The following is a 69,096-nucleotide window of genomic DNA, read 5'->3' on the forward strand; positions in this document are numbered from 1 at the left end:
AAAAAAGCCCATCCCACAGCCCCACAGGTTCCTGACCTTCCCCTTGGAAAAATGTCACCAAAAGAAACATTCAGGGAGGGAAAGGGGTGAGAAAACCACTCCATCACCATCACTTCTGTAACTGATTAATATATCATCACTTCAAAGCAGGGAGCAAGAGCCCTCGAGGCCAAGGCAATGCTTTCTGCTGTGAACCCAACAGCTCCAGCCCTTCCATGGCTGGTGAGGAGCTTCCCAGCACTGGCCTCTCCTCCCATTCCTGCTGGGATACCACCAGCCCCTTGATGGGGATGGGGTATTCACTTCTTAGAGCGGACTCCAGACCCCCAAAGAGTACAGAGGCTGAGCCTGGGCTTAGGGCTGGCTGCACTTAGCCTCCTCAGCCCTCAGGGTCTGGGCAGAGGGAGAGAAGAACAGTTGAAGGAGAAGAACAGTTGGAGAAGAGCCCCGACTCCCCATCCTCCTTCTCAGCTCTGGACCAGCATCTTCATTCACTGGCAGAAAATGGGGGATGCTGGTGACATTGCTCCTAACTAGGATGTGGCATTCAGCATCTAGGTGGGACCTTATTCGTTTTCTTATAACTATCTTTGCAGAAATAAAGGGAGGGTAGGAGATGCCCCTTCCCTGGAACCATTCCAGGGCAAGTTGGATGGGTCTCTGAGCAACCTGCACTAGTTGCTAATGTCCCTGCTGACTGCAGGGGGCTGAACCAGATGAGTCTTAAAGATCTCTTCCAACCCAAACCACTCTGTGATCCCATCAAAACCCATTTCCCAGGAGATTCCCTTGAGAATGCTGCCAACAATCACCTCTGGCTTCTGCTTGTGTCCTTATGAGGGGTTAAACCCATCTCTGCAGCACCAGCCCACTCACGTGAAGCTTCAAAAGCCTTGCAGCCTTAAAAACACCACCCCTGGGGAAAAAGAAAGCCCTTTCTCCAAGGATGATGCACACTTTGGGATCCAATGCTGCTGATAAGGCTCCTTCTCCTCTGTTTTTATTTGGTTTTGGTTGGGGTTTTTTTTTTGATCTTGCCTCGCAGTGAGCATTCCTTTCACACCCACGCACAACCCCAGCATCCCCAGCCATTGGTCTGCTGGTGCATCCGTCACACTTTCCATCAGCCAAAGCTGATCCACATCTCAACTGCTTCCATCCTCTCCTCTGCTGTTAGCAGCCAGCGCAAACAAAGGCCCCAATACCCAGCGCCGTCTTCAATTGCTTTCATTTGTTTTCCTGTGCTGCAGTTGGTTTGGGTTAGAGGGTTTGTCGAAGGGATGTGGGGTAGGCAGCTGAGGTGGCAGCTGTTCTGGGATGGGGCAGGCATCGTGTGGAACACCCAGGGCAGATGGGTTCTGCTCTGCTTGGGCCACAGGCTGGGAATCCTGAGTGACTTGCAAGCAACAAGGGGCAGCATGGAGACTTTCTGGGCAATAGAAGGGAGAAACTCCCCAGAGAGCTGTTGTGATAATGGAAGTTTGTGCTCCAGCAGGAGGCTGGGAAGCCCAAACCCATCTCTCTCACCCTACTTCAGCTTTTCTGCTTCCACCAGAGGAAGCAGGAACGGGTGTGAGCCTGACCATCAGCTAAGCCTCTCTCGATTCCAAACAGATGTTGGATCCGTGGCTGGATTTGGGGCAGAAAGCACTCGTTTTCCCCATGTTTCCTGGCCACACCTAGCCAGGGGATGCTGGCCCCAAACCATGGGCTCTGCTTCTCCCCTTAGAAAATCTCTGATCTCACCACATGGGTAAGGGGACAATGTCCCATGCTGGTCTGTTGTCCCCCCAGCTGTCCACCTCCATCTTCCTCTGCATCTGCTGATGAATCATGGAGCCTGGAGTCGTGCAGCTGGTGGGAAAACCTGGACTCCAACAGCAGAGCTGCTGGTGCAGATGTTGGCCAGTGGTCCAGTTGCAGCTCATGGTCTCGTTGTTACTGTTATACGTCCCCAGCTCCCCATGGGGATGGGTTCAGGCCATGTTCTGACACTGCTCCTTGAGGGCAAGTATCCCTCTGTTAAAATCACATCTGCTGCATCAGTGACCTCTTGCAGCATTAACTTGGGGGTAGGGGTTCAGACCACCACCAAAAAGGGGACTCAGCCAGGCCCAGACAGGTGCTGAGCATGACTCAGCACCAAGCCACACCGTGTGAGTCACCCTGGTGCTTCCTGGTGCACCCAGAGTTTTTGCTTCCAGTCCCTCCTGGTGGCACCAACCCAGCCAAGCCCTGCCTCACGTGGCTGCCAACCCTCCTTCACCAGCACTACCTTCCCTTGGCATGTGTCCACGTGCTGCTGGTGCTCTGGGTTTCAGGCTGCTCCTCAAGGATCCAGATCCCCAAAGGCATCCAGCCACTGGCGTGGAGAGCTCAGGACATGAAAAAGACACCATTAGTGCCACACATTACCTGTGCCAGGGAAAAATGGGGTAAAATACGAGTTTGGTGCCTGGTCAACATTAAGATGGGCAGGCTCTTCGCCAGGAGCTTGGGCAGACCCTGGTTGCATGTGGGCTCATGAGAGGGATGAGGAAACACAGACCAAAGAGCCCACCCTCTCACTGAGATATTGAGCCACACAATACAAACCAGAATCCAAAAGAGGAATAAGTTTCCAGGATCTAAGTCCAAGAAACATCTCAGAGAGATGAGGTCGAGATCACACAGCCTCATCTGCTAAATATACCCTGGCCTGATTGTGCCATCTGCCCCAGACTGGTGATCTGTCCCCAGAGAGGGTGACTGTGGCTGGCTGAGTGCCCCACAGTGCCCTGAGGCACCTTGAGTCACCCCAGGAGTGGCTGCAGCCATTGAGTACTGGCCTGGCAGACAGTAGAGATGGAGAAAGCAGAGCAGGATGGAGATGCAGGAGCATCCAGTGGGCACGGACAGATGGTTCTGGCAGCCTGAATGGCCATGGTGGCCCTGGTTAATCCCAGCAGACCCAGTGACCCCTGCAGCCCTAGTGGCCTTAGTAAGCACAGCAGTCCCAGCAGCCCATGTAACCCTCAGTAGCAGTGGTCAGCCTCAGTGGCCTTGGTGGTCTCAACAGCTCTGGTGGCCTTAAGTAGACACAGCAGCACCAGTGGTCCTGGTCACCCCAGTAGCCCTAGCAGCCACAGTGGCCCTAGTGGCCAAATAGTCCCAGCAGCCCTGGTGGTCCCATTGGCCCCAGCATGGGTGCTACTCGCAGGCCAGCTTCCCATCAAAGCTGGAGAGGGCAATGGCAAAGGCCTGCACTGCACACAGAGGATAGTTGTAGTCCATGGTGAAAGCATCATCTGCCACACGCCCAAACTGCATCACGATGTAGTCAGCTGCAGGAGAGAGGGTAAGCAGATGGGATGTCACCCATGCCCCCATCTCACCCTTCATCCCAGGGGACCCATTCTGTGGCACACCAAAGAAACCACCCTTTCACCACGCTCTGCCCACAGCTCATGACCAGAGTGTGCATCACCAAAACCCATCACCTGCAGAAAGGTTGGAACAAGATACCTTTAAGATCCCTTCCTACCCAAACCATTCTTTGATTTCCCCCAGCACAGGATCTTACCGTCCTTTGGTCCCCCAGGAGCTGCAGCTCCTCAAGGGACAGGGACCCCGGTGCCCCACCTTGGGACTTGTGCTGCCTGAGGGCGGGTGACAGGAAGTCTGTAAAAATAAACCAGGGGCCCCCGAGAGGTTTTTCCATCCTGTAACCCAACACCCTGGAGGCTGAGGGCTTCTGACTGCATTGGACAGGTGATGAACGGCCACAGCGGTGGGACAGAGTCACTGCCACTCCTGAGGGATTGTCCCCAGGGCACGATGCATCCCAGGGGGGGTGCACCCTACCAGCAGTGTAGGGTGCACAGTGAGGGTGATGCTCTGGGCTGATTGCTGGGATGTGAGGATGGATGTAGAGTGATGGGGGTGCTCAGCACCCCGCAGGATTTGCCCTTGCCCTTAAATCTGCCTAGAAACAAATGACCTGCATGCTCCCTCTGCTGACACCCGGGGCCACTGGCCTTGGGTGGCTTCATCAGGCCTCCAGCAAAGCAGCTGCACATGAAAAAAAAACCAACAAGCTCAGCAAGAAAAGGGGAGTGCTTAGGCCATCATCACCCCCATCCCCACCCCAATCCTGGCCCTTCCCAGCTTACGGTCACTGTCATGCACGATCTGGAAGTTTTTGACAGAGGCTTGGGTGACCCTGCCATGGAAGTTGAGGACATAGGACTGGGTCTCATCATTCCACACCGGTGCCTTGTTGTGCAGCTCAATGATATTGTCCATGTTCCTGTTCTGCCATCGCATCAGGAGGCCATCATTATCCTTGTAAGGGGGAGAAAGCAGGGTTGAGGTGGACCTCTGCTAGAGCCCTGTCACCCAATCAGAAAGATGCTCTGTGGCAGGAGATGGGATCCAGTTCTGAGAAAAAAAACGCAGCCCACCACATCTTGCACCTCTCAGGGAGGTGCCTTGAATTTCAGGGACACTTCAAAGCCTTTCCATGTCCCAAAAATGGGGAGAATCCAAGCTGAACCTCAGCAAACCCTGTTCCCAAGGAGTTTTCTTCCAGTGTGGACCCTGACTTACGTTTCGGGGCCGGATAGGCACCCTCTCATTGTCAGAGTTCATCCCAGGGATGATGACTGTCATCTTCCGGGGGCCTTTGAACCCTAAAACATTGGTCTCCTGCAAGAGAGCCCCCACTGAAATCAGTTTCTCACTGATGGCTGAACAAGGGCTCAGGAATGGATCGAGCCCATCCTGCGTCTCTCCAATCCCTGGGGTAGTAGCCCAAAGAGTGCAGAACACAGGAGGTCAGTGCGGGGGGGGTCCCCCCTGTTGCTACTTACGTAGACCACAGCTGAAAGCTCTTGACGCACGTTTGACCAGTTGGCATTTGCCCTGTCAGGGTTTGCACCGTTGTCAAACACTGTGAACTTCGTACCCATCAGGTTGGATCTGCAGCCAAGTATGGGAGATGACCACAAATAGTGCTACCAAGTCCCCTCTGACTTCTCTGCCCACTCCTACTCCAGCTTTGGCCCCAGCTTTGCTCCCAATGCAAACCCCATGTGCAACCCTTAGCCAGTCCATCCTCTCATCCTTTGGCTGCTTGCTCTGGCTCAGGGCATTCCTAAATAAGGGTGTTGTAGAGTGCTGACATGGTAGGGACCCTCCAGCATCCCTGCACAGCTGCCGGCCATGCAGTGGGCCGGGACTTGCCAGGCGCTGTTTCTAGCCATGACCTGTCTGCCGGGAGGAACCAGCCCAGCCTGTTCTCCCCTCCTGGCCTCTCGACACTCCTTGGATCAGATCCACAGTAGGGACCGCTGAATTTAGCCTCCTGTCTGACCCACCTGTTGCTTAGGGCAACAGCAACCCATAGAGGGTGCTGCAGAAGTGGGGTACCACTGAAATGGGGTGCCACTGAAATGAGGTGCACCTCTGCTCCTACCTCAGCTTCCCAATGAAGTTCTCTCCTCCCCGTGACAGGTCAGTGGGGTCAATGGAGATGAGGTAGTTGGAGGTTTTGCTCTTCTTACGCTTCCTCCCCGCGAGGAGGAATACCTGAGAGGGTGGTGGAACCTCGTGGGAATTGGGTGTTGTCATTACCATTGCTGTCCCAAGCTCCATGACCCGCAGTGCCCTCTGCACAAGGCTTGGCACAGCAGGTCACTGCCACGACCTTGTGGAAACTGTGGAATGAAGATGACTCCCAAAACATGGGCTGAGCCATGGGACAGGAGGATCTGAGCCCTCACCATGCCATGCACCATCAACATGGGATATTTCCCAAGAGAGGGCTGAGAAAAACAGCCCCATCCAAAGCCCACCATGGTGGGGTATAGGCAAGCATCCCCCCAAAATTCTGAGAGTGCTTCCCAGCTTGGGTGCAATGCCCCAGGGTCCCAACGCCCCAACCCCAGCTCACCTTCTTGTCATTATCCAAATGGAGGTAATAGGTGGGATAAAGCCCCCGGTCCATCCCCTTCTTGTCTCGGGTCACTCGGCACTTGATGGTCACTCCCTGTGGTGCAGGCCGCAGCACAAACTCCTCCAGGTGGTCCACCTCGATGATGGGTGATGGGGGCCTCTCCCTCTTTTGCCTGCAGTGTGAGAGGGGATGGTGACCCCAAATTCCAAACCTGCCAGAAGCTTCCCTCCTTCCCCAGCTCCCCAGCCTCCCCCTGGGGTGTGGCTCTGCAGCTGGTGGTTTTGGGAACAGTACTATGGTGGGGTCTCCCAGCCCCATGACTTGCCCTGGAGAGAAGAACTGCTGTTACTCTCTGAAGGGCCCCCATAGCCCCGACAGGGTTTTGTACCTTTTTGATTTCTTCACTTTTCCCTTCCTGTTGGAATTCTTTTGTGGGGTCTCCAGAGTCTCCTCGTCACTCTTGGCTGCTTGGGAGGAGCTGTGAGCAGAAACAGGCAGGGACACTGGGTGGGGGCAAGAGCCTGATTCCACTGAACCCCAAAACTGAGGCCTGCATAAACCCCATTGGTCATAAGCCCCGTCTCCATGGCCAGGCTCATCTGCACCCCCCACAAGCCTCTGCAGCACCCACCACCCTCCATCACATTGCTAATACCAGGCTCTCACCTTTCTTTTTGGTCTTCTTTTCCTTGGGGGGGTCCCCTCCAGTCTGGAAGAGGGACACTGGGTTCTTCTTCTCTCTGACCTGATGGGGCTTGGTGCTGGAGTCAGAATCATCCTCCTCATCACTGCCGGTGGTGGCTGCAGTGGGACACAGGGGACACAGTCACACAGCACTGGGTGCTACTGGTTCAGGGTGATGCCATGGAGCAGCAGGACTGGCTGGCACACATATGCACACTTCTCTCCTTTCTCCATACCTTCTTCTTGATTTTCTTCTGCTTTTTTTCTCCCGTTCACCTGGAACATGGACATGGACTCCTTCTTGGTGCTTTTGGCAGGTCTGGCTTTGCTTTCAGGGTCACTCTTGTCTGTTGAGGGATGGAGGAGCAGATGAGTGGACACATATGGGGATGACGACAGGGTGAGGAGAGCAGGAAGGGTTGAGCTAAGTGGACATTGCAGGGGGACGGGGTGATTGCCCCACAGCCCCCTGCACCTCTTGGGGCAGTGATGGGGACAGGAAGTGGGGTGGAACCCTCATGCCAGCAAGTGGCATTGGAGTCAGACTCAAGCCATACGTGTCCCCTGGGCACTCACCCTTTGGCTTCAGCTTCTTCTCCCGGCTCTCACCAAGGGAGGTTCTTTGAGCAGCTTCTTATTGAGCTTTTTCGGTAGGTCTTTATTCTCCATCTCCTCCTCCCACCTCCTCATCCTCGGAATCCTCAGCTGGCTCTGCCCAGAGGTAACATCATGGCATCATCAACTATGGCTTTGTACTTTCCTAGCTGGTGAGCAGCGAACCTCTCTTGGCAGCACTTGTCTGTGTGGACACCCATCCCGCCACGGCCAGGGTTCTGGGACTCTGGGCGCCAGCTGGACGTGTTCCAGAGCTGGGCACAGCGCTGCGGAACTGCATCGCCATCTCCTGGCTGCAGCGAGGGCAGGGAGGCAGGCGAGCTCCGGAGCTGGTGGCACCTCCGAATGCCGCTTTGACGGGGCCAGTGTGGTGTCCCGTCCCGTGTGCGTCTTTCCCGTCTCCCCCAGTCCCCACTCCCCAGCCAATGCCACGAACGCTGGTTCCCTGCCACATCCCCTTTCCTTCCGGGATGAGTCCCTGCGCACACTGGGATCATCGATGGCACCGGTGGGTCATGGTTGCGTGGGGATGTGGAGCAGAGACACATGGTGTGTCACACACGGGTGCCCACAGAGGGGTGGGTGCTGCTCCCCCAACCTTGTTGCTTCTTGGGCCCCTTGGCCGTGTAGGAGCGGGGGGCGGGGCCCTCCTTCTTCTTCCGAGGTTCCTTGGTGAGTTTGGAGTAGGGGTCCTTGCCACTTTCCTCCTCTGCTTTCTCTTTCTTCTTCCTCCGCTTCTCACCCCTGCAGATTTAAAGAGCTGAGCACCAGGAGTTCATATGGGGGCTGTAGGGGACCAGCGTGTCCCCCGTATTTCCAGGGCAGCTGGGGCAGGGCGGGAGAATGAGTCTGTGCTTACCCTGGGCTGGGGCATGGAGCTCCTCTGCAGCCCCTGACTCGTTCGGCTTCTCTCTCGCAGCCGCTGGGGCTTGGCCTCGGGCTCCAGCACTGTCTCCTGCTGCTTCTTCTTCACCTTCTGCTCTCATGGGCAGTGCTGAGGAGACAGAGCTGGCCTTGAATCGCTTTTCCCTTCGCAAGGCAACTCTTGCATGTATGGGCACTGACTCCCTTTCCAGAATGTATCCTTGTGGGAGCAGGCACTCAGGGACAAGGATCCACAAGGACCCACTCTGGGGACCTGCTCGGTGGACAGGGACCCACACCTTCAAACAAGCAACTTACCGTGGGGCAGACCCCCAGGGAAGGCAGAAGGAGGGAAAACCAGAAAGGGCTGTTAGCAGTCAGACAGGAGAGTGCCAGTGCTGGGCCAGACAGCTGTGTGTCAGCCACAGGGGACAAGGTGCTTGATACTGGCACTGCCCTGATATCACACAGAGTCTAGCTGCACTGTGCTGTAGAGATCTCAGCCAAGAACCACCCTAGGCACCAGCTCATCTGCTGATGGGAATTCCTGGAGGAGCTGAGCTGGGACAGGGAACATTGGAACAGGCAGGCAGCCTGGCTCCGCACGTCCATCTTCTCTCACCTCCACAAAAGGCTCCATCAAAGGCAAGGAGCTGCAAGGGAGGTCAGCAGAAGCCCAGGGATTAGGCACAGCACCTATCCTGGTTAGCTGGGTCTATAAATAACCCCGATTTACCAATCTGGAGCATGTGGGGCAGGACTTAGCTCCAGAGAGAATAATTGGAGAGATGGTGTCAGGTCAGGGGACTCAGAAATTGATTTAAGCAAAACCAGTTCCACTGAGGCACTCACCACCACCTGACCAAACACCTTCCTTCTCACATAGCTTCTCACATACCCCTCCTGGGTACCCCAGCACAGTGGGTTGGCAAGAAGGGTGGGGTTCCAATTGGATCCCAGCAGGACCTCAGAACTGCAGACTTGGGAAGGAGAAGGACGAAGATCCCATGAGTGAGCTGAGAAAAGGCTGGTTTCTGCCATGACATCAGCTCATGGAAAAGCTCCTTTACATTCTTTAATCCCTTAAGCAGCTGTAGGGGGACATGGCATGGTCACTCACTCCATTACTTCATGAAAGCTCTTTGATGAGGGGCTGCTGGTTAATCTGGGTGGTGAAATGAAACAGCTGCTGAGACCCCTCTGAGGCTGGGCACCACCTGAGGACTGTGACAAAAATGGGGTGGTGCCTGGCCTTTAGGGTCACAGCCTGGGGAAAGTGAGTCACAGCTTAACTGAGAGGCTTACTTAAAGTGTTAATTAGGAATTGAACCCCACCTCATAAGGTGCTTTGAAGTGATGGAGGGAGGGGTTGGAAGGATACACAAAGGCTCAAGGAGGGGTTTTAGGATTTCCTTTACCCCACCTGCTCTGGAAATAATGGTCCCCCAAATCTTATGGCCCCCAAGGCTGCAGCACCGTGACAGAGCAACTTGTCCATCCCCATGTTGAACTGGGTGTGGGACAGGGTTTGAGGGTTTCCAACATCCCCACCTTTGGGGACAGCCCATATCAAGGGTTGGTGGCACTGGAATGCGAGGAAAGATTTTTTTTTCTCACCTGCTTGAGCTTTGGCTGCTGGGGGCTGCCTGGCTCCTCACTGGGGCTGTGGAGCACATAAAGCAAAGGGGTGAGTGCTTTCGGCCCTCCACAACTCCTGGGAGATAGGAGAGACCCTCTAGATGAACATCACCCTAATTCTGGGGGTGATGTGGGACAGGTCAGCCTTTTGTTTGGCTCCAAGAGCTGCTCGACCTGTCCTCAACAGGATCAAGCTCAACTGGACAGCCTGTCTCCTGGGAGCTCTGCCTTGATCAATGGTGACAGCAGTGAGGCTCATTTGGGGGACCCCTCCTGTAACAAGCACATTTTTCCTCTCTCTAAGTCAATGAGTATCATCATAGCCACCCCCTCGCAGCAAAAAAACCCACCGATACCAGCTCATTGAACTACAATTCAGCTGGCAACAGGACAAAAAGCCACCCTGCAGGTCACATCTTGCCCACCAGCACCAACCTGTCAGCTGCCCAGACTTCACGCAGGATCTCAGTCTGCAGCGGCATGGCTCCAGGTCCTGTGTCCAGCCTGTCCTGGAGTCCTTTCCGCCTCTGACCCCCCCAGCACCGGCTGCTGACCTCCTCCGCACTGCAGTTTCTACAGCCCAGAGCTGGGTACGTAGGCTCGGCCTCAAGGGTCTGAGTGCAGTGCCATGGCATTGGCTCATCCACCTCCGCGGGGAAGAGAAGGACGACAAGCAGGCAAAGGAGGCGATTAACTTTTTATTTCTCCTGAAACTCGGTAATAGGATTTCAGGGGCTGCTGGCCAGCCTGGCTGCGGGCAGAGCAGTTGGCAGGGCACTAATCCCAGGAAAAGGAAATCTCAGGAAAAAGGGGCCCCACAGGAGTGGCAAGGTCGGGGAGCCAGCTGCACTGCACAGCCCCTGGCTGTTATAAGTGGGTCCCACTAGCTGAGGACTTTACCAGCACTAAGGGGAGGGATGCTGGCTGACCTTATTCAGGGTTGTCCTCCCTGGATGAGCCTTTTTCCACTCAGAAGAGCCTTTTGATGATAGGAAAGCAGGATTGGGGCTGCTTTGCTCTGTGCATGGAGAGCCCATGCAGGCCATGGCAGCATCCCCAGCTCCAGGTGATGCCAAGGGCTTCTTTATGGACCACTGCACTGGCCCAAGCCCAGGCCCACATGTCCATGTCCCTTCAGGTGACAAGTTTCACACCCTGCATGTCACTGCTCCCTCTTCACCTCCTTATTAATCACATTTATTTGTTGTTATTTCCCTCCAAAGACTGCTGTCTAGTTGCAAAGCTAGATAAGCCAAGTGCCCCCTGTGACGCTACTATGCCCTCAGCCTTACCCAGCCCACCACAGACACCCCGAAACTCCTTCAACTGCCTCATTTCCCATGCTATGCCCAGTGCCACTAGATGGCATTTGAACACCACACGCCCAAAACTCAGGAGCACCGCCAAGCTTTGACACCTTCAAAGATCCCGTTTTCCCTTCACTCTCTAAACCACATCTCATCGCCTGCCCGAGTTTAATTTCTCTTCCAAGGAGAAGCAAAGCACCAAACAAAAATAAGCTCCAAATCTGCTTCAAAGCAGGGAAAAGCCCCAAAACTGCAACAAAATGTATTCTTTTTTTGCAGAGGTCTGCTTCCTATGGGACAGCTCTCTGGTCCCTCAGTCAAGGAGCACAAATGCTTCTTCCACCCACTTGGGTGCCTCCCAGAGAACTCTCATCCCAAATATGCACTGGTTAAAAAATAAAGTATGAGGAGAAACCCCTCCAGGTTGGAAAAAAACAGCCAAGAATCCCCCAAAGCAGAATCCCCCAGCCATGCATCCCTCAAGCCTTCCCCAGCTCCCCAAAAATGATGGGTGATAAAAATGGGCAGCACCAGTTGGAGACACCAGTAATTCCTTAACAGCGCCTTGGCTGGAGTGGGGGCAGTTCACAACCATAGAAAAGACCTTTTAAGACCTCAAGCTCAACCATAAATCCAACACCCAGAGGACTAGCATGCTTGCGTCCCCCAACAGCCACCACCTCCCTTTGCTGAGCAGAAGCCAGAGAAAAAGTGATTTTCTTTTTTTTCAGCTGTTTATTTTCAACCTTAGAAAGGGTTTTTACAAGGACCAGACAGGAAAAAATTACCATCAGAAAGCTGCTCTCACACGGCAGTGACTGTGTCCCATTCGAATGGAAGGGGACAGCTGCCTAGGTGACAGTGGCACCAGTGTGGGAACGTGATTTGCCTTGCACACACCAGGGAAAGCTGCCCACTAGTGAGGTGGAAACCTTGTGTGCAAACTCAGACCCAGCATTCTGAACCACAAACGTGTCAACCACCTGCTGCTTTTTTTTGAGTTCTCTCCAATTCCTCTCCATCCTGTACGCAACTCGGCATAGCAATACATCTCCTATTTTCAAGATGGGGAGCTGAGGGCCTGAGGTACGAGGGGGGGGGGGGGGGGGGGGTGGTGAAGCATCTGTTGAGCTGCAGACCTTGACAGGAGCTTTTACTCTGTGAGGAAATAGAAACCAGCATTTTCAAAGATAAAATCCACCCTGAACAAGGGTGCTTTAAAGGTAAATTATGTCCCTGCACCGAGGGGCTGCAGCAGAGATGATCACGTCCTTAGACCTGGAACCACACTGCAGCCCCTCTGGCCACAGGCAAGCCTCCAGAAGAGAAAAACAATTTGTCCCCCAATCCAGCAAACACCTATGGGAAAGTGAGCTGCTGGATGCTGTAGGGGTGCTGGGCTCCCACAAGCCATCTCTGGGCTCCAGTTTGCACTGTGTGGCTGTGACACCAAGATGGAGCATCTCTCACATCCCAGCTCATCTGGAAGGAGCCAGGATGTTGTACTGACAGCCGACACAAAGCCAAAGGAGCAGCAAGGAGCTGTCTATGGAAACCTCCCAAGAGCCAAGAGCTTCATTTTTTATTTATTTTTGTCTGTATTTTTCTCTTTCTCTTCCTTTCAAAGCCATTTGTTCCATGGGCAGTGGGTGCTCCCACGGTGCCCTGCTGCTTCCGCTCAGCACACCCAGGGCAGTGGGACAGGGTCTGCTTCTCCTTTGCGAGGTGCTTTTTGCTTCCACAACCACACAGACTGTAACAAGCTTTACAAGAAGACACTGGTGAGTCCCAAGCTCTGGCCACAACCTTTTTCTGCATGGGCTGAGGGCAGGAGGCTCTCCCTTCCTCCTCCTCTTCCTCCATCATACATGGCCTTCAGCCTCTTTACCTTCAGCACCAGCAACTTTTGGCCCCTTTTCACAAGCTGCTTTCTCAACCCCAGTTTTGCTGGCTGCTTCCTGCAAAACAGCAAATCATAGAATCATCACAAACTGGGTTGGGGCTGGGAAGGACCTTCAAAGCAAACTGGCTGAGGGGACACTGTCCCTTCATCCAGGTCATTGACGATGTTGAACAAGATCTGACCCAATCTTGACCACTGGGGGACCACTATGAGCTACAGGCCTTCAACTGGACTCTGCACCACTGATCACAACCCTCTAAGCTCTGTCCTTCAGCCAGTTTTCAGTCCACCTCAGTACCCACTCATCTGACCTACAACACCACCTAACAACAAGCCTATCATGGGTGCAGTCCATACACTTGGCCATACATACAGGAGAGGAACACTAAGGCACAGAAAAGCTCCACACTTGCTCCAGCAGTGACTGTCACCATCACAACTACCTGCACCAGCCGACCTATCTCAGTGCCAGCAGTTGGCCAGGGTAGCTCTGCTCCCTGTCCCAAGCTGGATACCCTAGGGGTTGCCCTGGCCTCTTATTCCACCATCTCAACCTCCAGGCACCGGTTCAGAAGAGACTATGTTAAAACTGAGCCAGGTGGTGGGGCTGGCAACCACTGTGTGCTCTCTGGTTCCTGAACACCAGGTTTTGAAGGGAGGAATTTTGGCTGAGATTCATTAGAGGCAGCAATTGCTCCCTACCAGCAGAGGAGCAGCTACTGCCTTTCCAGCTTCAGGAAAACCACACTGTCATGTCTCAAAATACCTTGCCAGAGAAGGGATGACATTTCAATTTGCTAGTGACCAGGAGGTCACCAACAGTCACTAGCTGGGAATGGCAAAATTCAGTACAAGTGCCAGCCCTGTCATCAGCCCTTGCACGACCAGCACTTTTGTTTCACAGAATCACACAACTGTTCTGATTGGAAAAGCCCTTCAAGATCATCCAGCCCAATTATTCACCTACCACCACCACAGCCACTATGACATGTTCCCAAGTACCATATCACAGAATCATCCAGGTTGGAAGAGACCTCCAAGATCATCCAGCCCAACCTATCACCCAGTCCTATCCAATCAACCAGATCATGGCACTAAGTGCCCCATCCAGTCTTTTCTTGAACACCTCCAGGGATGGCAATTCTACCATGTCCCTGGGCAGCTCATTCCAATGCAAATCTCTGTCTATGAAGAACTTCCTCCTAACATCCAGCCTATACCTCCTCTGGCACAACTTGAGACTGTGTTCCCTTGTTCTGTTGCTGGTTGCCTGGGAGAAGAGACCAACCCCACCTGGCTACAGCCTCCCTTCAGGTAGTTGTAGACAGCAATGAGGTCTGCCCAGAGCCTCCTCTGCTGGAGGCTGCACACCCCCAGCTCCCTCAGCCTCTCCTCACAGGGCTGTGCTTCCAGCCCCTCACCAGCTTCATCGCCCTTCTCTCTTGAATTGAATTGTCCATATGTTTCTTGAACACCTCCAGGGATGGTGACTGCACCACCTCCCAGGGCAGCCTGTGCCAGTGCCTGACCACTTCTGCAGCAAAGAAATTTATCCTATGTCCAACCTGAACCTCCCCTGGCACAATTTCAGGCCATTTCCTCTCATTCTGTCACCTGACACTGGAGAGGAGAGACCAATCACCACCTGTCTCCAGCCTCCTTTCAGGGAGCTGCAGATGGAAGAAGGTCTCCCCTCAGCCTCTTTTCTTGAGACTAAACAACCTAGGTCCAGCCCTATTCTCCAGACCCTTCACCAGCTGTTACCCTTTTCTGAACCTCCTCCAGCATCTCAATGTCCTGACTTCTGACTGAGCATCTAGTGGCAGCCTCTGTGTAAGAGAGATCAAGAAAGAAACCTATCTTCCCACTGCAGCAGACAAGCCCTCCATCCTTGACCTGATCTATGACTTCTTTGGCTTTTACCCATGCCTTCTTATCACAAACCCGCCCAGCATCCTTCACCCTGAGCTCAGGAGGCCCAAAGCAGGCAGCAGGCACCTTTGCATCCCTCTCTGCAAACTTTGTGAACATGTTGGCATAGATCCTCCGGTCCCGCTCATTGTGCTCCTTTGTTTTCTTCTGGCAGACGGAGATCTGGGATTTTGCTGCTTTGTTCTGTGGATTCACTTCCAGCACCTTTTGAAAGTCACATTTTGCCAGCTCAAACTCGTTCATCAATAACCTGGCTTCGCCCCTCCGGTACAAGCCCTTCTCATTGTCCTGGTCCAGCCCCAGTGCCTGCAAACACACAGGTTCCTATTAGCAACTTCAGGGTCCCCCAAAAGATCCCTCTGAGGTCAAAGCCTCATTAAATCTGTTGAAACCAGGACAAAGTGGCTTCAAGTGCCCAGAGCACTTGTACCTTGCTCAACTGAAAACCCAAGAATTCACCTCATCTCTATTGGCAGTTAACACAGTTCAGTTATTTCTCCTTGCTGAATATCCCTCTGAGAGAGGAAATCGGTGAGAGACAAACCCACAGAGAAGGTGAAAACACCAAACCCCAGCCTAGAGGAGCACAATGAGCTTGGACACAAAGAAGTTGACAGATTAAAGGCGTTGTTTTTTTTTCCCCTGCTCTAGTAACAATTTTCTTTTCCTTTAGTAAAAGCCACACCTCAGACTTGATTTGGAGAGTTACAAAATGCATCGGGTTGGAAGGGACCCTCAGAGGTCATAGAGGTCATCTTGTCCAATGCCTTGTAGTCAGCAGGGACATACCCAACTAGATCAGATTGTACAGGGCCTCGTCAAGTTTGACCTTGAAGGTCAAAAGCACAAGCCAAGCCTGGGCAGACCCAATCCTCTTCTCTCCAGCCAGGCTGGGAGAGTTGGGGTTTTTCAGCCTGGAAAACAGGAGGCTCCAGGGAGACCTTACAGCTGCACTGCAGTATCTGAAATGGACATACAGGAAGGGACTGTTTAGAAGAGCCTGTGGTGACAGAACAAGTGACCGTGGTTTGAAATTGGAGCAGGGGAGATTTAGGTTGGACACCAGAAGAAAGTTCTGCACAATGAAGGTGATGAAATATTGGAAAAGGTTGCCCAGAGTGGTGGCTGAGGCCCCATTCCTGAAGGCACTGAACATCAAACTTGACGGGGCCCAGAGCAACCTACTCTTAGTTGAGGATGTTCCTGTTCCATGCAGGGACAAGATTACTTCGAGGATCCCTTCCAACCCAACATATTCTGAACAGAAGCCTCAGGCTGCTGACCCAGGGAGCATCCATCCAGATGGATGTGGCTTTGGAAGAAAAGCTATTGTAAGCAGGTGGATTTCAGCTCAAAAAAGCACTTTTGATCCTGCAGTCAGTATCTGTGCTCACACCATCTTTGGAGATCCTGAGGTGCAGATGGGGTGGCACCATTCTGGTGCCACTTGAAAATTGCTTCTTATACAAAAAGAAATTTCAAAACACCTACCAAAAATGCCAGTGAAAACCTGCAAGAGGAGCAGATGCTCCCACCCCCAGGCTAGTGCACCCCTACCTTGTCACAGCACTCAACAGCTTTGGTGTACTCCCGCAGCTTCAGGTAGCACATGGCCAAGTTGAGGAAGGCAGCCAGCAGGAAGGAGTCTGAGGCTTTGGACTCTTTCTCTGATAAGCCATACTCCATTTCCAGCCAGGACACAATCTTCCCATACTGAATCACTGCCTGCAGGTATTTGCCTTCCTGGGATGGAGCAAAGAAGAGGAGGCTAGATGAACCCAATGCTGACAGCACTCAGTCTACTTCCAAACCAGCCTGCCAGTGGGTTATGAGTTGAATGCAGCATGGTAAAGACACAAAAGCAAGAAGGATGCTCCAGGGCTTGGCTGGAGCTGCTGGTGTGGAGGCCTTGGGAAAAGCCAGGTTCTAGCTTGTGTTCCACCTCCATACAGAATTGACTTGCTTGAGATGTCCCAGCCTGGGAAGGGGAATGGCCATGTCCATCTGTGGGAAGAGTCTGATCCTCCACCCTGCTCTACAGGGAGCAGAGATAGGCAAGGCAGCACCCAGAGAGGAAGAGGTATCTCAGGAAATGAAGAAAAGGCAGAGGAAGCCATCTTCCCCAGTGCTGTCTGGGCAGCAACATGTCCAGCTCTGGAGTCTTCAGCACAGGACAGATATGGACCTGTTGGAGTGGGTCCAGAGAAGGTTACAGCCATGCTGGGAGGGCTGGAAGCCCTCTGCTGTGAGGCCAGACTGAGCGAGTTGGGGTTGTCGAGCCTGGGGAGAAAAGAATGTTCAAGGGCCACCTTCTGGTGGCCTTCCAGTGCTTAAAGGGGCCAGTCAGAAAACTGCGGACAGCCTTTTGAGCAGGACCCGTTGTGACAGGACAAGGGATGATGGTTTGAACCAACAGAGGGAGATTCAGACTAAAGTTACAAGATTTTTATGCTGAGGGTGGTGAGAACCTGTCCCAGGTTGCCCAGAGGTGGGAGATGCCCCATCTCTGTCACCAATGCATGTCAGGTTACTTGGGACTTTGAGCAGCCTGCTCTAGTTGCAGATGTCCTTGGTGACTGCAGAGGGTTAGACTGGATCAGCTTTAGAGGTGGTCCCTTCCCACTCAAACCAGTCTCTGTTTCTGTGACATGGCTTCTCCAAGTCTGACAGCTGTCAGGTCACAAGGGTCACTCTCAGCTTCTTCCCAGCTTTCCTTGCTCCATTCTCCACCACCCCCAAGTTTACAAACCTTGAAGTAGGTTGTGCCTTTCTCCTTGACAATGGCAGCCTGCTCCAGTTTCTCTTTGGTGTCCATCTCCCATGACTCCTTGGCCTGCAAAGAAATGCTCAGAACATCCTGGCAGAGCAAGGCAGCCCAGCACAGCAGCAGGACCATGTGTCCCTCCCCAGATCACTCATCAATAAATGGGGCTCATCGGGCAGTGTTGCATAGAGTGGATCCAGCACATTTTTAATTGCAGGCACTAGGGATGAGGGGACATCCACAGCACGTGTCAGGGTGTGGACCTGGAGCCCCTTACAATAGAGAAACCCTCCCAGGCTTGGGACTTCACCTTGAACAAGGTGCTTTTTCCACAACCTCAGCAGGATGGAAAATCCTGAATAAATTAATCCCAAAAAGGGAGGAGAAGGAGAGGCACAGACATCCCCCAGCAGAGCAGATATGTGCGGGGTCTTGCTCCTGCCTTGGACGGGGTGGTGGGATGAGGAGGGGATCCAGCAGGGATGCAATACAGCAGCACCTGTTCCATCCCATGGGAACCTTCTGCATCCCATCTCTGTCCTCACCAGGGGGCACAGCCAGCTCAGCCTGGCAGTCAAGCTCCTTGAGCCCAGCTGGATAGACAGGACAACTGTGAACTAAGCAGCCCAGGAAGAGACAGAAAAATACCCAGGGATGACACAGAATAAAAGGAAGAAAAAAAATCTTTTTAGAAAAGGGAAAACAACACAAGGGGGAAAACAGGAAACAATAATAAAAAGGAAAAACCAGGATAACAAAAAGAAAAGGGTGACAAAAATAAAAAAGGGTAAGAAAAAGAATAGGGAAAAACAAAAAAAAAAGGTAAAACAATAAAAGCAGGTCCAAGCGTAAGAGGGCTGGGAACAAATGAGAGACCCAGACTTGGGCCCCAGCCAGAAAGAAAACTCGAACTAAGAGGGAAGAACAACTCAGAACACCGATATCTTGGTGACATCTCTGCTGGAGTGAGGCCCAGGGGTGGCATTATACCAAGGCCAAAGGGTGGCCTCTGCCCAGGGACTGGTGTCCCAGTCATCTGGGTAGGACCACACACCCCCCTCACCTTCTCAAAGCTCTTCAGCGTCACCTCATAGACCAGCTCTGCGTTGGCCCTGGATTCCATATTTGGGCTTTCCTGCTTCACCAAAGCCGTACCTGGGGAGCAGAAGGAGCTTGTCAGAGCTGGGGGCAGAAGAAATTTTGCTTTGGACAATCTGGCCATGACACAACACACAGTCACCCACTAAAGTTTCACTCCTGCAGCTTTCTAACTTTTTATGTCAGAGTGAGATTATTCTCCATGGGCAATGATACTTGAGGATACAGAATCCATTCTCTCCTGCGAGTCATCATCCCTGGATGTGTCAACAGCACCTGCTTTAGAGAGGTTTCTCTGTGGTTTAAGGACCCAGCCATAACGGTTTCCAGGAAGACCATTTTCCTTTCACCCACTGGATTCAGATAAACCTCTTTTCCTGACTTTTTAAAACCATCTTGAGATCTCTGCCCCCAAGCCACCAGTCACCCGTGCCAAGCCTGCAGACATCGCTAACCCAAGGGCTTTCCTGGAAAGTCTCATTTTCAGATCAGGATCTTCATGACAGCTAAAACAGTCTTGGATGCTGGAAGATTCAAACTAGGTGACATCTCTTGTCTTGCAAGTGTTGGGAGGATGGGGCCAGACTCTTTTCAGGTGGTTTCCAGTGACAGCACAAGGGGCAGTGGCACAAACTGGAACCCAATAGGTTCCATCTGAAAAGGAGGAGAAAATTCTTCGCTGTGAGTGTGCTGGAGCCTTGGAGCAGGCTGCCCAGAGAGCTTGTGGAGTCTCCTTCTCTGAGAGCTTCCAACCGCCCCAGCCATTGTGGCCCTGGGCAAGCTGCTGTGGGTGCACCTGCTTGCTCAGGGCAGTTGGACTGGGTGATTAAAAAGAGAGTGTATCACCTTTGGAAGAGAGGGGAGGTGTCCCAGGAGAAGTTCAAGGAAGTTGCTAGGTCTTGTAGAGGAAAAATTAGAGAGGCAAAAGCCCACTTGGAGCTTAGGCTGGCCACGGCTGTCAAGGAAAATAAAAAGTGTTTCTTTAAATATATGAATGGCAAGAGAAGGGCCAAGGCACAACCTCCAGTCCTTGTTAGATAGAGAAGGGAACATAGTGACAAAGGATGAGGAAAAGGCAGAGGTGCTTAACACCTTCTTTGCCTCAATCTTCAGTAGTGGGACAGGTTGTCTCCAGGACAGCTGGACTCCTGAATGGTGGATGGAGTCAGGGATCAGTACAGTCCCCCTCTAATCCATGAGGAAGCAGTAAGGGACCTGCTGCATCATTTGGATCCTCACAAGTCCATGGGACCGGATGGAATCCACCCTAGGGTGCTGAGAGAGCTGGCAGCTGAGCTGGCCAAGCCACTCTCCATCATTATCAGCAGTCCTGGCTCACTGGAGAGGTCCCCAAAGACTGGAAGCTGGCCAATGTGATACTCATTCACAAGAAGGGTCGTAAGGAGGAGCAGAAAACTACAGACCTGTGAGCCTGACCTCAGTGCCAGGCAAGGTCATGGAACAGGTCATCTTGGGTGCCATCACACAGCACCTACAGGATGGCCAAGGGATCAGGCCCAGCCAGCATGGGTTTAGGAAGGGCAGGTCCTGCCTCACCAACCTGATCTCCTTTTATGATCAGGTTACCCGCCTGGTGAATGTGGGGAAGGCTGTGGATGTAGTCTACTTGGACTTCAGCAAAGCCTTTGACACTGTCTGCCACAAGAAGCTCCTAGTCAAGCTGGCAGCTCATGGTTTGGACAGATTCACTCTGTGCTGGATTAAGAACTGGCTGGATGGCAGAGCTCAGAGACTGGTGGTGAATGGTGCCACATCCAGTTGGCAGCCAGTCACTAGTGGTGTTCCCCAAGGATCAGTGCTGGGCCCAGTCCTGTTCAATATCTTTATTGATGACCTGGACGAGGGCATTGAGTCCAGCATCAGTAAGTTTGCAGATGACACCAAGCTAGGAGCAGGTGTTGATCTGTTGGAAGGTAGGAGAGCCCTGCAGAGGAACCTGGCCAGGCTGGATGGGTGGGCAGAGGCCAATGGGATGAGATTTAACAAGGCCAAGTGCAGGGTTCCGCACTTTGGCCACAACAACCCCAAGCAGCGCTATAGGCTGGGGACTGAGTGGCTGGAGAGCAGTCAGGAGGAAAGGGACCTGGGGTACTGATAGATAGTAAGCTGAAGATGAGCCAGCAGTGTGCCCAGGTGGCCAGGAGAGCCAATGGCATCCTGGCCTGCATCAGGAACAGTGTGGCCAGTAGGTCAAGGGAGGTTATTCTTCCCCTGTACTCAGCACTGGTCAGACCACACCTTGAGTACTGTGTCCAGTTCTGGGCCCCTCAATTCAAGAAGGATGTTGAGGTGCTGGAACATGTCCAGAGAAGGGCAATGAAGCTGGTAAGGGGCCTGAGCACAAATCCTATGAGGAGAGGTTGAGGGAGCTGGGCCTGTTTAGCCTGAGAAGAAGAGGCTCAGGGGTGATCTTATTACTGTCTACAACTACCTGAAAGGGCATTGTAGCCAGGTGAGGGGTGGCCTCTTCTCCCAGGTAACCAGCAATAGAACAAGGGCACACGGTCTCAAGTTGTGCCAGGGTAGTATAGGCTGGATATTAGGAAGAAGTTCTTCACAGAGAGAGTGATTTCCCATTGGAATGGGCTGCCCAGGGAGGTGGTGGAGGCACCGTCCCTGGGGGTCTTCAAGAAAGGACTAGATGAGGCACTTAGTGCCATGGTCTAGTTGATTGGATAGGGCAGGGTGGCAGGTTGGACTGGATGATCTTGGAGGTCTCTTCCAACCTGGTTGATTCTATGATTCTATCTCCAGAGGTCCCTTCCAACTCCACCATGCCGGAACATCTGTGTGACTCTGTGGGGCCCTTACCGTGGCCCAAGGTAGAGGACACAGTGCTCTCCCCGCTGCATCTTCTCCAGGGCTTTGTCGATGCCAATGGGAATGTCATGGTCCTCCCCTTCACCCACGACGAATTTCACATCTTTGCAGTCAAACATGGTGCCATCACAGAAACCCTCCAGGTGAACTGCAGAGAGGGGAGAGGGCAGGGTCACACTCAAAGCCACCTCAAACAATGCAAGAGGGGCTTCAAAAGAAGCATTTTATAAAGAATGTCTCCTAAAATCTCTTGGCATAGGAACAGGAAAGTGTTGGAGAAGGGCAGAGGAGGCCACAACAAAGATGGGAGGGCTGGAAGCTCTCTGCTGGGAGGCCAGACTGAGAGTGCTGGAGTTGTTCAGAATGGAGAAGAGAAGGTTCCAAGGAGACCTTCTGGTGGCCTTTCAGTGCTCAAAGGGGCCGGTAAGAAAGCTGGGGACAGACTTTTGAGCACAGCCTGCTGTGACAGGACAAGGGGTGATGGGCTGAACTCAAAGAGGCAGATTCAGGCTGGAGAGAATGGAGAAATGTTTGATACTGAGGGTGGTGAGGTCTTGGCCCAGGTTGCCCAGAGAGGTGGGAGATGCCTCATCCCTGGTATGACTGCAGGTCAGGTTGTTCAGGGCTTGAAGCAACCTGCTCTAGTTGCAGATATTCCTGCTGACTGCAAGGGGTTGGACTGGATGAGCTTCCAGTCCTGTAACAGGCAGAAAACATGAGGCTGGGGGTAGCTTGGGAGCTTCTGATGAGCAGGGAGGGACAGGGAGGACTCAGAAGTACTGCTGAAAAGGCAGGCGGGCAAATCTTGTCTCAGCAAGGAGCAGGCAAAAGATAAACACTGTGACTAATATGTTCCCCTTGCACTCCACTGCACGAGTCAAGTCTTACTGGAACTGGATATTGCTCTGGCACAGAGCCAGCAGCATTTATCAGGGCGATTACACAGCTCCTATAGACAGCCACACACCTTGCCCTCCACCTCCAAAACAAGGCTGTGCTCTCCTCCTCCAAGAACTTCAAGTACAAGATAAACATTATTTACCTTTTTTCCCCCCGCAATCTTCAACCAATAACCGTGGCTGATCCAACTCCAGGCGCTGGCAGAAGCTCAGCCAGCGTGGACCACCTGGCACATTCACCACCTGGTTCTCCTGGCTGGCATTCCACAGCAATATACACAGATTCACTGAATAGTTTGGGATGGAAGGGATCTTAAAAATCATCTCGTTCCAATCCCATGCCATGGACAGGGGACACCTTCCACTAGCCCAGATTGCTCAAAGCCTCATCCAATCTGCCCCTGAACACCTCCAGGGAGGGGGCATCCACAACCTCCCTGGGCAAACTGTTCCCCAGGGAGTGTCTCCCCACCCACCCTCACTGTCAAGAATTTCTTCCTAATTTCCAGACTAAATCTGCCCAGGCAAAGCGGGGAAAATCTCCACTTGGATTTCCAGGAGCAGGTCAGCTGGCTACAGGCACTCTTGGATTACTGGGGGGAAAAAAAGGAACAGAAAAAAAAGCTGCTGAAGGAACATCACTCCGTTGCAGCTCTGACTTATTGTTCTCTCGGTGCCTGCAGCGATTTTGTTTTGAAGAGCTGAGACAGAGTGTACCGAGTGCGGCTGGCACATGAACTTGATGTGCTGACAGCAATTTGTACTCAGATTAAAAATGGAGAAGGGGGGGGTAGGGAGGATGGGGGGATAAAGGTTGTAACAAAAGCTGGAATGCCGAATTTGCACTGCAGCCTGAGCTTTAGGGACCAAAACTGTGAATTAGAGTCTGTAAAACTTAAAAGCTGTAAAAAAGCTTTCACAACTCCAGCATGGAGGTGCCTGCTCCTGGAGGCATAGCTCCTTACATCTTAATTCCAGAGGTGAGGCACCTCCCAGACATACAATTGAGAGAAAACATCACTGCAAGGCCACAGCCTTGCCCCAGGGTGGGGCTGCCACGCCCTATGATGTCCTCATCCACTGTCATGACATCTCCATATACGGCTCTGAAGTCCCCATGACTGCCCTAATGTCCCCAACACAGCACCCACCATAAAGAACATTGCCCGCCCATGGCAGGGGGACTGGAACTGGATTAATAGATTCGTAGAATGATTTGGTTGGAAGACACCTTAAAGATCATCTAATTCTAAGCCCATGCCATGGGCAGGGGGCAACCTTCCACTAGACCAGGTTGTTCAAGGGCTCATCCACTGTGGCCTTGAACACCTCCAAGGAAGAGGCATCCACAACCTCCCTGGGCAACCTGTGCCAGTGTTTCCCCACCTTCACTCTAAAAATTTCTTCCTAATCTCCAGTCTCAATCTTCCCTACTTAGGCTTCACTCCATTCTCCCTCATCCTATCACTACAAGCCCTTGTGAAAAGTCCTTTTTTGACAATATTTAAGGTCCCTTCCAACCCAAACCATTATGATATTTTATGACATATTGCTAAAAAAATACCACCTATTTGCACCCAAAATACTGATTGCAAGGCTGCCTGCTGCTGCTTCTCCTCATCTTCTCACAGGGTTGTATTTAAGGGTCTCTGACTCCTCGATGTATGGAGTTGTATAGGTCTGAATGAATTAAAGGCCACATGAGCTGCAAACAAGCAGTTAGTTGGCAGGGCTGTTGGTGGGATCAGCAAAGCATTCCTCATCTCCATGAAGAATTTCTTTGCTGCAAGAGTAGTCAGGCATTGGAACAGGCTGCCCAGGGAGGTAGTGGAGTCACCATCCCTGGAAGTGATCAAAAAACAAGCAGATGTGGCACTTCAGAGTATGATTTAGTGGTCACAGAGGAGCTGGGTAGAAGGTTGGCCTTGATGCTCTTAGAGGTCTTTTCCAACTTTAATGATTATAACATCTCTGTCCTGTCAGGGCAGCACCAGCTCCACAGGATGATTGAGCCAGCAGAGCATCCATCTTCATGATCTGCTTGCAGCACTTGTTCTGATGAGTGCATTCATTTGTGAAAGGTAAAGCAAAAACCAGAGGGATACCAGGCTATGGGGCATCAGGTGCATGGGGAACTTCCTTATTTGTCTCGTCATGTCCTTTCAGAGAGATGATTCCTACCTGGTGTCCCTCCACTCCCCCTCTGCTCAGCCTCCTCCCAAGCCATTAAATAAAGCAAAAGCATGTTCCAGAAAACATCAAGCTGTGACAGGAACAACCACAGAGGGACCGGGGCTCTCCCTGCCCTCCACACCCAACACAGTGCTGCCTGTAAAGTGCTCAGAGTACAGAGCATTGCTGGACTGGTGATGACTTCAATGATACTCACTCTTGGTTTAATCTCTGGGATAGCAGAGCTAGCTTGAAGCTCAGCTCAAGGTTGGTCCCAGCTAAGATGCTCACCTCAGAAGAGGTAGAAAGCCAAATGCAAGTCAAAACCTCACTTTTCCTCACAAGAAAAGTTCATCAGAAGCAGCAACTATTCACGGCGGTCAGCTTTATGAGCTGCTACAGCTCAGATCCAATTTCTCCTTCACTGAAGTGAGTTAATATCTGTGTACAGGATGTCCGAAAGTAAATGCCTCCTGCATGGAGTGAGCTCTGTGTCTGAGTGGTTCTTGGGAAGTAAAAACAATCCCACAAGCCTGGATACCTCCATCCAGCCCCATGAAACCTCTGCTCCAGAAACGTGATCAGAACAGGGAGAGCCCAGCAGACCCAAGCTCCTCATCATCCCATGTCACCTGAGACCACTCCAGGCACAGCAAACCCTCTGTATTCATTTTCTTTGCCCCTCAAAGGAAGGATGCAAAAGGTGCAATAAAGGCCAATAAAAACTACATCGGCGCCAGAACAAGGACCCAAAGAAGGTGTCAAGTGTCTGTATGGGTCGCAAACACACTCATCAGGGGATGGCACCAAGGAAGGACATTCCTGCTTCTGATGTTTTGGAGGTAAGGCAGAGTCAGAGTTTTTAGGAGCTGCTGCATCCTGAAGTGGCTTGGACATGGTGATGGGTATAGAAAATGGAGGTGGCAGAGCCTTGAAACTCCATGTGGGGGTCTGCTCCCTTCATCCTACCTTGAGCTGAGTAGCACCAAGGCTTTCAGGGATGCATTTGCCAACATGAGAAACTAGAGCACAGGTTATGTTCAGATGCTCACAGGGCTTGAGGCTTCCCAACTACACTTCCCACTAGCAGCTCCGGGGCTATGCCGAGGAGAGCTCAGAGCAGCATCCCTGAGCAGGCAGTGATCCACAGTGCTCCCAGCCCCTCTCCATCCTGTCCAGCCTCCAAATTGAAAAAAGCATATCCCAACAGGATGCACATCCACCTTTCACCTCTATAGAACCAGGGAGAAGAAAGCTGGTCTGCTCTGGGGCAGACTCAGTCCTCCAGGTACCATCACTCACTTTCCACTGTAGCACCTTCATTAGGGTTGGAGTAACCTTCTCCCTTCCTCTTGATCCTCCGGATTATCCCTCCATCCTCAAACAAGTCCTCGCCTTTGAAGTCAAGAAGCTCAACCTATAAAACCAAATCACAAAGCAAAGTTAAGCAGAGTTAAGAGAGAAGAAAACCACAAGAGAAGAGCCACAAAGCAGCAGTTCATTCTCCATACAGCTGACAGGCAGAAGTTGCCCATAAAAAACAGTTCCAAGCCACAGCATAATCCACCCAATTTATTAGAAACTGGAATACTTGCAGTACCTGAAGCTTTGCACAGAGTAACAGCAAAAATAAGTTTATTAAAGTCTGCCTAGGTGCAACATGGCTGCTGGTGGTTGATACTGTGAAAGCTGCCCAGGACCATGAGGGCAGGAGTTTTCCCTTCCTTCTCTGACGAGATCATTTCTAACCCACAGCTAAGTCCCTACTCATCTTGGAAAGACTGAGTTTTAATTTAGGACAGATTTTAGAACTCACTCCTCCCTTCCCATTGCCTTGTCTTGATGAGCACTCCCAGCCAGCTCACTCTGCCAAAATTTTGGCTCTCCTACCACCAGACAGCACTCATTAGACTCGATCACCCAGAGGCACTTCCCAGCTGCTTTCTCCCTCCCATGTGCACTTTTAATCTAGGAATCTGCCTGCCCTCCCTGCCCCCACTCTGTCCACCTCCTCAGCACGGGGGCTCTCCCCAGCCACAGTTTCAGTTCCAGCCTCCCAGCTCAGACACACATTTCTGAGAAAGCCCTGGCAGCAGTTCCTGGAGCAGAGGGACACGTTTCAGGAATCTAAGCTGGGTTTTTCATGTTGCTGTTTGTTTTGGGTTTGGGCGTTTTTGATTCCTGAGCTGGCTGGCAAGGCAGAAAGGGAGGGAGTGAGCTCATCCACACACCAGCTTTACTTGCCTCGAAAAAGAGGGTGGCATTGGAAGGGATTTTGGGGGCACTGCCAGCAGAACCATAGGCGTACTCGGGTTTGCAGAGCAAGTAGCAGATCTCTCCCTTCTTCATGGTAGCCACCCCAATGTCCCACGCTTTGATTACTTGGCCTATGAGAGAGACAGATGTCAGGCATGAGGGAGCAACCAGCAGACTCCCCAAAAAAACACCATGGGTGCTACAAGGAGAGCAAGTGAAAAAGAACACCCTTGGAAGTCACTTAAGGGCAGGGCTGAGATCACCTTGTTCTGCAATTGGGTGTCATCCCTCCAGGATCATTCCATCCTCACCAAGATCACCTCAGCCCCTCCAGGATCACTCCAGCCTCCCCAGATCATGCCAGCCCCATTAGAATTATCCCACCCTCACTTGGATCATGTCAGCCCTGCCATGACCATCCCACTCTCTCCATAATCATTCCTGCCATGACCATCCCACTCTCTCCATAATCATTCCAGCCTCCCTGGAATCATTCCAACCCCCTCAGACTCACTCCACCCTCCCCAGGATCATCCCAGTACCTCTGGGATCATCCAAACCTTTCCAATATCACCCCAGAGTCCCCAGGATTATCCCACCCTCAAGCTTCCTCTAGATAAGCTCACCCTTGCCCAGGCTGAAGACAAAGGGTTCGTTCCGATCACGGCTGGAGTCAAATTTTTTGCCATTGGCCAGTTTCCCCTTGTAGTGGACATAAACCTTGTCCCCAATCATGGGTGACTCATCCTCACTCCCAGGACGTTTAATAATCTGAGAGATAGCAACAATCCATGAGAAATGAAGCCATGGGACAGCAAAAGATGCACGTGGAGTGAGAGACACATATCCTATAGTCACAGAGTGGTCTGGCTGGAAAGGGACCTTTAAGTCCATCCAGTCCAATTCCCCGGCAGTCAGCATGACATCTGCAACTAAAGGAGGTTGCTCAGAGCCCCAAGCAAGCTGACCCTGTCTGCCAGGGATGGGGCATCTCTCATCTCTCTGGGCAATCTAGAACAGGGTGTCCCCACCCTCAGTGTAAAATATCTCTCCCTTCTCTCCAGCCTGAAGCTGCCTTTGAGTTCAAACCATCAGCCCTTGTCCTATCACAACAGGCCATGCTCAGAAGTCTGTCCCCAGTTTTCTTACTGGCCCCTTTAAGCACTGAAAGGTCATGAGCATAACAGAATCCCAGCATGGTAGGAGTTAGAAGTGACCTCTGGAGATCATAGAGTCCCACCCCCATGCCAAGACAGGTTCAACTAGAGAAGGTTGCAGAGAATCACCATGTCCAGGTGGGTTTTGAATGTCTCCAGAGATGGAGACTCCACCGCCTCTCTGGGCAGCCTGCTCTGGTGTTTCATCACCCTTACAGAAGTTCTTCCACCTGTTTAGACAGAGTCTTGTGTTCAAGTCTGTGACCGTTACCCCTGGTCCTGTCACTGGGCACCACTGAAAAAAGCTTGGTCCCATCCTCCTGACAGCCACGCTTTAGATATTTGTCAGCAGTTATGACATTCACCCTCAATCTTCTCTCCAGACTAAAAAGACCCAGTTCTCTTGGTCTTCCCTTGTAACAGAGATATTGTAGGCTCCCTGGTGTCTTCTCTTCTCCAGGCTGAACAACCCCAACTCTCTGAGCCTGTAGATGTGCTCCAGCCTTCCCTCACTCTTTACACACATATATATAGTAATACAGACACAGGTGGATATAAAAGTGCCATAGATCAAATCCATGCAGACACAGGCATGGACATCCCACTGCTCCTCTAAACCCAATGAAGGATTAGAAAAAAATATCATTATTGAAAGAGAGTTTGGGGACTGGAAGTGGCTGCCCAGGGAGGCGAAGGCTCCAGGGAAACCTTAGAGCTGCATTTCAGTATCTGAACTAGGCCGACAGGAAGGCTAGGGAGGGACTGTTCAGAAAGGCCTGTGTGGACAGGACGAGGGCAACGGTCTGAAATTGGAGCAGGGGAGATCCAGGTCGGACATCAGGAGGAACAATGAGTGTGCTACTTTGAAGCAAACCATCACAACGAGAGCAGGGAAATGCCGGAACAAGTTGTCCAAAGGATGTGGTGGAGGCCCCATCCCCAGAGACACTCCAAGTCAAACCTCATGAGACCCCGAGCAATCTCCTCTACTTTGAGGTGTCCCTGCTCACTGCAGGGTGGGTTAGACAAGATGACCTTTAATGGTCCCTTCCAACCTCATGCATTCTGTGATTCTGTGAGGTGGTGGAGTCACTGCCACTGGAAGTGTCCAAGAAATGTGTGAAGCCTCAAGAGTTTCCAGTTCAATTTGTTCTTCCATCCTCCCTGTGAATAATCCCTGGCCAGATCCACAGCACTGGGACAGGGCTGGGAGCAGAGACCTCCCTAGCCTTTGGGAAGGTGTCTGAATAAAGATTGTGGCTGCAAAGCCCAAGTTAAGGCCACTGCAGGGTTCTGTCCATACACATCTTGCTCTCAGAGGGTGTCACTTCATTGCTCACTTCTTGTCAACACTTCTTTTTTCTCTCTCTCTGAATGCTCCAGCCTGGAACAGGCAGTTCTCAAGCCACGGATGGAGCAGAGGAGGATGCTATTCTTAGAGGAAAGGTCCTATTCAACCGGAGAAGAACAAGGGCTTGGGAGCAGAACTATCCAGAAACAGCCCTGAATGTGAAAAAGGGGCTGTGGAGCAGACTGGATGACCTCAGTAATGTACTCTTTCTAAGGTATGTGAGTCATACACAAGTATCTTTTGTGGGCTTACAGATAATGACCTGATTAGGAAACTCATTAGGTAGCCCCAACCATTGGTCTCAACCACCACTCTGTTCTCCTTTATTCCAAGTGGTGCTCATCTTCTTGGCCTCTCAAATAAACAAAAACCCAAGTCAGTCCTGCATCCCTGAGAGTGCTACATGGAATCACAGCACTGTCTTGGTTGGACAAGACCTCTAAGATCAAGTCCAGCCATCAGCCTAGGACCACCATGGCCATTAAACCATGTCCCAAAATGCCATGTCCACACAGCCCACCAATGTGACCATGCATCCAAAAATACAGAATGAAAGGCAGGACTCTCCTGGCAGCATCCCCTCTCTCTCACCTTCAGGACTCCTCGGTCTCGAGCTGGTGTGATGTCCTCCCCGCGCTCGGTGAGAGCTGCTGCCTGCACGTCCCCTTCGCTCTTGGTGGCTTCATCAGTGGTCATGGTCTCCTTGCATAAGCCCTGGTCCTAGGGAGACACATTACACACTTCATCAGGCAGGCAGGGCAGGAAGCTTTGAGCACATCGCAGACTTGCAGAGCTCCTTCCGAGGGGCCACCCAGGCTCTGCCAAACCACAGGAATCTCTGAGGTGCCACATCAACCCAGGACATGGGACAGCCCCACTTCTTAGCCTGGTCACAGTGGTGGAGGTTGCCAGCCTTCATATTCAGCCTCCCTAGGTAAACAATCTTCCAGAAGGCAGGAGTTGTACTTGAAAAAGCACCAGCAGGGAAGGCACATCCTAGCCAACCAACTCCTCACATAAGGTAAAACGTGGAACTCATTCTGGGGTGCTGCACTCAAAGCACTGGGATGTTCTAAAGAGATGCTCTGTTGAGCACCCACTTACACACAGCAGAATTAGCTCTGAAGCACCTACATCAGCAGCCACAAAGAGCAGAGGTGAAGCCAGAAGAGATGACAGCATTCCAGGGGTGAGAAACAAAGTGCTGATGACCACTAAGCTTCACCTATCTCTTCTGGCTCACATTGAGGTGGGCACACATTAGGTATAAGTGCTAGAAGTATGTGCATCAGGCAAACATGTGCCTTGTGAGATATTTTAGACTGCTCCAAGGAGTCACTGTCGCTCAAGGTGTTTAAGCAGCATGTGGACTTGGTGCTCACAGACATGGTTTAGTGCTAACCCTTCAGTGCTGGGCTGAGGATAGGACTGGATGATCTCTGAGGTCTCTTCCAACCAGATGTATTCTGTGATTGGACTTGATGATCTCCGGAGGTCCCTTCCAGCCCTTTACATTCTGTGATTGTATCAACAATAAAACTCACAGCAAGACACTAAGAAACTGGTGGGGTTGGGGACAAAACTGGAGCCCAGGCTCCCATCGTCACTGCACAAGCAGCCATAGTGCCTGAAAAGCCATAGTTTTGGTCCAATGGCACCTTTCTGTAGCAATGCCTGGTTAAAAAGAAGAAAAAAATATCCCTTTAGGTGTAACTTCCTATTTCCTGATGATTTCCTCAGGAGTGTGAGGCTACGTTGGTAGCTGCATCACTGTGTGATCATGTAATCAAGGAAACATGTGACAGAATTAGAAAGCAATGGGGTTCGGGAGACAGAAACCAGATCTATTAAAACCACCCTAACTGCAGAACTTTCCACAGCCTTTGGTGTGGAAGCTGATGTCAACCAGCAGGAGAAATCATTCATTCAAAGGGCTAAAAAAAAAAAAGGCTAATAAAGGATGTTTTCAGCTCCAGGAGCAGTTAAGTTTGTGCTGCAAGAACTGTGTTCCCACACCCGCCTGAAAGGGAAAAACTGCAGCCTGGCTCACCCCCCAGCATCAGAAGCCACCGAGACATAAGAAACCTGCAATGGAAGGAGAAAAGAGAAAAACAATGGAACTATTTCCTGCAATGCTGATTCTCACAGACTTTGGGGGTACCAGTTAATGAGATGTTGCTTCTGTTGTCTTTCCCCTGCTCTGCTGAGGTTTTAGACGGGAACACCTGAAAGAACATTCAAAAAAGCTACTTCAGTGGTGAGACTTATCATCTCCCAAATATGTCTAGATTGGAAAACCTGCCATCAGTTATTTGGGAAGAAATGCCTTCTATTGAGGGTGGTGAGACCCTGGGTCCAGGTTGCCCAAGGGAGGTGGGAGACGCCACATCCCTGGAACCATTGCAGGTCATGTTGTCTGGGCTCTGAGCAACTTGCTCTCGTTGCAGATGTTCCTACTGACTCTGAGGGGTTGGACGCGATGAGCTTTGAAGGTCCATTCCAACCCAAATCAGTATGAGATTCTGTTATTATAGCACTGAGATGGTCTCCAAGCCACAGTCACCATCATGCAGATGAGTGAGGAGGCAGTGGTGCCACTATGTCACGGCTTTCCTGCACAGTTCCTGCTCAGTGCCAGGTAAGTAGCACCCATAGCTCACTTATTAAGCACCAAGATGAACCAAACAAAAGAGCAGCAGCTTGTGTTAGAAATGCTGTCTCCTGGTGCAGAACACTCTGAGGTCCACCATGCAGCCATCACTGGTGATGCAGAAGACAGATGGGGAGGTGCTGGTTCTGGCTCTTTGATTGCTAAATCCCATCAAGAGACATCTAAAAATACATCACATGTATCCTCCTCATTATTTTTCTATGTAAGCAAGTAGTAGAGTCATCCAGGGAAGCTGGCCAAGGCAAGAAGGAGCAGAGACGCTCTGCGTCAGCAGCAGTGGGAGGGATGGAGCCCACAAGACTGGCTATTAAGTGGTCCCCGTTATGGAAGAGATGGAAAACTTCTTGGTCCAGCAGAAACAGCTCCAAGTAGGTTAGAAGAAAGACCGCACCACTTATCTCTGGTTTGGAGTGACAGAAGGAGACAGGCTGGGGGCCAAAATCCAATTAATTTGTGACAAACAATCCTAAGGAAAAAAAACTTCTGCTCCTCCCTATGATATCAATGGTAGGGAGCTGGGACTATCACCAAGAGCTGTGCAAGCTCACTGGAGGTGTCAGAGCCTGGATCTTCTCCTTGTGGCACCATGTGTGCTCGGTACTGGGAGGGGATTTCATTAATGAGGCCTCTGGGTGTTTCTGACAGTCCAAGCAGATCCTGCTCTCCTGCTGCTGTTACCCACAGCTCCACACTGTACAGGAAGCCAGGCTAAACCATCCTCCCATCCTGCCCACAGCTTCCCTGCCCTGAGATGGGTCAGGAAGGGTTAAACCTCTCTCAGGCCACCAGAAGAAAGAGATTTACACACGGAGAGAACAAAATGGACAAGAAGATAGAGAACTCCAGAGCTGTAAGGAAGGCATGCATGGATGATGGGGAGGTTTTCCCTGGTTTAGGCAGTTTTGCATAAGCCTGATTCTTTCCATCCTGAAGCAAAGTTCCTTGCAGGAACCTATAAATCCCCAAAGTGCCCTTGCTCCACATACAAGCCCAATGCTGGGGTCAGATTGTACCTCTAGCCTCTAGCTGGGTGTTCAGGGCTGTTGTGCAGCTCTGGGGACCAGAGCTGCCACCTCCACCCTCCCCAAGCCTTGCAGAGGGACAGTTACCCCTCAGAGCTAAATGGAAGGGGTTGGAGTTCTGCCCTTGTTTGCTTTTAGTCACTCCCTGCTCTACCAGATGATCCAAAAACTAAGCCTGATGCTCAATCTGTCATTGAAAAGAAGTTTTCAATCTCAGAGGTTTTGACATCTGGACACAGGCTCTCTCCTTCAAGTGCCAACTACAGCAGCGTTAATTAGCACAAAACACACTCAAGAGCTTCTAGCTGAGGAAAGAGGGAGGCTCCTGAGCCCTCCTGCACAATCACATTGCTTGCTTCCGCTGCAGACAGGCACATCCCACCCTTCCTCTCTCTGCTAAACCAACACAAACCCCTTGATCTGCTTAAAAGCAATAATGGCTGCAGCCTTCCCTGGCCAAAATGCTCTTTCTCCCTATGCTTCAAATATAAATTTTACTCCTTCAGGCCAACAGCAGCATCAGTGTAATGGATGATCATCAGTAAATGTTGCCTATGTGCCATTAAGTCACGATGGATGCTGAGAGCAGTGAAGACCCAAGGGCAGGCACAGGCTGGCCAAAGAACCCTCTGTACAACCTGACACAGCCAGGCAGTGCTACAGCTTTGGCCTTGATTGTAGACATTCTGTACAACCAGACCTCCCAGAACCCCAGCACAGTGGGAGTGTGGAAGGGACGTCTGGATATCATCAGTCCCACCCCCCTGCTAACACAGGGGCAACCCACAGCAGCTTGCTCAGCATCACAATGGCCAGGGAGGTTTGGAAGCTCTTCAGAGGAGGATACTCTACAACCTCTCTGGGCAGCCTGCTTCAGGGCTCCAGCACCCTCACACCAAACAACATTCTCAGAACGAACCTCTTGGATTCCAGTTTGTGCCCATTACCCTTGTGCTGCCATAGGCAGGAACACCTGCCACTAGACCCAAGTTGCTCAAGGCCTTGAGGATCCTAGTGACTATCTCTTCTAATCCTAGCGAGCAACTCTCCCAAATCCTGTATCACCTGAGCAACCCATCAAATCCTAGGGGTCATCACAGGGGCAAACGTGGGGAAGGCTGTGGATGTAGTCTACCTGGACTTCAGCAAGGCCTTTGACACGGTCTGCCACAACAAGCTCCTGGCCACACTGGCAGCTCATGGCTTGGACAGATTCCCTCTGATATGTGTCAAGAACGGGCTAGAGGACTGAGCCCAGAGAGTGGTGATGAATGGTGCCACATCCAGTTGGCAGCTGTCACAGTGGTGTTTCCCAAAGACCAGTGCTGGGCCCAGTCCTATTCAATATCTTTATTGATGATCTGGATGAGGGGATTGAGTCCAGCATCAGTCAGTTTGCAGGTAGGAGCAGGTGTGGAGCTGTTGCAAGGTAGGGGAGCCCTGCAGAGGAACCTGGCCAGGCTGGATGGGCAGAGGCCAAAGGGATGAGATTTAACAAGACTAAGTGCAGGGTTCTATGCTTTGGCCACAACAACCCCAAACAGCACTACAGGCTGGGGACAGAGTAGCTGGACAGAACCCAGGAAGAAAGGGACCTGAGGGTGCTAGTAGATAGTAGCTAAACAGGAGGCAGCAGTGTGCCCAGGTGGGCAGCAGAGCCAACAGCATCCTGGCCTGGCTCAGGAGCAGTGGCCAGCAGTGCAAGGGAGGTTCTTCTGCCCCTGTGCTCAGCACTGCTCAGGCCACCCCTTGAGTGCTGTGTCCAGTTCTGGGCTCCTCAATTCAAGAGAGATGTTGAGGTGCTGGAAGGTGTCCAGAGCAGGGCAGCAAGGCTGGGGAGGGGCCTGGTGCACAGCCCTGTGAGGAGTGGCTGAGGGAGCTGGGGGTGTGCAGCCTGCAGAAGAGGAGGCTCAGGGCAGAGCTCATTGCTGTCTGCAGCTACCTGAAGGGAAGCTGTAGCCAGGTGGAGGTTGGTGTCTTCTTCCAGGCAACCAGCACCAGAATGATGGGACAGTCTCAAGCTGTGCCAGGGGAGGTACAGGCTGGATATTAGGAGGATGTTCTTCACAGATAGAGTGACTGCATTGGAATGGGCTGCCCAGAAAATGGTGGAGACACCATCCCTGGATGAGGCACTTAATGTCATGGTCTAGTTGATTGGACAGGGCTGGGAGATAGGTTGGACTGGATTATCTTGGAGGACTCTTCCAGCCTGGTTCATTCTATGATTCTATGATCTCCAAATGCCAGGGACCACCATCCCCAACACCAGCCCCTTAAGCTCTCTCCACTATCCCACTGTGGTTTCACTTCCCATTTGATGGAGAAAACATTTTTTCCTATTGTAATACCCACTTGCTGAGCAAACACCCCTGTGCAGGAGGAGGAGTGAGGACTGGAACAGTGATTTTTCTTGGATAAGAGTGTTTTAATACACCTTGGAGACAGAGCAGAGACATGAGGAGATAGAGTCTGAAGCAGGAGAAAATAAGACTCTTGAGCCTGATACAGCAGCTCCACATAATCCTCAGTTTTATCCCACTACACAAGGATGCACCCAGACACCAGGCGCCACTTCTCACACTTGTACATCATAGTTTAAAAGAAAAAGTAACATTTTTTAATCCTACCTAGTTCGATTTTTCCCTCTCATTTAAAGTACGGGGGAGATGCCAGAAAACTGAAGTGTTTACTTGCTAAACAAGACTCACAGGGATTGACCATGTTGTGCAAGCAGCTCAGTCCTGGTGGGCCAGTCATGGGAACTTCTCTTTGAACCAAAGAACAAATTGCAATCAGAGCTGCTTTAGCTGCCCAGCACCCCAGCACCTCTGGCACGCTCACTTGAATCCTGACTCACTGGGAACCCAACCAAACTCCCTGCTCTCCCTCATCCATGGCTGGTCTCTGCTCCAGGGTTAAGTTCTGTCTATGGAGACCCTGGCATCCTCCAAGCATCCTCCGAGTATCGACCCACAAAGCATCCCCTTGAGCATTCCTTGAGCATCCATCTCAGCATATTCCCCCGAGTACCACCCCTAAAGCATCTCATCACACATCATGCCAGGCATCCCCTGAGTATCCCCCTTGTACATCTTTCCCCAAAGCATGCTTCTGAGGACATCCCCCAGAGCATCTTCTTGAGCATCATCCCAACTATTTTCCCCCTCCTGAGCACCCCCAGAGTATTCCCCCACCCTAAGCATCCCCCAAGCTCCTGAACTAACTTCTGCCCACAGAGACCTTGGTATCCCCCCGGCATCCTCATGAGCATCCCTTTAGCTACAGAGCTAAATCCTGCCCATGTCGATCCTGGCAGCCCTCCAGAATCCTTTTTAGCATCTCCTCCTGAGCATTGCCCCTCAAGTAACATCTGAGCACCCTTCTCAAGCATCTCCCTGAGTATCTCACCCCAAATGTCTCCCTGAGCATTCCCAGAGTACATCCCCAGAGTATCATCTTGGGGAGGACTTTTTGGGATACCAGAGAGTGACAGGACTAGGGGGAATGGAGTGAAGCTGGAGACGGGTAGGTTTAGGCTGGACATGAGGAGGAAGTTCTTCACCATGAGGTGGTGAGACCCTGGAATGGGTTGCCAAGGCAGGTGGTTGAGGCCCCATCCCTGGAGGCATTTAAGGCCAGGCCAGATGGGGCTCTGGCCAGCCTGATTCAGGGTGGGGCATCCCTGATAATCCTTGTGGTCCCTTTCACTCCTGACTTATTCTGACTCTAAGCCATACCCTGAAGCATCTCCCTCTTCCAAGTAGCCCTCTAAGCATGTACTTGAGTACTCCTCCAGGCTCTAGAGTCAGTTTCTTGCCCGTAGAGACCCTGGTACCTCCTGAGCATCCTCTGAGCATCCCTCAGTGTCCCCCAAAGCATCCCCTTCTGAGCATCACCCTGAGCACCCCTCAAGCATCTCCTAAAGCATCCCCCTGAGTAGCTTCTCTTGAGCATCCCTCAAAGTACATCCCAGCACATCCTTGATTATCTCCCCCTGTGAATCATCCAGAGCATCCCCCCGGGAACTTACCCGCAGGCATTTCTCTGAGCATTCCCCTGCCACCACGGAGACACCCCAGAGAAGGACACGGTTTCTGATCACCTCCAGAGCACCGGAAGTTACCAGTTAACAGAAAAGGGGCAGCAAAGAAAGGTGTTTAAGTAATTAAGACTATAAAGAAGAGAGAAAAGGGAACTACTGGGTGTGGTGAACTTAAACACAAGGGGGTGTGCTCCCACCACACTCGCTTCATCATTTTGCCTGGTCAATGTTTTCAAACTTTCAAAGCAGACTGAGCTCAGATACAGGTCAGAACTTGTTTCTTTTGCTTTTTCAAGACAATTAGTAAGAAGCTGCCCTTGAATTTCATCCGCAGTGAGAGGCACAAGTGAGTAGGTTGCCTCCTGCTGCCTGCCAGAACTAATTCTGCAAAGGAAACAAGCTGGGCTCAGCCCATCTGCAGACTCCAGAGAGAACCCAGTACACCCACACTAGTGACACACCATTGACTCTCAGAAAGGCTGGGCTGGCCACTAAACAAGTGACAGATGCTCTCCATGAACGCTGCTCTGTTCCCAAAGGGAAGAGAAGGGAATGATTGAGAGAGGCTGACAGGTTGGAAAGGAAAATGAAAACATCTGGCATGGAAATACTGACAATGAAATAAACAAGACAGATACAAACCGGCATTGAAACCAAATCTGGTGATAACCGCTCATTGTCAGCACTGATGCTGTGACAGAGGTCCCAAACTGGACTGACCAGCAGATGGAAAATACAGTCACGAATTCATGGATTAGGATAAATGGCAGAATGGACAGAGTCTTCCTTGCATGCTGATGGAGAGGAAAGGAGGAAGGGACTTGACCTTCATGATCCCTCAGCTTTACGCCAAATATGCCATCTATGGGAGGAATCTCTTGCTGGGCAGTTCAAAGTCACCTGTCTTGTGCTCTCCTCCCCACAGGTGTGGCCTTTTACTGTGCACCCCTAATGTGGCACACAAGACATAGTAGTGCCCTTGGTCTGCAGCCCACCTCTTGGCAGTCACTCTCCTCCCATCACCGTTGTCATTGCTAGAAACAGCCCTTGGCTGTGCAAACCTGCCCTGAGCAGCAGAAAGTGCTGGCACTGAGAAGAGACTGACATGCGAACAGACAGCACTCAATCAATTCTGTTCTAGCTCACACCAGGACAGCTGTTTTCTGCCCAGTTTACAATACAGACCCATTAAAAATAATCTGGCTCTTTTGCTGGTTATCTAGCAAGAATAAGAAATCCCAAAGACAAAGCTCCTCTGGGATCAAAGCTTTTGTGAGCATCCATCCCAGCAGCAGCCCACGGTCCAACCCCCCATTAAGGGCACCCAGAAGCATAACACTGTCTACTTTCCTATGAAATGGGAAAGAGAAAATAGGAAAAAGCCTCCAAGTGATCTTTTTTCCCCTCCTTTATTCCAAAACAGAACAGAAAAACTAAAAGCCATCGGCGTTTATGGGTTTGCTGCTTTTCCAAAGGGAGAAGGGGTGTGGGAAAGGGGGTTACACACTCCCAAAGCCATCCCTGCCCCAAGTAAGGATTTAAGCTGCTATCATGAAGAAGAAAAAAAAAAAAAAACCACACACAACAAAAAGCCCACACAAATAACCCAACCCAAACCACAAAAAGCCTCTGCCACAACCAGCACATCCTAAAAATACTGGGGGAAAACAAACAAACAAAACAGGAATGCTGGAGCTGGCAGTGAAACTTGTTCTCCATCAGCAGGGAGAGGCACCAGCCTGCATCCATCTTCCTCCTGAAAGCGGATGACACAGCCTTGGATGATGGTAAGAAATTAGTAATAATAAAAAGTAATAGTAATAATTGTATGAATTGCTGTTCCCACCTGCCTGAGCTTCTCGGGAGGTGGCTGACAGAGTGGCCAAGCACAGCTCCAACAAGCTCAGAGGCCATTACAGACAGACTCACCATGGGGAACGTCATTTCCCAAAGCTTTCATAAATGAGAATTATATAACTGGAGATAAAAAAACTAAACAAACACAAACAGAACAGTATAGCCAGGCAGGTTACATAAACCATCTTCACAAGCGAGAAAGTACTTGAGATCCCACTGCCCACTCCCTGGCACCCTCTAAGTGAGGTTTTTGCCATCAGAAATTAACAGGCTCCTTCTATCCTGACTTCTCTCCTACTCCAACAAGGAAGGAAAGACCCAGGCAGGCTTTTTGAGACACTGGAAGGGATCGTTCCACCTCTGGGTGTTAAAGGTGAAGAGTCCCCATCCTGCAGAGCATACTATGGTAAAGCCTGACCTCTCCATGGGCAGCTTGGAGCATCCTCCTGGCAGCAGCCTACCCAACACATGGCAAATTCCACTCTAAGAGACAGCTCCCGGAAACTAAAACAAATACAAAATGGAAATAAACAAGAAATACCTAGTTTGCCAATTCTGTTCTAATTTAGTTTCTTCTCCAGAATAAATCTGACAATTAAGCTTGGATTTATTTCCGTTTTTTTCATTTCTGACAGCATCTCGTTGCTTACAACAGATTTAGGGGTGTCCCAAAATCCCACACATGTGACTTTAAATTTGCAGGGAGAATGTTGTATGAAAACACTGACACCCTGCATGAGGCTTGGCAGCACCTCCACAGCCCTGATGCTGAATCCCAGGGGGGTCCCCAACTCCCTGCACCCAGAAATAACCTCTCATGAAGCCACGTGTGCACCACTGGGGCTGTGAGGGACAAATTACATTGGGCAAACAGCACTTCCCGGCACGTTGTGAAATCTCAGCCTGTCCCTGTGCCAAACTGGGATTTCTTGGAGAGAACAAGGCAACGTCATGAGCAGCCGAACTGACAGAGGGGACCAGGACCAACATCTTTGGGGAATGCTGATCAGCAGATCAAGAGAGGTGATTCTACCCCTCTGCTCTGGTGAGACTTCACCTGGAGTACTGCTTTTAGCTCTGGAACCCTCAACATAGGAAGGACATGGATCTGATGGATTGGGTCCAGAGGAGAGCCACAAAAATGATCAAGGGACTGGAGCACCTCTCCTGGGAGGACAGGCTGAGGGAGATGGGATTATTCAGCCCGGAGAAGAGAAGGCTCCAGAGAGACCTTAGAGTGGCCTTCCAGTACCTGAAGGGGGCCTACAATAATGCTGCAGAGGGACCATTTCCAAAGGCCTGCTGTGATAGAACAAGGGGCAATGGTATGAAATTAGAGGAAATTTAGATTGGATGCTAGGAACAAGTTCCACACCATGAGGTTGCTGGACTGCAACAGGTTGCTCAGGGAAGGCAGATACTCAGGGTCAGGCTCGACAGGGCTTTGAGCAATGTGTATGTCCCTGCTCACTGCAGGTGACTTGGACTAGGTGCCCTTTCCAACTCAAACCATTCTATGATTCTTTGCTGCAGCTTTGGGGACCACACTGCATTGCCACTGGATCACCTTCATCCCACTGCTAGCCCCCCAGAGCAGAGACATGGCCATGAGCTCCAGCACTTTCACACCAAAGATGTTTCTCCTGCTGTTCATGTGGAACCTTCTTGGTTCCAGTTTGTGCACGCTGCCGCTTGTCCTACCACTGGGAACCACTGAGTAGAGTCTGACCCCAGCCTCTTACCCCCTCACCTTTTAGCTCTTGCTGAGCATTGATCAGATCTCCTCTCATGCCGTTCTTGTTCAGGCTCTGTAGAGCCCCTCTGTAGAACCCCCTGGTTCTCAGCCTTTCCTCCTCACAGAGCTGCTCCAGGCCCTTCAGTGTCTTTGTAGCCTCTACTGGACTCTCTCCAGCAGTTCCATATCTCTTTTGAAATGGTGAGTCCAGAACTGAACCCAGGACTCCAGCAGTGGCCTGACTAGGGCAGAGTAGAGGGGAAGGAGAACTTCCCCAACCTGCTGGTCACATTTCTCACTTAAATAAGAAAATACTTTTAACAAGACTGTTTCCCTAAATATTTCTAATTCTAATATTTATGAAGCAGGAACATCATAGACAGAAGATGATTTAATTGCAGTCCCTTGTCATCCTCCCTCTTCCCTTCTGACAGCTACTTTTAGTGCAACCTCCTTTATTTCCCAACACGCTCACTTGCAAACTGAGAAATCCTTATTGCCATCACACTTCCTGATGATGGGAAAAGATCACCAGCTTCAGACAAACAAGTTACATTTGAGCTACTTGTGGTAATTTCTTAAGTTACATTAGAACACCCCCCCCCCCCAAGTTGTTTATTATTCTTCCGTGACGAGCAGGACATGGTACATGCCCCACAGCTCCCTCAAGAGGTTGCAACGACTTGATATAAATGTATGTAACTGAAAGGGAATATCAAATATTAAAGAGTGTAAAAGTAGAAATAACAAAGAACAAATCATTCCCCTAATCCATTATGGGATATTTTTGTCCCCCTGAGCCAGCCTAGGGAACTGTGCATCTTGAGTCTCACAGCAAACTTGCTCCTTCTGCAAGGCAGTAATTAAACTCCTCTAATTAAAATCACAGAATTGCTCAGGTTGGAAAAGACCTCTAAGATCAAGCCCAGCCTTCTATCCTATACCTCCATGACCACTAGACCATGTCCTGAAGCGCTACATCTACTCCATGGAGGGTTACTCCACCATCTGTCTCCCTGAGCAGGTGATTCATAGATTCAAAGAATAGTTTGGATTGGGAGGGATCTTGAAGATCATCTAGTTCCAACTACCCTGCCATTGGCAGAGACACCTTCCAACTAGTCCAGGTTGCTCAAGGCCTCATCCAACCTGGCCTTGCACACCTCCAGGGAGGAGGCATTCACAACCTCCCTGGGCAACCTGTGCCAGTATCTCACCACAATCAGTGTAAAGAATGTGATAGTTCTGAAGGATGCAGTTTGGCTTTTCTTCAGAAATTTTCCTTATTCCTTATTTTTTGGCACATCTCAGTGGGAAGATGCTTTAACAGCACTAGGAAAGAACCTCAACAGAATTCAAGTGTGTGCTGGGCAAATGCCATGTCAGGAAGCAACAGTTATTTGCTTCTATTTAGTTAAAACAGAATAAAAAGTAATTTCACAAGGTGTCATCCCAGCAGAGCCCTCTGCTCCAGGCAGAACCAGCACTGTGCCAGCCTTCCCCCACCATAAGCCCCTCCAGCACTGGTCAAGCTCCATCCTTCAAGCCCAAAGCCACACAGGACACACTGTGCCGTGGTCCTGCTCTGTAAGATTCAGCAGATGAGCTGACTTCTCCTTAACTGTCCAGAAATCAGCTGTTTTACCTGCTTCATGTCATCTTGCATTTTCTCTGGCACAAGCCCCCACGCCCTGCCAAGAACTCCCCAGTCCCCCCTTCATCTCCAGCTCCCATGAGCAACCAGCTTCATCATGTCTTCAACCCACCCCAGAAGGTGCTGTCAGCATCCACCATACCACAGGGCTGACGCAGCATCCCACGAAGGACCCCCAGTATTCTCCAACAACAGCTCCAGCATTCTCACCAAAGACCCAGCATCCTACTGAGAACCCCCCAGCATCCAAATAAGGGATCCCAACATTCCCGACAAGGACCCCAGCATCCAATCTTTGGGCTGCGTAACTCTTCAGTCCCACTGGAAGGTTACTCCTACTCAGTCCCCTACTCCCACTTAACTTCTTGCCAGCAGTGGCCATCATTCCCACTGCATGGACAGCATTTCTGTCCATCCACAGCAGTTTTGTCCCATCTCTCACATACCAGTCTGGAAATAAAACGTGAGCATCTCCCTGCTGCAGCACCAGTACTCAACTCAAACCCCACAGCTCCAGGAAAACAGCTCCTAAAGCCAGAGATAGGTTCTGCTGAAGGAACTGGGTGAGCCCTTCAAAGAGGCAGGAGAGAGGTAGCTTCACCAGGTTTTCAAGGAAGGAGCCATTTGTGCTGTCAACTTTGCTTTTTACCTCACAATCCCAGTTTCCAAGCTGGATCTGATGCCCCGATGATGTCCCAAATCCTCCTCAAGAGTTTAAGAGCTTGTTAGGGAGAGATATCAGGTAACCTCTACCTTTGAAACCCCAAAAGAGCAGCTCCTGAATTTTTTTGCTTTCACGTTTTAAGTTTGTTTGTATGATTGTTTTTCCACCAGCAGCAGCACAATCCCACTTGCTTGGAGTGACGAGGACAGAAACAGGATTAGAGCCTCAGCTGGAAGTCACCAGCCCATGATATACCAATAGTGGCCATATCCCGCATGAGCTCTTAGAGCTCATGTGAAATATTTTCCCTGTTAAGAAGCTGCTCACTCGATAGTGTAATTCAAAACCAGAAGCTTTGAAAGAGATTTTGTGCCCAGAGAGGAGGGAAAAATAGCAGAAGCCTAAAAAATACTAATTATCCTTGTGCAATTGCTTCCACCTACTGCTAGGGAAACTATGGGTTGAGGCACACAGGCTATAGGGTGTTCTGGGGAGTGGCATTAGAGGGGTGGTTACACCTCAGCATAGGAGCCTCGGTTTGTCAGGGAAAGAGAGAAAAGGAAAAATGTTCCGTCTCCTCAAGCACCCTCCTGCTAGCACAAATGGCAAAAGACAGACCCCACCCAGATAAAGCCGCCTTGTCCCCATCCTAGTGTAGCCAATTATCCCCAGCAAACCTCAGGCACCCACACACACCCTGCCTGCACTGGAGGGGATGTCTATGGGGTGGGGACCCCCATCCTATCTTTACCCCACAACTGGGGGGGGGGCACCATCCCCTTCCCAGCACAAGTCCACGCCCAGTGTCCCCCATACAGCCTGAGGTCCGGTCCATCCGCCCCATGTACGCCTCTCCCCAACTCCACTCTGCCCCACGCTTGCCCCACAACCGCATAACTATGCTATTTTTCCAGCCCCACTGTGACATCCCCCAGCCTCACACAGGGCACATGGGTAGCGCCGCACAGACGCCCCTCGGGTCCCAAAGAAGGACCCACACAGGGCATTCCAGGTCTCTAGCCCCACACAGAACCAGCCTAAGCCCACACAGCGACTCACGCAGGGCTCCCCAGCCCCACACAGGGGCCCATACAGGGCATCCCGAGCACCACGTAGGGGCCCACGCAGGGCACCTCAGAACCCTAGGCCCACACAGGGACTAACAAAGAATGCCCCCTAGCCCCACGCACGGACCCACAGAGGACACACCAGACCCCCAGCCCCACCGAGAGCCGCCTGCCGACACCCACCTACCGCCTCAGCCGTCCGGCTCCGAGTGGCCCCTCGCAACCGCGCCGGCCAAGTCTCCCCTGCCGCCGCGCCCCGCCTGTCGGCTCACCTCCCATTGGCCAGCTCGTCTGACCGTCTTAGCACGCTACTCTTTCTGCCTTTTGATTGGCTCTGGCGGCGGCGGTATGCAAATAAAGGGCATTCGCCCCGCCTCTATCACCCTGGCCCGACCCAAACACTTGACGGGGGCAGCGGAGGCGAAGCCGTGCGAGAACTGGGGAGCATCCCGGCTGCATGCGATACCCTAGGGGAGTCTCGGTGCAGTGCGATGTCCCTGGAGGAGTCCTGGCCCCTGCGGTGTTCCTGATGGGAGGTCCTAGTCCCGAGCGATGTCCCTGGCGGGATATTGGCACTGCATGATGTCTGCGAGGTGTTCGCAGCCCCGTGCAAAGCCCCGGGAAGGGGTCCCGTTTGTGCAATGTGCCGGGGAGGTCTCGGTGGTGTGCAGTGCCCTGAGAGGGCTCCTCTGCCCCGTGCGATGCCCCAGGGGTTTCCCTGTACTACATAATGTCCCTGGGGTGGGCCTAGTCCTGACAGGGGTCGGAGATGCAGCTCCATGCAGTTCTCCAAGGTTCCCCCAACCCTGAGCAGCGCCCTTGGCAGCGGGGGAGGGGCGACAACTTTCGTACAGCGCCCCCTCCCCAAGGACACTTCGTCCCCAAAGACATCCCAGCCACAGAACCAACCTGCCCTGTGCAGCGCCATTTTCCTAACCCACCACAATGCCCCAGCCCTGTACAGCATTCCATGTGTGTGCCAGTCTTCAGCATCACCCCACAGGCACCCCAGCCCCATGCATCACCCCATGGGTGCCCCAACCCTCTGTATCACCTCCTTGGTGTTTATTGAGGGAATTATCATATTAAGAGCAAATAAGAGTGCTCAACAGCTGAGGAGGGAAGAAGGAGGGTGGTTTGGAGGCCACATTGGCTGCTGGGACATGCAGAAATGTTCCTGTTCAGTGCAAGGGAGCTAAATAACCTCAAGATTAGACATAATGTGCATTGGCCATTAAACATCCCATCACTGCTCAAGCCTGGTGAGCCCAGAGGGGCCAAAGAAGCTGAAAGCAGGGATTACAGAGCAAGTTTAAAATGTGCATCTCTGAGTATTTAGATAGAGTGGTCATTTTTTTGCAGGCCTGTGCCTGTGGGCTGGTTCCCACAGCTCCTGCCCTAGTTCACATTACTGCTGATGCCTGCAGCTCCCAACCTGCACCCCAGCTCCCACATATTGAGCTCATAATTATTTTCATGATATTTCATTTTCTTCCTCTCTGAAATAATATAATCTTGCATTAAACACTCCTCAATCATCCTCTGAGAGCTTTACATTTCCATTTACCAAAGAAATATTGTTGGTTTCCAACATCCACAAATTAATTTTGTGTAGGCCTCTTAGACAATAAACACAAGTCCTGAGAAAGTCCATGGGGTCCATGGTGTGACGGTTTGGGTGTTCCCCGCCCCCCCACACTTTAGAAGTTACCCAGACTAGTCTCAGCCGTCTCTGGCAACATGGCAACAACATGGCGGGCAACATGCATGTTGCACATGGCAACAACATGGGGGTCCAGCCTGGTTTGGTTTTGCACCCCTAAAATAGAAAATTTCTTTGGTAGGAAAATGAAAAAACATCCATGAGTAGAGAGCACTACGTGAGGCTTTTAAAAGCCATCTTCCAAATCACTGTGATGCCAGTGCCAGCTCACTCTGCTTTTTGGGGTGTGGGATGCTTGAACTCCCCCCAATGCCAGGGTCTGCCCCATCTCCTCCATTCCTGTAATAAGACCTGGAGTAAATCCACTCCATAAATAATCCTGAGTGGCTGCCAGGGGCACTGTTTGTTCCCCCTCACTGTCCAGTTGACTGCACGTGTCTTGTTCTAGCCCTATGTCTGCTGTGCCACCATCATCCCACCCTAAAAGGATGAAGGGTGGGGTCCAGGAGAAACCCTGCCTACCAGAACCGGGGAGCAAAACCTCAAGACCTCATTTCACCAGTGATGTCCTTCCTTGTGCCATCATGAGCACTCCATGCGATGTGACAGTGTCAGTTCCTCAAAGAGAGAGAAGAAAGGAAAACTACAATGAAATGGGGGGTATTTTTATTCATCCTTGTGTTTGGCTGAAAATAGCCTGAAGAGTGCAGGGAGGCGAAGAGTCCCCCCACCTCAGCCTTCTATCTCAGGGCCACATTGGTGAATCTCTGGAGTGTGTTGGAGAGCCCAGAAGATGTGTTGCTTGCGGTTTCCTTTTGCATGTGCCCATGCAAATCGAAGGCACTGGGTGACAAGCGATGGCCCCAGGGTGGGTGACCCATGTGGGATCCCCTCCTGAAGAGATCCAATACAGCCTTCTCATTGCTACCCAGACACCCACCTGCTGCCTGTTTGGGGGAAGAAATCAGCTTTTTGCAGCCTGGTGTTGCTGTTGGCACCCTCCCAGCACATGTAGCCCCTGAAGGGCTTGGTTTGTCACCTCAGGGGGTATAGCATGGTGGGGGCCCTGCTAGGAGCCAGGTGTTTACATGAGGTGCTGCTGGGTGTTGCACAACATGCAGTGGAGAACAGGAGGACACCCTGACCCAGCCACCAGCTCTGGGTGCAGCTTTGCTGGTAGCAAGGACAGACAGTAGAGACATGGGGACATTGCGGGCACATAGGAAGGTGGATGCAGACCACCCACTTGGCATGGGGTTGCTTGAGCCAGAGGGTGTAAAGTAGCCAGCAAGCTGTTTTCTGTGTGAAATCCTCCCAGAAATATTCCTGCTGCATAGGTCACAGGACAGATGTTGGTGCCATGAGGGAGTCTGGATGGAGACTCTCTCCCACCCCTGGGAGAGAGATACTGGATGTCGTGGTGGTGCCAGCCTGGGGTGAGAATATGGATTCAGCCTAGGGTGATCTCTCCTCTGGCTGTGATCCCCCCCACCTTGCTTGGACTCATGGCTTCTGGGATGAGTTTTCCCTAGCAGAGGGGCTGAGGCATCCCTGGCACATGCAGAGACCCCCAGAGCACTCTCTGCTCCAGCTCAGGCCTAAGCCTGCCCCATCCAGCAGTGTGGACAGGGCTGGTCCTTTCCCCAGGGCATTTCCAACCATAAATTTCTGCGTTGTGATTGAAATGCTGGCCCCTGCCTCAATAACCTGCATGCAAGCAAGCAGGGGGCACCTCCTGTCTGTATCCCTCCTCACACCCTTATCTCCCCCACGGTTCTTCCTCCCAGACAGTTCTTATCAGCCGAACGGGCATTAATACTTTCCATTATTATTTACCCCCGGGGAAAAGGGGGAAAACCCCTGCAGGACTGGAGATGAGTGCTGACAGGGGCTGGGCAGGGCCCAGGGCTCACCCCAGCCCTGCCAGAGAGTGAGGGCAGGATGCAGCGGGGCCAGAGCAGGGAGGATAAATAAAGTCCGAAGCCGTCCTGGCCCAGAGCCACTTCTTACACAAAGTACATTCCGGTCTGGACGTAATGAACTGTACCAGCCTCTGTTGGGAGGAGGGTGGCTGGGGCAGCTGGGACTCCCTGCCTGCCCTGCCAGCACGGGGGTGTCAGGGTGTGCAAGCTGGCACCTTCCCTCTGTGTTGGGTGTAGGAGTGATGGAGGGTGCAGCACCCTTGGGGATGTTCAGCTGTGCTGCATGGAGGAGGGGCCCGGAAGGATCTGCACCCTAAAAAGACCCTGAGTGCCCTAATGTTTGTTGGGCATCTGGGGACAGTCAGAGAAACATCAATCAGGAACAGCGCACTCAGCGGGGACGTTACCTAGAAAAGGTATAGCAGCTGGCAGGGATGTGGCACCCAACAAGGACACAGCAGCCAGCATTAGCACGGCACCCAGCAGGGCCCCGGCACACGGCAGGGCCATGCTCAAGGGTGACCCAGGCCGGCATTACAGCCGCATCCCCCTCACTGCCCCTCCCCCGCACCTCCCCGCCTTCGGCTCTGCCCTTGCTCACAGTGGCCCTGGGCTGACCGGCGGGCACCGTGCCAGCGCCCGGCCTGGGGACGCGATGTACCGGCCGCGGGAGCGCCGGGAACAGCCTGACTCAGCACCCGGGGTGGGTGTGCGAGAAACTGCTACGCGGAGACGGCCCTGCCCGGGAGGGGAACAAGAGGGGTGCCTGGGCTTTGGGGGCTGCCCAGTGCCATCGGGCATGCAGACAGGAAACCTCCTCCCTGCTGCTGCTGAGACCCCCGAAGAGGACTGTCCCTCTGCTCGGTCCTGGTTGTCTGGTGGGGCCACTGCTATCACACACACCCCCCTCCCCCCTGCATGCCCATCGTATCAAATGCCACCCTGGCATGCTTCCTTGAAATCGCTCCCCACCATGCACCCCAGCATCACCTCTGACATCCCTCCCCCGCCCCCCAACGGTAATGAAAACATCACAGTGGAGAAACAGGAGTGTGGCTGACATTATTCGCTCCATCGCATCTGGAGGAGACAAAGCTGGAGAGGCCAGGAAAAGTCTTCACCAACAGCTTTTGGCAAGAGGAGGCAAACCAGAGCTTTCCATGAATTTGTTTTTTTCCCATTGCTAGAAGGTCTGCTCCCTGCTGCCAGGCCTGGGCAGACGGCTTCCTGCCAGCTCCATCCCCAAACCCTCTTGCCAGGGCAGTGCAAACCTGGCCCAGATTTAGGAAGACCCATTGAGGAGTCTCAGGATCAACCCCCACATCTCTGGGGGTTGCAGTTGGGTTCATGGGGGGAGCGAGGTGGAGGCTTGGACCTGCCATAAGGGCTTGGCAAGGTGCAGGTTGAGGTGTCCCACATTGACATGGGGCAGACTGGGACACCTACCCTGGTATTTGGGGTTCCCTGAGCCCCCAGAGCTCCTTGAGGTGTCCCTTTCAGCATCACCTCTCATCCCCACAGATCCTGCCTGGCAAACCAGCCCACTCCCACTCAAAAGTCAGCCTGGCTGAGGAGTAGCCTGAAATGGGTCACCAGCACCAGTCACTGCCTTGCCATACTCTGAGTTTAAATGGAAGGGAAAAGGCATCTGCAGGGGGAGAAAAGAAAACTCATCTCCAAAAGCAAACAGGCAGTTTCAGCTGTCTCTGGGCACCCCAAACATTTCTGGGGCACCTGTAGACATATCTAGGCATCCCCCAAACACCTCTGGGGTGCCCCTAAACATCTCTGGGCACTCTACAACACTTCTGGGGTTGCCTAGACATTTTTAAGTACCTCTATCACAGGCGGGTATCCCTAAATACTACTGGGCATCCCCAAATGCCTCTGTTCACCCCCCTCAGATGCCTCTGTGTAGTCTTGGGTGTATTCCTGCAGCACACGCACTCCCAGCACCACCCCCCCACAACGGAAACCCCAGGAGTTCTCTCCTGCCCGTGCTGCAGAATCAGGCCCCACATGGCACTGATCTGCAGCAAACTGGGGGGAGGGAGGATCAGGCTGTGCCTGAAGCCTGCCACCCCCCAAGTCACTGCCCCAAGTTGTGCTATCTGAATGGGCTCCTCGTCTGTCGGGGTGCAGGGCAGCTCGGGCCCCCTCCAAAAAGCATTTACACACCTCCCCCCTCCCCAGGACTTTTAGCCCCCCTGCCCATGGGGGCGAAGGTTGCAGAAACAACCCTCTCCCCCTACTCTGGACACCATTTCGGGGAGGGAGGGGGGAGTGTCAGGATTGGGAGGGTGCAAAAGATGGGAATTGGGTGGGCACCCCCCGGAGAACCCCACATCTTGTGATGATGTTGGGGGGAAAGAGCTATGAATTGGGGGTGTAAGGATAGGCAGAAACGGAGCTGCAGCTGCATGTTTGCAGAACAGAAAAGGAAATTAACGGCAGGAAGAGGGAAAGGCACAAAAAAGGGTTAAAGCAGTCGGAGAAGAGGTGAGGGCCGAGAGCTGGCGGAAAGGGGGAGGGGGGAGTTGAAAGGGAGGAGGGACGTTGGGGAGAGGGAGCTGCGAGAACATCCTGTACCCTCCTGGTAGAAACAGCCCGGCAGGCAAGAGGGGGAGGGCAGAAAAACCTTCCACCCACCCCCCAACAGTATAAGAGGTGGGGTTGGGTGGGTGTTTCTCCCACCCACCCCCTACCATTGTAAGGGGGCATATTGGGAGAGAGCAGAAAAAGCCTTCCCATCCTTCCCCCACCCCCACTCCCTGCTCCACCACTGTAGGGGGGGGACGACATTGGAAGCACCCCATGAGTGAGCAGGTAGGGATGGCGGAGCAACTGCGGTGATGGGGTGAGAGTGTGAGAAGGAGGGGTTGGATGCCCCCGGCCCCGGTCCATGATGACACTTTGGCGTCTTCCTGTGCAAAACTGGGGGGAGGGGAGAGGAGCAGAGAGGAGACAGGGGCGCCCCTTTATCACCCTGAGTGAAAGGTTTCCAGTGAGGGCGTGCGTCCTTCTGTGACCCAGCGGGATGCAGTATAAGAGGGACACGGATCTGCTGGAGAGGGTCCAGCGGAGGGCTACGAGGATGATGAAGGGACTGGAGGGCATGGCTGATGAGGAGAGGCTGAGGGACTTGGAGCTTTTTAGTCTGGAGAAGAGAAGACTTAGAGGGGATTTGATAAATGTTTATAAGTACCTGAGGGCTGCCGGGGGGGGGGGGGGGGGGGGGGGGGGAGGGCTCTGCTCACTGCTCCCTGGGATAGCACAAGGAGCAATGGGTGTAAATCGCAGGAAAAGAGGTTCCGTCCCAACACAAGGGGGACTCTTTACTGTAAGGGTCACAGAGCACTGGAACGGGCTTCTCAGAGAGGTTGTGGGGTCTCCTTCTCTGGAGACTTTTAAAGCCTGTCTGGATGTGCTCCTCTGTGATCTGTGTTAAGATAGTATTGCCCTGCTCTGGCAGGGGGGTTGGACTCGATGATCGCCTTGGGTCCCTTCCAGCCCCTAACATCCTGTGATCCTGTGTGATACTGTGAATTGGGACCTCACTACAGCAAAATCTGCTTGCAGAGTGCCTCACCCTTGCCCTCACCCTGGTGTGGGTGTCCCCACCTTGTACCCAGTCCTGGCAGCACCTCATATGCTCCAAGGGGGAGCCTTCCTGTGTTTGTTAAAAACACCACGAGTCAGGCGCTCTTTGTTTGTGTTTTTTTTTAAACCAGTATTTAGGACTCCAGAATCACTGCTTCACCAGTAAAGACAAGGACGAGATCGTGTGCATGTGAGCTATGCATGCGTGCCTCACCTTCCAGCATAGTCACCCCCATCACACCTCTCCAGTGCCCACAGCCTCCTCCTGCCAACACAGGGGCATCACAAAAACACAAACAATCTGCCTCGGATAAACGAGAAATTCACTCAACATGTGCCCTCCAGGCCCCCCCCCCCCCCCCCCCCCCTCGAGGGGATTACCCTCAAAGCAGGGATGAAGGAGGGGATGTCAGGGCTGTGGGGCTGGGTGCATTCCAGGTGTCTCCTCCGTCAAGGCGGGCGGAGAGAGGGGGCCGGCGGGGATGTCCTTGATAGAAGTCTCCCAGCCTCTGGAGGGTGAGGGGGTTCCAGGCTATGGCCACGCTGCGGCTGCCCTCTGCTGGTCCCACAGATCAAGCACTGGCCGTACCAAAGATGCAAAGCCCTGGGTGAGGCTGGCTCTGGGTAAGCAGAGTTCCCAGTGTCTCCCGGTGTGTGTACTGGGTGATGGCAGCCTGTCTGAGGTTCTCCTTGCTGGTATGGAATTATGTGTGGGGCTGAGGACCCAATGCAGATGGTGAAGCCAGGGAGACACCCTTCGTCTCCTGTCTCCTCACCCAGTGTAGGGCTGCCATGAGGTGCTCAGCCCTCCCCGAGCAGTGGGGAGTGGTGCTGTAGGTTCCTGGTCCTCATCCTGCATAACGCAGTGGAGATGGCACTAAAGAGGCCAAGACCACCCCCTTCCTGCTGCTCCTCCCAGCCCTGCCAAGCAGGTGCCTCCTCATTCTTATCCCCTCCAGCACATCTGGACCCCCTACTCCATGTCCAAACAGCTGTCTCTGAGCTGGGTATCACCCCTCCATATCTCAGCCTACTCTTTCCCAGACAGAGTGAAAGGGATTTGCTTTCTTGCTGCCAGTCTACAAGACTGGATGTGGAGTACACAAGACTCTTACAAGAGGGACGTGGGACATGCTGGAGCATGTCCAGAGAAAGGCCATGAAGATGATCAGAGAGCTGGAGCACCTCTCCTATGAGGACGAACTGAAGGAGTTGGGGCTGTTCAGTCTGGAGAAGAGGAGGCTCTGAGGTGACCTTATTGTGGCCTTCCAATATCTGAAGGGGCCTACAAGAAAGCTGGGGAGGGACTTTTTAGGTTATGAGGGAGTGACAGGACTAGGGGGAATGGAGCAAAGCTGGAGGTGGGGAGAGTCAGGCTGGAGGTGAGGAGGAAGTTGTTCAGCATGAAAGTGGTGAGAGGCTGGAATGGGTTGCTCAGGGAGGTGGTTGAGGCCCCATCCCTGGAGGTGTTTAAGGCCAGGCTGGATGAGGCTCTGGCCAGGCTGATCTAGGGTAGGGTGTTCCTGCTTGTGGCAGGGGGATTGGAACTGGCTGATCCTTGTGGTCCCTTCTAACCCTGACTGATTCTATGATTCTGTGATTCAGTCTAGGCTGCTCCCAGCATCATCCCATGTCCATCCCAATTTCCCAAAGCTCCTGCAGAGAATTTGTTCCACGGGATGCTAGTGGAGATCTTGGATCATAGGCCTCCATGGCACATACAGCTGTTGCCCATGAGGTCCTTTTTGGGGCACAAGGTCCTTTCTGAGGATGACTCCCACCTAGCTGACCATCTCCTGGCCACATGTGCTGCCCTGAGGACAAAGTGCAGAGTAACTTAGATCCCACTGTGTGGCATGGCCACCAAGCACCCTGAGAACCCACAGCTTCAACCCACAGCTTCAAGGCAGGGCACCAGCAGCAGCTTGCCCAGGATCACAATGGCCAGGGGGGCTTGGAAGCTCTCCAGAGAACAAGACTCCATAATTTCTCTGGGCAGCTTGCTCCAGGGCTCCATCACTCTCACAGCAAACAACATTGTCCTCCTATTCAGACGGAATCTCCTGAGTTCCAGTTTGTCTGTATTGCCCCTTGTGCTGTCACTGGGCACCACTGAGAAGAGTCTGGCCCCAGCCTCTTGCCTCCCACCCTTTAGCTCTTGCTGAGCACTGAGAAGATCTCCCAAGTCTGCTCTTCTCCAGGTCACCTTCCTCTGATGACAAACGTTTTCTAGGGGACATTTCCAATGAGAGCTGCCACAGCAACAAATAAATCAAATCTATCAGGTCCTGAGTGGGTCCTTCAGGTCCTGGGGCTCCTGCATCCTCCCCTCTCCTGCACACCCTTTGCTAATGCTCCTCCCCAGGCTGAGCTCCTCTCATGATCTGGCCCAGCCTAGATGGTTACCATGTGTATAGGTAAAGCCATCATATTCCTGCTGCTTTTTCCAGGACCTTCTTGCCTTGTCGCCATCCCATGTTGGAGGGATACATTGAGTGACAAGCTACTGCAGCTCAGCAGAATATGCTCTTTACTCGAACCCTGCCACAGCAACCAGAGCAGCACATGCAAGTCCAGGCATTCCTGGGGAGAGGGAAAAGCAGGGTACAGGGGCAGCTCAGGGTCACTGAGGGCGTCTCTTCCTTCATTGCAACCCTTCCTGGGGGTCCTTGCAGATGCCGAAGTCGCTGTTGGTGATGGAGCCAATGATGGTCTTATCAGCATCGCAGCTCAAGCCACTTTCGCAGGGACATTTGTAATAGACCCCATAGAGGCTCTGTAGGGGAATCAAGGCATGGTACAAGGCAGGTACGTAGAACCATTGAGGTTGGAAGAGACCTTTGAGATCAAGTCCAACTGTTCGCCTAGAGCTTGCAATGCCACCACGACTGCTAAGCCACCGCCACTAAACCATATCCTTCAGCACCACAAACAGGTGTCTTTTGAACACCTCCAGAGATGGTGACTCCACCACCTCCCTGTGTCAGAGCTTGAAATTTTTCCTAATCTCCAACCTGAACCTCCTCAGAAGCTGTTTCCTCTTGTCCTGTCACTTGCTGCATGTGAGAAGAGATTGATCCCGAATTGTCTCCAGCCTCTTTTGAGGTAGTTGTCAAGGATGATGAGGTCTCCCCTCAGCCTCCTTCAGAAGTTCAAACAACCCTGATTCCCTCAGTCATTCCTCATAAGGCTTGTGTTCAATGCCCTTCACCATCTTTGTTGCTTTTCTTTGGACATGCTCCAGCACTTTGATGTCCCTGTCCCCATCCCCACTGGGGAGCAGTGGTACACCTACCTTTGGGGAGCACTCCTGGGTCTCAGCCGCTCTCGGTGCGCAGCGGGCCAGGCTCAGGCCATTACTCCGGTGGCAGCAGCTGCTCTTGCACTGGGCACTCTGCAGGCACAACTCCCCGATGTCCTGCCCCAGGAGGTGGGGGATGAGATGGGGTCTCTCTCTGTCCCCACTTGATCCCATTCAGGGGATAAATGACACCCTCAGGACACCCTCAGGACACCCTCACAGAGCTGCTGACAGAGACCAAAGCACTGCACACCTCTCCACCTCCTCCACTGCAGCACTCAGGACATGTCCCAGTCATGACATGGCTGGAGTTAGTGTCCCTCTTACCAAGTTGAAGATGAGCCCTCGCTCATGTGGGGCAGGCAGGGCTGGGGCCAGGAGCAGCAGAGCCAGCAGCAGGCAGGAGAGCAGCACTTTGGCCATGGTGGGCTCACTTGTGCCCTTGCCTGTGGGCTGGCAGGTGATTTATAGTGAGTCTCCATCAGCTGATGTGGCTGTGCCTATCACACTCCAGCCCGTGGCATTGGGGCAGCCTTCCCAGAGCAGGGAAACAGCTATGCCCTTGCTTCCAGATGGTGCCACCATGGGGACGCCTCCAGGTGACCATCCTACACTGGCCATGCCAACCTGCCTTTTGGCAGTTCCTTTAGCTGAAGTGAAGGTGAAGCAACAGTGTTCTTTGCCCTGTCAGGGAATTCCAGCCTCCTTCACCCTGGCTGGTGGGATTTGTGTACTTGCTGGGCAATGATGATGGGCTCAAGGGCAAAACAAGAGCTTGTGCCACAGCAGGAGCTCAACTCCAGCCCACATCCTCCATCACACATTGTCATCACCAAGAAATCCACTCAAGAAGGCTCAAAGTGTAGCAGAAGTGAGGCGACTATCCTGCTATCAACTCAGCTGCCTCAGTCAGTGCTCCAGAGCCCACCGATCTCTCAGGCCATCGCCATGCCCTGCCCTGATAGGTGTTCACTTTGTGGTTCAGGGCTTGGGGGATACAGCTGATAAAAGGAAAACAGTCCTGGGAAGGGCACAGACTTTCATACCCGCCTTGGCCCAGCTGCTCTGGGCAATGATTAACCCCCCTGCCCTGTGCAACCCTGACCTTCGGTGGCCAAAGTGGTGACATTGAGGGGTGGCCGTCACGCTGGTGTGTGGCATCTACATGCACCCTCCTCCAGTGGGGAAAGGCCTTGGTCACACCAGCTGCGAGGGCAGAGAGCAGTTGAGGGGTCACAGCACTGGGAATCTCACTCAGGGTTGCACAGCACAGCCCGGGGCGTGGAGCTCAGGGGCGGGGTGGGAGCACAGTGATGCACAGGGTGTTCAGCAGGGTGCCTGGGACATCCTGAGGAACCCTGCGTTCTTCACGTGGGGACATCTCACAGGCACTGAGCACATCCCAGAGTTCACTCTCGGGGCACAGAGTGCGGCCCGGGGAACGGGGCTCATCCCAGAGGTATATCCTGGAGATACAGGCACATCCTCAGGACGCATCCCGGAACACAGGGATCCCAATCCCGGGGGTACGAGGCTCATTCTGGAATCTTGTACAGGGTGCACCCCAGGGTCCCACTGCGGGGGCGCATGGCACATCCTTGAGTCCCAGAGCTCATTCCGGGGTCCGCTGAGGGTGTACATAGATTATGCTAAGGAAGCTGCCTGGTTCCCAGCGCTCATCCCAAGCCGCACCGCCCTCCTCCTCCGGAGCCCACCCAGGTTCGGGGCGGGGGAGGGCTCGTCGGCTCCTCCCAGGTCCTGCGCCAGTTCCTACCGGGTCTTCCTTCAGATGGTTTATTCCAAAGGGTCGTTGTCCTTCGGGTCGGTCCCACCACCACCGGAGCGTCCTGGAGGGGCAGGGCGGGGCAGCGCCGGTTGCCCCGGGAATCGTGTCGATGAGGCGTTGGCCTCGGGAAGGGTGGCAGTGGCGGTGACCCCGAGAGCGGTGGCGCTGGCCCCGCCATGACCAAGCTGCTGCCGGCGCAAGAGGCGGCTCGCATCTACCACACGAACTATGTGAGGAACGCGCGGGCCATGGGAGTGCTGTGGGCCCTCTTCACCCTCTGTTTCTCCATTCTGATGGTGGTGACCTTCATCCAGCCCTACTGGATCGGGGACAGCATCGACACACCGCAGGCCGGTTACTTCGGCCTCTTCTCCTACTGCATCGGCAACGCGCTCACCGGGGAGCTCATCTGCAAGGGCAGCCCCCTGGACTTTGGCACCATCCCCTCCAGCGCTTTCAAAACCGCCATGTTCTTCGTCGGCATCTCCACCTTTCTCATCATCGGCTCCATCCTCTGTTTCAGTCTCTTCTTCTTCTGCAACGCAGCCACCGTCTATAAAGTCTGCGCCTGGATGCAGCTGGCAGCCGGTGAGTGGGGCTGGAGAGGGATGTTCGAGGAGTTAGGGGCTGCTGGTGGCCCGTCCAGAGCAGCTTGTCCCTCTTTACCCCCACATCGACTCTGCTATGGTGGGAAAAGGAACACCAGCGTAACCTCCGTGCTCCATTTGCTCCGCCTTACTGGTTACCAGTGTTGAATTTTAAGCGGGTACAGTCTGGCAGAGCAGCTGAGCCCCAGTAGACTTGGAGTGCGTGGCCGATGCTCCCCCGACACCCGTGCTGCTGTAAACTCACCAGCAGCCCGGCCTCGCTTACCTGGGGGGCCCAGCCACTGCCGAGCGCCATCGCTCCTGCTCTGCCCCATGGTGCAGCCTGGACGTGGCTCCACAGCATCAGTCTGAAAGCACCAAATGCTGAAGTATGGGATCCCTATTGTGTGGGATCCTGCAGGAACTAGTGAGCCATCCACTGACAACTTTTGATGGGATATTTGGTGCCTTCAATACCCCCTGCAGCAACGGTGGCTCCCTGAGTTCAGGGGATACCATACTGGGAAGGTGGAACAGGTGGAGGAGACTGACCATAGGATTTGATATCACCACCCACATTTGCCTACTTTTCTGCTCAAGCCCACATCCCTTTGCACTTCCAGCCTTTCCCATCCTGCCTCCACCACAGGCAGACACTCGAGACACCCTGTAACTGAGCTCCTGTCCTCGCAGCCCGAATTGAAACCCAACCCAGCCCTTCACCGCTCCTAAAACATTTATACAGGGACCCGCCACAGCCCTCACTGTTCCCAGGTGTCCCGCTGGCAGGGACACCCTGACTGACGCCGCATGAGACAACAGTCGTGGCATCGAGGTTGCTCTAGTTCCTAGCTAAATAAATGAGCTCAAGGGAAGATTTAGATAAGAGGCTTGAGGCAGCTCAGCTTCACAGGACCAAGAAAAAGGCTTTACTGTCGTGTTTGGGGCTTTTGTGTGGCTTTTTTTTGTGGAGGAAACGTGGTGCCGGTGGCTCCAGCCACATGGATAAGCCCAAATCATAGAATAGTTTAGGTTGGAAGGCACCCCAAGAACCATCCAATTCCAACCCCGTGCCATAGGCAGGGACACGTCCCACTAGAACAGGTTGCTCAAGGCCTTGAATCACTCCTGGCATCCCAGTTTTTCTGCCCTAGACAAGCTCTCATGAGTTTTCAAGCGACTTTTTGGGCAATGGAGGTGCTGCTGCATTTCAGGGAATTGTATTAAAAATGGAGCAGCCAACAAGAGGATCCATTTTCTGGCCTTTGCTCAAAGCCCAGGACATATTTTCACTAGAGAAATTATTTTTTTCCATCTTCCCACATTTCTTCATGCTTTTCCTCTATGGTAGCTACAGGGAAAGGTAAATTACCTTAAAAGAAGAAGCTATCTACTTCTGAATGAAGAGAAACACCTTCTGCACAGCTGGGAAACTGCCTGCTGGCCTTGCTGCTCTCTTGTTCCCAAATTAGTGGGAAAATAATCTACAAAGGGTGAGGAAGCCACCCAAAAAGTGTTTTCTGAGCACTCAGGGACAGAGAAGAGTCACCGGGACAGGGCAGGGTGCTTGCAGCTGCAGGAGGCTACAGATGGCCATGAAGGACAGGGACAAACATCTACTTAACCAGAGCTCCCACCATGGGGGTGCTTCTGGTGTTAGGAGCCAAGGAGGTCCTTATATCTGCATGAAAGTACATAAAAGTTCAGTTACTTCATGCTGTGTATAAAAATAGAAATGGAGGATGTGAAAAGCTTCCATTAATCACATCCCAAAGCCTTGCAGATGAATATTGCTCTTGTCCCTCTTAAGCCCGTTCACTTTTGTCCACCAAACACATGGGGATAAAAGAGCACTTCTGAGTTTTTGGAACAGAAGGTGCTTGGCAGAAGACGGTCTTTTGGCAGTGTGGTCTGGATTTGTTGCAACAAGGGCAATGTGCCAGTGGCCCCATGGCCACTGAGGTCATGTGTGCCAGGGTTGGGCACTGAGATTGGCTGCAGCAGGAACTGGTGGCTCAGGGCTGGACTGTAACCACCACAGCTGAACAAGCAGAATTAATCTGCTGCAAAGCTGCTGCTTATGGCAGATTTCCACAACTTGCTCCCTTCCAAGCTACTGAGGATCTGTACATAATGGGTGTCTCCCATTAGGACCTCTGCAAGATCATATTCCTATACCCTTCAGCAGCAGGTCACTATAGCTCTATTTTAGTTATAGCAAATATTTGGTATGCCCCTGCTTGGGATCTCTTCCTTTGCGGACAGGATTTGGGAAAGTTGGAGATGACTCAATATGAGTTAAGCTTCCGAGCGATCCGTTTGTTTATTAAGAGCATCAGGCTTCAAGTTACAAAGCACAGGTGAGTAAAGTGAGCACACACAGCATGCAACGTGGTACTGGTAACTAGCATTTGGTGCATCTAAATATTGGAATATGCATAATCCTCCCTACTTGCAGCCACTGCTATAGCGTTTAGTGCACCTAAATGTTGGAATTTGCATATTCCTCCTATTTCCCTCCTAATCTGGACACAGTCCCACAGAAGCTGTCTACAACTACCTGAGGGGTGGTTGTGGCCAGGAGGAGGTTGCTCTCTTCTCTCAGGTGGCCAGCGCCAGAGTGAGAGGACACAGCCTAAGGCTGCGCCAGGGGAAATTTAGGCTCGAGGTGAGGAGAAAGTTCTTCACTGAGAGAGTGATTGGATACTGGAATGGGAGGTGATGGAGTCACCATCCCTGGAGCTGTTCAAGGCAAGACTGGCCTTGGTGCCATGGTCTAGCCTTGAGCTCTGTGGTAAAGGGTTGGACTTGATGATCTGTGAGGTCTCTTCCAACCCTGATGATACTGTGATACTGATCCACATTAACAAACCATAAGCTGAAATCCAGCAAGGCATGGGGCAATAATAGAATTCTCCATCTTGTATGGACTAAACCATTCTGGTTTCATTTGGAGTAACATAGCTAGGAATGCATGTGGACACAGGAGGGATGTTGCCTGGGCAACGGAGGGATAGGAGATGATGCTGCAGCTTGTCTTTGATGGGGAGTGTGCTGAGCTCGTGGGAAGGCAGCAAAATGTGTGACTGAGAGAAGTGCTGAGGAGAAGGACTTGGGGTGATGGTAGGTGAGAAGCTGGACATGAGCTGGCACCATGTGTTGCCAGGCCAGAGCCAGAGCCAGCCATGTGCAGGGCTTAACCCCAGCAACATGGGCAGTGGGTGGAGGCAGGGGATTCTGCCCCTGTTCTGCGCTCTGCTGAGACCTCACCTGCAGTGCTGGAGCCAGCTCTGGAATCCTCATCGCAGGAGAGACAGGGACCTGTTTGAGCAGAGACAGAGGAGGCCACAGCAGTGATGGGAGGGCTGGAAGCCCTCTGCTGTGAGGCCAGGGTGACAGAGTTGGGGTTGTTCAGCACGGAGAAGAAAAGGCTCCAGGAAGACCTTCTGGTGGCCTTTCAGTCCTTAAAGGAGTGGGCAGAAAGCTGGGGACAGACTTTGAGCAGGACCTGTTGTGACAGGACAAGGGGTGATGGATTAAAGAAATGTTTGACCCTGAGAGTGGTGAGACCCTGGTTGAATTTGCCCGGAGACGTGTATGCGCCATCTCTGGAACTATTCCAGGACAAGCTGGGGCTCTGAGCACTTGCTCTCGTTGCAGATGTCCCTGCTGGCTAGAGTAGGTTGGACTGGATGAGCTTTGAAGGTCTCTTCCCACCCACACCAGTCTGTGACTCTATGACCCTGCTCCTCCTCAGCTGCAGCAGCATGAAAAGAGCAGAGCACACACTCATGATGAGCAGCCACAGGCAGCTGTAAACCCAGTTGGCTGCGCTGCAGTATTTCCTTTGTCTGGAGCACTGTGGCCAAGCTCTTCCACACACACCCTCACCACATACACACATTGTGTGCTCAGCAGTAGCCCATGGCTGCTGTCCCCTTTCCTTGCAGCTACTGGGCTGATGATTGGCTGCCTGATCTACCCTGATGGCTGGGACTCAACCGAGGTTCGGCGCCTTTGTGGAGACAGGACAGACAAGTATGCACTGGGTGCCTGCACTGTGCGCTGGGCCTACATCCTCTGCATCATCGGCATCCTCGACGCCCTCATCCTCTCCTTCCTGGCCTTCGTGTTGGGGAACCGGCAGGACAACCTCCTGCCATCTGACTTTAAAGTGGAAAATAAAGGTAAAGGAGCTGGGGCTGAGCTCTGAGGCCTGTCTTGCTCCAGAGTGTTTCAGCCCCCGCAGCTGATTCTGGTGAGGCTGCACCTCAAATACTGGGCTCAGTTTTGGATTCCTTACTCCAAGAAGGACACTGAGGTGCTGGAGCAGGTCCAGGGAAGGGCAGCAAAGCTGGTGAAGAGTCTGGAGAACAGTGGTGGTGAGGAGCAGCCGAGGGACCTGGGGTTGTTCAGCCTCAAGAAAAGGAGGCTGAGGGGAGACCTCATTGCTCTCTGCAATGCCCTGAAAGAAGCTTGGAGCCAGGTGGGGGTTGGGGCCTTCTAAGGAACGTGCAACATGACAAGAGGAAATATACTCAAGTTGTGTCAGGTTTAGGTTGGACATGAGGAATAACTTATTCTGTGAAAGGGTTGTCAAGGCCTGGCTCAAGCTGTCCAGGGCAGTGGTGGAGTTCCTGTCCCTGGAAGGGTTTCAAAGCCACGTGGATGTGGTGCTGAGGGATATAGTTTAGTGGTAACCTGGCAGTGCTGAGTTAACAGTTAGACTTCATGATCTTAAAAGTTTCTTCCAACCAAAACCATTCTGTGATTGTCTTTATCTGGGAGGACATCCTTCAGTGGGGAAGCAGGAGAGAAGATGTCATGCTGCTTCATAAAGACGTAGAGATCTCCACAGAAAGCCAGAAGCAGGCAGAATATTGATGGATTCCAAGGCAGGAGCTCAAAGTGAGCCAGGCTTACCTTTCACAGCCTTTCATGTGGGTTTGCTTCCCGTGATGTTAAGGTGTGTTGGGTTTTTTAAACCCCTTTTGACAGCAAACTTGAAAGCTCACTTGCACCTACACTTTATACCGCATCTCATTAACACTGTAATTATCTTTTTGTTTTGCAGAAGAGGGCCATGACTGATGGAGCTGCTCACCTCACAAGTGACCCCCACAGTGATTTTTAACATTTCTTCCCAGTACACATAAAGCTACTGGTGTATTTTGGTTACTGAAGGACTGACAACGCTAGAGAGTTTGGTGCTATGGTGATACTGGTTTTATTTGGGGTGAAATAGGAAATAATCTTTGCTTTGCCCCTTGAAAGATGGAAATCATAAATCCTTGCTGAGTGACAAAAAAAAGCTCTTCTTCTATCAGCCTTTTTCTTTAAACTGACTGTTCGAGAAGCTTTAAACATACCAAATTCTGTGGGTTTTCTGCTATGGTTCTTTTCACTGATGAAACTGCTTTTTGCTCACAGGTCTCATGGAGTTTATGTGACAGGAAAAAAACAGACTGGGCACAAGTCTTTTTTTAAGTCCATCAGCAAACCTGAGGCAAAAGGGAGGGTTTGCTATTTGCTGCTTCTTGGAGTTTGTACACTTTCCTTGAAGAGAAATACTTCTGAGTAAAAAAACCCAAACAAATTAAAACCATGAGTGTTTTGGATCCTGTGCTGGTCTCCTTTAACTGCCATTGTACCAAACGTTGTGGAGCAGGTGGCAGAGCAGGACTAGAGAGTGGTCATTTTGAATCTTTGCATCTCCAACCATCTCCCACACAGAGTTCACAGGGACATGGTGTCACCCGCAGGCACTGCCCAGGAACTTAATGATGCAGATGTGTTGGTTCAGATGCCTACAATGGTGAGAGTGCTAACAGCAGCCACCTTGTAACCTAACGTCTTCCAGCTGCATGGTTACCCAGCACATTATCTTATTGTTCACAGGTCCTTTGATTGCCAGAAAACTGCACCTGGGATCACAGACTCCACGAGACTGTTGTCATTGTCTGAGTATTATTTATGTTTGATCCTTATGCTTACCTCTAAACCAGAATTTTTATTCAGGCACAAGGACCAAACCCTGTAATTTGGGACCACTGTGATTATTATTTGTGTGCCTGTTAACCCTTCAAGTGCTGTAGAACAGGTGTAAATGAGAATGCTGGCTTGAAAATGTTGGAGACTTTTCTTTAAATGCAGCTTATTTTCCTCTGCACAGTGGGATGCTTTATGAAGGGCAAATTTGTGGCACAGAATCACAAGAATCTTGGAATCACAGAATTGACCAGGTGGGAAAAGACTTCTAGGGATCATCGACTCCAACCTGTCACCTAATCCTTCTAATTAACTAAATCATGGCACTAAGTGCCTCATCCAGTCTCCTTTTAAACACCTCTATAGGGATGGTGACTCCACCACCTCTTCAGGCAGCCTATTCCAATGCCAGTTGCTCCTTCTGCCAAGAACTTCTTCCTAACATCAGCCTTATCCTGCCTTGGCGCACTTTGAGGCTATGTTCTCTTGTTCTGTCACTGGGTGATTGGGACAAGAGACCAACCCCACCTGGCTACAACCTCACTTCAGGTAGTTGTAGAGAGCAGTGAGGTCTGCCCTGAGCCTCCTCCAGGCTGCACACCTGCTCCCTCAGCCTTTCCTCACAGGGCTGTGCTCCAGCCCCCTCACCAGATTTGGTGCCCTTCTCTGGACACATTCAAGCACCTCACAATCTTTCTTAAACTGAGGGGCCCAGAACTGGACACAGTACTGAAGGTGTACTCAAGGAGTACTCGGACTGAGCATACCCCTAACCTCATGGCTGCTGCATGTGAATGGATGTTTTGCCATCTGAACGGGTCAACAGAAGGACACAAATGCCAATAGAAGGGATGGCTATGCTCTGCTTGCTCTTCCTGGAAATCCTATATATTTCTGCATGCAATTTCCATCATTCCTGACTGTAGGCAGCTTTGTTGAAATGACTCTAATTGAAAATAACACAGGAGGAAATGGGAAGAATCACATGGAAGTGGGTGTTGTCAGTTGTCGTGGAGGCAGGGAATTAATGTGGCCAAGTCAGGAATTATAAAAATAAAATTATTTTCCTGAAAACCCCACCCCCAAACTATATACAAAACTAGTTTAGGTTTATTTACAGATTCTAATTCAATCAGGAATTCTCTGAAAGGATGTTATGGACAAATTCAGAGATTTAAGAAGTCAGGAAATGGAAAAGGCTAACCTATAAACGCAGCTTTAGTCAATCAGACCGAGCAGAGAATTAAGGGAGCAGCAGGCTTTAGTCAAGAGAGGTGAGATAGGCATTCGGCGATGATCCTTTGCTGGATTTCTCTGCCGGTCGACTGCTCTCTGACGGTGCAAGCAATAGCTAATAGTCTGGATCCACGTGGCAGAAGTCCAAGGCGAGTGGTAAAGCCGCCAAACTTAGAAATGTCTTGAGACACGGCTCCCGCAAGATGGATTCATGGAAGTGACGCTGCCTCTGCAGCGGCAGGGGAGAGACAAACTGCTAGGGTCTTCCCAGCTTGGAATGGCAGCCAGGAAGTTGGCTGTGATACAGTCCGGGAGTAGCTGGGTCTGAGTGCTGCCGGCACCTCTCTCAAATGGACCCCAGGGCTTGCCAGGCTTGCAAGTTTGCACAGAATGGTGCGAAAGTGCGGAGAATGGCCCGAAGGCAGGAACGGTGTAAAACCGAGAGCTGTGAAAAGGTAGGAGCCGTCTAAAAGCGGAGACGGTCCAAAACGGGAGTTCTGTCATGGCAGGAACCTGTCCTGTTGAGAGCTCTTTCAAGTCGGGAACCGCCTTGTGCTTTCTGCCTTGCTCTATTTATGCTTTTCTAGACAAAGTGTCCGTTTGCCATTTTATACTGCAGTCGACAACTCAGCCAACCATCAGTCTAATTCCAGTGTGGGCTTTCACACGGGTCAATCCGTGTGTGGGAAGGCACCTTTTGATGTTCTCCCTTCAAGCCTGCAGGGCAGGGTGGGGGAAAGCAGTTTTCTGCCGCCCTCTCCTCCGCATTCAAACCTGCGGGGGGGGGGGGGGGGGGGGGGGGGGGGGGGGGCGGGGGACGGACGGGGACGGGGACGAACGGGGACGGGAGGGAAGGGAGAAGAAAGGAATTTAGAGTGCGCGGGAACATCAGTCAAAAGCACTTCAGCAGCTCTGACTGCCTTTGAGACATGTGTAAGCCTCCTGGAACCCTTGTTAGATGCCTCGAGACTGATTTTTCTTAACCAATACCCAAGCTGAAGAGTAATTGCAGCAAAGAAATGAGCTGAACCTGCTCCTCTAGCCTTGAATATCATGATTTAGTCATTCACTCTCAGCAAAATGGAAACCCAGCACTGGAAGAGTTAACGTCCCTAGCCAAAGTCTTGACTCCAGCTAAGGGCGTGACAAAGTGCCTGTGATCTAAGCAGGCACTCTTCCCTGTTGCCCAACTCCTCTCGTTCCTCCTGGCAGCATGAGTTTTCGTGAAAGCGGGAAGGGCCTATAGCACAAGTCTTGTGAGGGGTGGCCGAGGGGACTGGAGTTGTTTGGCCTGAAGAAAAGGCGAGACCCCATTGCTCTCTACAACTCCCTGAAAGAAGCCTTCTCTCTCCCCTCCCAAGAAACAAGTGACAGGACAAGAGGAAACGGCCTCAGGTTGCACCAGGGAACATTTAGGTTGGACACTAGAAAGTATTTCTTCACTGAAAGATTAGTTAAGATGTGTAACAGGCTACCTATAACAGTGGTGGAGACTCCATCCCTGCAGGAATTTAAAGCTGTGCAGATGTGGTACTGAGGTACATGGTGTCACTGGTAGTGACAGATTGACTCAATGATCTTGCAGGTCTTTTCCAAACATAATGATTCTTATGATTCTGCCAGCTGTTGCACTGAATGAGACATTAGGGTGGAGAGAAATTTGCTAACCTTTGCAACTTTCTACCTCATAAACACCAATGCAGAATCCACCTTCTTTCTGGTTTGTGTCTTTATTAGTGACTGATGTCCTCCCAGTTAAATTGAAGGAGTTAGATTAGGTTTTCAGATGACCTTGTATCAGCAAAGCTGGGTTTCTTTGTGTAATTCACATAGAAAATGTGAACAAAAAATATTTTGTATTCCACAGACTTCTGCTTTCAGGTGGAATTACACAGGAAAATTCACTGAAATTCTCCTTAATGATACATAAGCCCAGCTCAAATGCATGGCTACTGTCACCTTCTGCATGAGATCCCAACAGCTGCTTTTCTGAGTGTGCCAGGACTACTTGAACTATACAACAAAATTAGTTTGTCATTTTCCCCCCAGTGCCTTGATAAAGAGTTGTGCTGACATAAGTTCATAAAGTGGAAACCATCTCATGGTTTAATTTATCAGAGCATCTGGCACAAGAGATTTGTGTGTGACAGTGATAAATGCAACGACTGCAGGGTGGCCTCAAGTTAGTAAATCCTGGGGAACATCTGATACGGTTGGAGATGCAGCCCTGTGCAGTAGCTCTGCTAGAAGAGAAAAGCAGGAGGGGCTCAGCCGTGTGCCAAAGGTGCAAAAGTTAGGCAGAAGGATATCCCTGGCTTGGGTGGAGAAGAAGGAGCAGAGCCTGTCAGCTGTCCATGTCTCTGTCTTTGCTTGCCTGATGCCATGGGGGGGGTGTGGGCTGTGATGGTGCAGCAGAGTGAGGGGTGAGGGCAGCCTCCCTTGCAAGGGTGCTTGCAGCCCTGCACGTTTGAAGGGCCTGAGAATTCCTGGAGAGGATTAAAACACACTGCAGACTGCGTTAGTTGGAGGTGCTCCGGGAGAAGAAGAGCTATGTTTTTCCTCTAGCAGCTGCAGAACGGCATTAATTCTCGTGTCAGCAGCTCCCCCTGTGTCTCCTCTGCTGTCTATAAATCCCTCAAGAGTAGATCAAGGAAGTCCTGAGTAGCCCCAGCTGGAGTTTAGAGCTGTACCTATAAACTGAGTGTCAGAGTGCCAGAGCGTGGAATGTGCCTTGCGTGCGGTGTGCTGTTTGCAAAGGCAATAGGCAGAGCGGCGCTGGGCTGAAGGCGCTGCCCCCGGCCGGGCGCAGAGGCGCTCTCGGTTGTCTGTGCTGCCCCCCTGTGTTTGCTCGTGGGTACTGCAGTTGCAGAGCGGCGTGCGGTGTGGCGCCGTTGCTCAGTGCTGCCACCGTGTGTTTCCTTGTCCACACTGCAGTTCCTCAGCCGCGGCGGTCCACCGTTTTCCTGCCTCGTCGCTAAAGGCCGTGCACGATTGAAGTGGCTGAAAGCTGAGGGGAGGGGAGGAGAGGAGGGGAAGGTGAGAGGTGGGAGGGAGAGCTGAGAACTGGTTTGGATTTGTAAGTATTCGAGTGAGGAGTTAAAAGCGGCAGGCGGGGGGGCGGGCCGGCGCTCGTGGGGGGGGCGCTCGGGGGGGCGGGCCGGCGCTCGGGAGGGCGGGCCGCTAGGGCTCCGCAGTCGGACGCATGCGCCAGTGGAGTCGCAGGAAGCGGCAGTGGCGCTGAGCCGGCTGCAGCGGAATGGCGGCGAGCACAGAGCGGCAGGCAGGCAGGCCGGCAGGCAGGCCGGCCGGCCGGCCGTTTCGGGCCAGAGGGAAGCCTCACGCGTTCCCCGGCAGAGCTGCGTTCTTTGTCTCTCGCAGCAGAGGAGTTTGGGCAGGTGAGTTGCTCGGCAGCGGCGCCGCATCTGAGACGCGTTTTAGCGCAGCTGCCCTAAGTAGCCTTTGCGGCGCTGTCTGCACGTGTGCGGGGGTCTGGAGGCATCTGTAGGTACCCTTGGGGGCCTGGAGGGCTCTCTGGAAGTCTGTGGAGCTCTCTGGGTGTCTGTGGAGGTGGTTAGGGGTCGGTAGAGGTGTCTGTGGTGCTGTAGGTGTCTCAAAAGGCTGTGAAGGTCTTGAGGTGCCTTGCAAAGGTCTCGAGGTGTCTGTAGAGGTCTGTAGGGGTCTGCAGGGCTCTATGGAAAGGTCGGGAGGGGTCCCTAGAGGTCTCTAGGAGGCTGGAGGGGTGTGCAAGTGTCTGTAGCATTCAGCAGGTGTCTGGAGGTTTCTGTTCTGGGCCCGCAGGCATCTTGTAAAGGTCTGCAGGGGTCTGTGGAGCTCTGTCAGGCATCTGTTAAGTGTCTGCAGGAATCCATTGAAGGTCTGGAGGGGGCTGCAGGGCTCTGCAGAGGAGGCTGTGGCTGTGTGTAGAGGTCTTAGGGGTGTGAAGAGTTTGCAGGGGTCTGTAAGGGTCTGCAGAGCCCTTGGAAAGGTCTGAAGTTGTCTGTAGGAGTCTGGAGATGTCTCTAGGGCACTGCAGGGGTCTGCAGGGGTCTGCTGCTGCGGGAGGAGTGGGCTCGCGGAGCCACGCCCCCCCGGGCTGCGGAGCCACGCCCCCTCCCTGGCCTTTCTTGCCTGGCTCTGGTTGCTGCCTCTTTATTTGCATAGCCACACCCCCTGTCCCCTTGCTGTCTAGTCCCCGCCCCTTTCTTTCGGAGCCACGCCCCTTCCATGTTCTGTGTCTGGTCCCCGCCCCTTTTCCTTAGCCACGCCCCCTCAGTACAATGCCTAATCCCCGCTGCCTGCATAGCCACGCCCACTCCCCATGCTGTGTCTAGTCCCCGCCCCTCCATAGCCACGCCCTCTCCCCATGCTGTGCCTAGTCCCCGCCCCCTCCATAGCCACGCCCTCTCCCCATGCTGTGTCTAGTCCCCGCCCTTTCCGTAGCCATGCCCTCTCCCCATGCTGTGCCTGGGCCCGCCCCCTCGGCCCCGCTCCCGCCCCCCAGTAACTAATAATATGGTGACAGATTTGGAGCTTCCTTTGGAGGAGAAGTTCAGGAGGTGGCTGCTGATTGGTGGATTGCGATGGGCGTGGTTTGCCACTTGTTCTGCCTCCCTCATTTGCATACATTTCAATATCAGGCTCTGCCTTTGAGTACCTTGGAGATGTGTTGGGGGTTGGGGAGGGGTTACCGGGAGGGTCAGCAGCTGATTGGTGGATCCTGTGGGGGCTGTGGGCATGGTCACCCCTGTGCCCCGCCTCCTCATTTGCATAAATGAAGGCAGGGTCTACCTGGCGGAGTTTGGTGCTTTATTGGGGGGGGAAACTGGTTAGGACGGGGAGAGTCAGCAGCTGATTGGTGCGTCCTCTTGTGTGGGCGGGCCCT

The 69,096-nt window shown here is 52.3% G+C and overlaps 5 protein-coding genes across 7 annotated transcripts in view; 2 read left to right on the forward strand and 3 right to left on the reverse strand.

The window, feature by feature from the left end:
• Nucleotides 1-972: 972 nt before the first annotated feature.
• TULP1 (TUB like protein 1) lies at nt 973-10,218 on the reverse strand. Its single transcript, XM_064173592.1, is given in 14 exon segments — nt 973-3,323; nt 4,152-4,323; nt 4,588-4,686; nt 4,851-4,959; nt 5,456-5,568; nt 5,933-6,107; nt 6,324-6,399; nt 6,602-6,736; nt 6,856-6,966; nt 7,196-7,223; nt 7,226-7,297; nt 7,299-7,330; nt 7,833-7,978; nt 10,172-10,218. Coding segments are annotated over 14 exon segments (1,449 nt in total). The 3' UTR covers nt 973-3,189.
• A 2,372-nt stretch (nt 10,219-12,590) lies between these two features.
• FKBP5 (FKBP prolyl isomerase 5) lies at nt 12,591-44,395 on the reverse strand. The gene is given in 12 exon segments (XM_064173947.1): nt 12,591-13,001; nt 14,945-15,184; nt 16,436-16,621; nt 17,628-17,711; nt 18,706-18,753; nt 18,755-18,797; nt 21,573-21,729; nt 25,955-26,069; nt 26,897-27,039; nt 27,535-27,679; nt 30,008-30,136; nt 44,319-44,395. Coding segments are annotated over 11 exon segments (1,362 nt in total). The 5' UTR covers nt 30,113-30,136; nt 44,319-44,395; the 3' UTR covers nt 12,591-12,905.
• Nucleotides 44,396-53,823: 9,428 nt separating this feature from the next.
• On the reverse strand, nt 53,824-56,352 carry CLPS (colipase). The gene is made up of 3 exons (XM_064173534.1): nt 54,945-56,352; nt 54,612-54,734; nt 53,824-54,092 (listed from the first exon to the last, which is right to left on the reverse strand). The coding sequence occupies exons 1-3, from the start codon at nt 55,038-55,040 to the stop codon at nt 53,961-53,963; spliced, it is 351 nt and encodes a 116-aa protein (XP_064029604.1). The 5' UTR covers nt 55,041-56,352; the 3' UTR covers nt 53,824-53,960.
• A 227-nt stretch (nt 56,353-56,579) lies between these two features.
• On the forward strand, nt 56,580-62,608 carry LHFPL5 (LHFPL tetraspan subfamily member 5). Its single transcript, XM_064173533.1, has 3 exons — nt 56,580-56,991; nt 60,941-61,177; nt 62,065-62,608. The coding sequence occupies exons 1-3, from the start codon at nt 56,580-56,582 to the stop codon at nt 62,079-62,081; spliced, it is 666 nt and encodes a 221-aa protein (XP_064029603.1). The 3' UTR covers nt 62,082-62,608.
• A 4,608-nt stretch (nt 62,609-67,216) lies between these two features.
• LOC135191356 (protein disulfide-isomerase TMX3-like) overlaps nt 67,217-69,096 on the forward strand; it is a 6,789-nt gene continuing 4,909 nt past the window's right edge. Inside the window, exon 1 of one of the 3 annotated variants that reach the window (XM_064173579.1) lies at nt 67,217-67,250. The gene's annotated coding sequence lies outside the window, so the exon portion shown is untranslated. Of the gene's footprint in view, nt 67,251-67,504; nt 67,610-69,096 lie in introns of those variants that run through there. The other 2 variants (XM_064173577.1, XM_064173580.1) reach the window with 2 other exon arrangements.

Source organism: Pogoniulus pusillus, chromosome 39 (assembly GCF_015220805.1).
Source record: "Pogoniulus pusillus isolate bPogPus1 chromosome 39, bPogPus1.pri, whole genome shotgun sequence".
NCBI lineage: Eukaryota > Metazoa > Chordata > Aves > Piciformes > Lybiidae > Pogoniulus > Pogoniulus pusillus.

Excerpts from the sequence above, each read along its gene's own strand:
- CLPS (XM_064173534.1), bottom strand. The coding sequence starts at position 55,040 with ATGGCCAAAGTGCTGCTCTCCTGCCTGCTGCTGGCTCTGCTGCTCCTG. Across the intron at positions 54,735-54,944 it reads GAGGGCTCATCTTCAACTTG|GACATCGGGGAGTTGTGCCT; the intron begins GTAAGAGGGACA and ends CTCCTGGGGCAG. Across the intron at positions 54,093-54,611 it reads CCCAGGAGTGCTCCCCAAAG|AGCCTCTATGGGGTCTATTA; the intron begins GTAGGTGTACCA and ends ATTCCCCTACAG.
- LHFPL5 (XM_064173533.1), top strand. The coding sequence starts at position 56,580 with ATGACCAAGCTGCTGCCGGCGCAAGAGGCGGCTCGCATCTACCACACG. Across the intron at positions 56,992-60,940 it reads CTGGATGCAGCTGGCAGCCG|CTACTGGGCTGATGATTGGC; the intron begins GTGAGTGGGGCT and ends CTTTCCTTGCAG.